This window comes from Coregonus lavaretus, assembly GCF_964263955.1.
Source record: "Coregonus lavaretus genome assembly, chromosome: 7".
In the NCBI taxonomy this organism is placed as follows: Eukaryota; Metazoa; Chordata; class Actinopteri; order Salmoniformes; family Salmonidae; genus Coregonus; species Coregonus lavaretus.
In genome coordinates, this window is record NC_139994.1 from 2032521 (window position 1) to 2090394 (window position 57874).

At 42.0% G+C, this 57874-nt stretch overlaps 1 protein-coding gene across 1 annotated transcript; it reads left to right on the forward strand.

The window, feature by feature from the left end:
• Positions 1 to 3983: 3983 nt before the first annotated feature.
• LOC311132350 (KH domain-containing, RNA-binding, signal transduction-associated protein 1-like) lies at positions 3984 to 32082 on the forward strand. Its single transcript, XM_084165596.1, has 9 exons — positions 3984 to 4314; positions 7170 to 7294; positions 9803 to 9919; positions 18221 to 18367; positions 22615 to 22766; positions 22905 to 23142; positions 28027 to 28094; positions 28741 to 28799; positions 29106 to 32082. The coding sequence occupies exons 1-9, from the start codon at positions 4218 to 4220 to the stop codon at positions 29213 to 29215; spliced, it is 1113 nt and encodes a 370-aa protein (XP_084021722.1). The 5' UTR covers positions 3984 to 4217; the 3' UTR covers positions 29216 to 32082.
• Positions 32083 to 57874: the final 25792 nt, after the last annotated feature.

The window sequence follows — 57874 nt, forward strand, 5'->3', positions numbered from 1 at the left end:
TACACACAAATCTATGTAAGGAATGGAATGAAGAATATATACATATATGGACGAGCGATGACAGAGCGGCATGGACTAAGATACAGTAGAATATTCACCACCTGGGGGCGGCCCGTCAGGAAGTCCAGGACCCAGTTGCACAGGGCGGGGTTCAGACCCAGGGCCTCAAGCTTAATCATGAGCTTGCAGTGTACTATGGTGTTGAACGCTGAGCTATAGTCAATGAACAGCATTCTTACATAGGTATTCCTCTTGTCCAGATGGGATAGGGCAGTGTGCAGTGTGATGGCGATTCATCGTCTGTGGATCTATTGGGGCGATAAGCAAATTGAAGTGGGTCTAGGTTGACCGGTAAGGTAGAGGTGATATGATCCTTGACTAGTCTCTCAAAGCACTTCATGATGACAGAGTTGAGTGCTACGGGGCGATAGTCATTTAGTTCAGTTACCTTTGCTTTCTTGGGTACAGGAACAATGGTGGCCATCTTGAAGCATGTGGGGTCAGCAGACTGGGATAGGGAGAGATTGAATATGTCCGTAAACACACCAGACAGCTGGTCTGCGCATGCTCTGAGGACGCGGCTAGGGATGCCGTCTGGGCCGGCAGCCTTGCGGGGGTTAACACGCTTAAATGTCTTAATCACGTCGGCCACTGAGAAGGAGAGCCCACAGTCCTTGGTAGCACTGTGTTATCTTCAAAGCGGGCGAAGAAGGTGTTTAGCTTGTCCGGAAGCGAGACGTCGGTGTCGGCGACGTGGCTGGTTTTCCTTTTGTAGTCCGTGGGTCACACACAGACGCTAAAGGCTACTGACACAGCTAAAGATTGCTCAATGTCTACCAATACAGTTTTGGGGAGTTTGAGGAACACGTGAAAGCTATTAGGTGGGTGACCCACTGTGGGTCACAAGTCACAACAATGTTAAACCATATCCACTCACTGATCTATAGAGCCATTAATGGGAAGTAATGACTGCTTTGACCACAGAGGGGCAGCATACATCCTAAAATGAATTGTTCAGAGGCTTCCTGGTCACATCCCCAGTAATACAGTAACTTCCCTTGACCTAAAGTCATTGTTTGAACCCCAGCAGCACTCAGGGATGTTGGATATTCCCATTACACACAGTCTTTTTTAGTTGTTTTGGCTCTGTACTCCAGCACTTTGGATTTCAAGTGATAAAGTGCAGACTGTAATCTTTAGTTTGAGGGTATTTTCATCCTTATCGGGTGAACCGTTTAGAAATTACAGCCCTTTTTTGTACATAGTCCCCCCATTTTAGGGAACCAAAAGTATTAGGAGAAATGTAAGTAGTCAAAGTACTCAAATGTTTAGTATTTGTCCCATATTCCATAGCATTCAATGACTCTACAAACTTGTTGGATGCATTTGTAGTTTGTTTCGGTTGTGTTTCAGATTATTTTGTGCCCACTAGAAATTAATGTTAAATAATATATTGCATCTTTTTGGAGTCACTTTTATTGTAAATAAGAATATAATACGTTTCTTAACAGTTCTACATTAATGTGGATGCTACCATGATTACGGATAATTATGAATTAAACATGAATAATGATCAGTGAGAAAGTTAGAGGCAGAAATATAATATCCCCCCAAAATACTAACCTCCCCTGTTATTGGTAATGTTGAGTGGTTAGCATGTCTTGGGGGTATGATATAAAATACTAACCTCCCCTGTTATTGGTAATGTTGAGTGGTTAGCATGTCTTGGGGGTATGATATAAAATACTAACCTCCCCTGTTATTGGTAATGTTGAGTGGTTAGCATGTCTTGGGGGTATGATATAAAATACTAACCTCCCCTGTTATTGGTAATGTTGAGTGGTTAGCATGTCTTGGGGGTATGATATAAAATACTAACCTCCCCTGTTATTGGTAATGTTGAGTGGTTAGCATGTCTTGGGGGTATGATATAAAATACTAACCTCCCCTGTTATTGGTAATGTTGAGTGGTTAGCATGTCTTGGGGGTATGATATAAAATACTAACCTCCCCTGTTATTGGTAATGTTGAGTGGTTAGCATGTCTTGGGGGTATGATATAAAATACTAACCTCCCCTGTTATTGGTAATGTTGAGTGGTTAGCATGTCTTGGGGGTATGATATAAAATACTAACCTCCCCTGTTATTGGTAATGTTGAGTGGTTAGCATGTCTTGGGGGTATGATATAAAATACTAACCTCCCCTGTTATTGGTAATGTTGAGTGGTTAGCATGTCTTGGGGGTATGATATAAAATACTAACCTCCCCTGTTATTGGTCATGTTGAGTGGTTAGCATGTCTTGGGGGTATGATATAAAATACTAACCTCCCCTGTTATTGGTAATGTTGAGTGGTTAGCATGTCTTGGGGGTATGATATAAAATACTAACCTCCCCTGTTATTGGTAATGTTGAGTGGTTAGCATGTCTTGGGGGTATGATATAAAATACTAACCTCCCCTGTTATTGGTCATGTTGAGTGGTTAGCATGTCTTGGGGGTATGATATAAAATACTAACCTCCCCTGTTATTGGTAATGTTGAGTGGTTAGCATGTCTTGGGGGTATGATATAAAATACTAACCTCCCCTGTTATTGGTAATGTTGAGTGGTTAGCATGTCTTGGGGGTATGATATAAAATACTAACCTCCCCTGTTATTGGTAATGTTGAGTGGTTAGCATGTCTTGGGGGTATAATATAAAATGCTAACCTCCCCTGTTATTGGTAATGTTGAGTGGTTAGCATGTCTTGGGGGTATGATATAAAATACTAACCTCCCCTGTTATTGGTAATGTTGAGTGGTTAGCATGTCTTGGGGGTATCTGGTATACATATGTAACTTTCTCACTCATCATTATTCACGATTCATTTAGGATTATCCGTAATCATGGTAGCATCCGCATTCGTGTAGAAATGTTCAGAAACATATGACATTCTTATTCACAATACAAGTGAGTCCGAAATGGTACAATACATTATTTACAATTAGCCTAATTTATTTTGGGCCAAAAAATTATCTGAAACACAACCAAAAAAACTACTCATAATGCATCCAACAAGTTTTGTAGAGTCACAAGCTGGATGTTGTCATTGCGTGCTAGGAATATGGAACAAATACTAAACGTTTGAGTACTTGAATCCACATATAAGTGAATTTGTCCCGATACTTGTGGTCCCCATGAAATGGGAGGACTATGTACAAAAAGTGCTGTAATATCTAAACCGTTCACCCGATATGGATGGAGACACCCTAAAATTAAAGCTGACAGTCTGCACTTTAACCTCATAGTCGTTGTATCATTTCAAATCCAAAGTGCTGGAGTACAGAGCCAAAACAACCAAAAAATGTGTCACTGCCACAATACTTTTTGACATCACTTTATCAGGGGCATATTCAGATGGGGTGCGACATTACAGATAGTTCAGATAGAAGTGCATTGAGAGGTGCAGACAAGCCTCTGTGTAGAATATGAACTAGTCCGCTGCTCTATAAGCCCACATAATGGTTATATCTACTTCACTTTTACTGACTTTATTGTCCCCGGGGGGAGACCGTATCACGTACACCTTTAAAATGTAGTGGTTCAACATACTGTGATGATATTCTGGCTGCTACTACCCGGATCCATCAATAACTATATGTTCATCCCATCCGAGAGAGAGAGAATTGTTCTAGGAATTGTTCTGAGAGAGAGAGAGGCATATCTCAAATGTTCTGAATGTTGCACATGCCGCAACACACCCAAAGGCACACAGAGCCCTATACATAATCAATGTTTGGCCTTTGCTGAACCAATGAGTTAAATCCATTCTGAGAACGCAGAACTGGCCTTAGATCGGTATCTGGGGGCAACAAAATTCAAAACAGCGGGAGTAGGTGGCGCCAAAGCAGCGGGCAGTAGTCCTAACGCACTGAGCTCACTTCCGCTTATTTTTTAATCGACGGTCGCATGCATCCGTCTCCATTTTCAACAGGAAAGCGCCGCGACAGGAGCACCAAGCCGCCCTCGTCAGCAGCCGTGCGGTAGCAGCGAGTGCTCTACATGCAAAGCAGCGAAATTAATCTGCGGAAATAAGTGGATATTTACGCACTGCTTACGTAACTTTACTGGACTATTTATTCTACTGTTGTTATTTTTTTTTCTTCTATCCACCCTAAGTTTTTTTTTTTATTGCACAATTCGCATTTTGCATTTTTAACTGATTTAAACTAAAAATGGAGAATCAAGAAAGCAAGTACCTCCCGGAGCTCCTCGCAGAGAAGGACAGTCTGGACGTGTCATTTACGCACGCGATGAAACTTTTATCTGCAGGTAAAAACAAATGTCATTGGCAACATTTTGCTGCTTCATTCGGTCAAAAGGATTTATATTTTATGGAGTGCGTTAAGGTTTTTTGCTATGTGCGTTTTGAAAAGGACGCACCTTGGCTGGACTGTGTTGGCTAGACGGGACGGGTATAGCGGGTCTGTAAACCCCTGCAAACAATACATCCCGTTCATAGCTTGGCTACGACCCGTCACCACACCGACATCCCGTTCATAGCCTGGCTAAGACCCCGGACATCCCGTTCATAGCCTGGCTACGACCCGTCACCACACCGCAGTTAGGCTACAGGGTGACACGTGATCTAGACACGGGTTTAGCAAACGTTGGAAACAAATGGTTGAATGGAACCATGAAAATAGCTTTCCTAATCGAGTTTGTGAACTTCCCCTTCTGAAATATTTAACTCCCTTGAAAATGCGCACGTAGTAGCCTAGCCGAAATCCCACTCTCAAAGCTGCAGCTCCCTCTATAAAAATGGGCCAAATGGGCTTTCTATAGCCTATGTCCGCAATCCCAAGAGAAATACGGAGTTTGACAGGATGTTCTGGGGGTCTTTTTGTCTGCCAGACACAGTGCAGCCCTTATTGTGTGTGTGGTAGTAGGTCCTAGCAAACCACCATCACCAAAGCTCAAAAAGACTGTTTGCTGTCCTCTGGGTGGTAGGCCTAATCCCAAAATATGTTGTATTTTGGATAGAGAGAATGCTATTCAGAGCTGCATGTAGGTCACTTTGAAATTTGTATAATCTCATGTCAAAGCTTACCAAGTGTGGTTATTTATTTTGAGTAGCCTACTATTGAAGCGAAAGTTGCGATTGTGGAAAAGACAACTAGGCTACGTTTTGTATTGACCAGCAACACCCGCCCAAGGGTAGATTATTGAATTGGACAACAGTAGGGGTTGGAGGTCAATTTGATACATTGTAACAGCGTATGTCGATAAACACATTGTAACAGTGTCAATTTGATACATTGTAACAGCGTATGTCGATAAACACATTGTAACAGTGTCAATTTGATACATTGTACCGTGTGTGTCGACATGTTAACAGCGTTGACACATTGTCTGTGTTTGTTGTTACATTGTAACCGCGTGTGTAACAACATGTGTATCGCCACAGCGTAAGAATGTAGCGTTTGTCTGCAAAAACACGTGTCCTATTGCTATTCCGCCAGTGAGAGACGCTATGTGTTTATGGGCCGGTTTCCCGGACACATTTTAAGTCTAGTCCAGGACTACGTTTAATCTGTGACTGGGAAAACGGCCCTTTCTGTTAAATCAGATGATCAAAATATTACAGATAAGATGCTGAAAGGCTTTTGTCTGGAGAAGCGCAACAGTGAGTTGTTAAACGTTTTTCCGAAATGTGTATAACCTAGAGTCCCAGCTGGCTCTGACACACTTTTTCAGTGAGGAAATATGTTTTTCCATCGGTCCTTTCAACCCATGTGTTTTGCATTATAACACAGACCACCTGGGATGGAAATCTAACGCAGTACTGTATCTTACCATTTGATGGGGGTGTGGAGGTAGTTTATAGATATTGTGTAGCGGGATGGCCTGAATTGGGAGAGAAAAAAAAAAAAACGTTAGTCAGTGTTTCCTTAATTGTGTATGTTGTTGGGATCTCTGGTGGATGACAGTCAGTCAGTGTGTCTTTGAGATCACATATGAAGGCATGATGGTTCATTGCTGCTGGATAAGTGGCTTGTTTTATTTAGTGCCTCATCAAGATACTGTATCACAGTGAGACTTGGAAATGCCAGGGTAAATCAACCTGGTGCCACTGACCTTGACTTATGAGCGGATGAGATAAAGGTTTTCTGTCATTAAGCTCATTCCTAGAGACTCAGACTGGGATCCGGGCTGGGACTTTGTCCAACACCTTTAAACGTCATCAAAGCTGGCTGAGCGGTGGGCTATATATGCCTACTACACGGGCGGGCATTACAGGTGTAAAACAGGTTGCATAAGTTTGCTACTGTGTACATCTCACCTTGGCTTTTGTCCCTCATGGAGTCTTTGTCCTGTACTGATAATAATTCAGATTGTAGTCCTAGATACGGCGCGCTATATAGTGCCTATAGACGACTGTGGTGGTGTGTGACTGGCCGGTCAAAAGAGTACAGAGCAATAGATGCCTAGTGCCAGTCCAGTGTGTGTGTGGAGTACAGCGGCCCCTCAGACACCGCTGCTAGCAGCAAACCTCTGGCTCCCAGCTGCTTAGTGCAGTTGACATGTTTGCTCGTGGCATGCTGAGACACTGTCAAGGCAGGGGGGTGTGAGGCGGTGGTCTGAAATGAATTGTGTTGTTTCCATACTGTAGATTTAAAGGTTTCTTCCATGGCTGTATGACTTCTAACTAGTCAATGGTCTGGGCAATTAAAGGTGCAATATGCAGAAATCGCTTCTGCCGTTTCCTGGTTGCTAAAATTCGATTAGTTCAGCTAATTTCAGTTTATTTGACCAAACAAGCAAGTATAGTGTAGAGAATCATTATACCATCTAAACCGCTGTGAAATATATTTTCAATAACGAAAAAATGTTGTATTTTCAGCTGTTTGAAGCTGGTGTACAAAATCAAAAGTAAAAGACGCAAAAACGAAATGTAAGAATAGAAAGCATAGAAATAGCGCACATAGAACAGATCTACCGCTTCTTAGACTGGCTTTCAATGAGAACGACAGATCTATCATTCACATTTCTATGTGAAGTTAGTCGGGTCGCCCAAAAAGTTACATATTGCAGCTTTAATGTTTTCACAGAAATTACATTACATGGTAACTGTATTGTTATAACAAAGTAGGATGTGTTTGAATCAATTGAATTCTCCATTGTAGAAATTGAGAGAATCCAGAAAGGTGAGCCCAAAAAGGAAGGAGGAGACACGTACCTGGACCTTTTCACTGTCAAGAATATCAAACTGAAGGAACGCGTGCTCATACCTGTCAAACAGTATCCAAGGGTAAGCCTTCTCCCTTTTCTCAAACATCTCCTCTCCTCTTTTCTCCTCTCCTTCATTCAGCAGCAGGGCTTGAATTACATGGGTGACTAGGGGTATGCAGGCCATCCCAAAAAACAAACCACGGCATGTGTTAATAAGTGTTTCAGAGTGTCTTAGGTGTCTAAATGGTGGCCAACTTACTATTTGTTTGCCTCCCCCGAACATAATATCCCCAATATGTAACTGTATTGATTTCCCCAACCCACCCTCCATCACTAGTAGGCGTAGGGCAAATATAAGTGTAGTTAAAAGTGGTTCACCGAACTATGCTTCCTTCTGTGATGAGTCATTTTTTTCTGAGACGGCAAGGCGTGTGTAGGCTTCAAAGGCTTTAGCTGGGTGGGCTGATGCATTGATCCGTCGCTTGTGTAGGTGACTCCACTCAAACCAGAGAGACTGTCAACTTTTCTCTAGACAGGGGGTTCCCTCAAATCAGAGCTTTGAGGTCTGGAGTAGTTCTGGTTTTATTTGAATAATGTCACTAATTGGTCAGAGATTCCGGCCGCCCAGGGTTCTGAGTCGGTACCTGATTAGAAGGAGAGAGAGAATGAGAAGTGTTTTTTCGGCCGTCCAGAATTATAATTGAATAGCCCGTGCTCTCAACCATGTTTTAGGGATTAAGAGAGGTGACACATTTCACCGTAAAATGCTTTCCCTCCCGAGGGACAACGAATATTAATCCATTTCCTGGTACCTCATTATTTTAAGTATCACTAAAACTCTGTATTTACATGGTGATTACATGGTTGGCAGAACTTTGCACAGTGTAACCACAGTGTGTGTGTGTGTGTGTGTGTGTGTGTCTGCAACCATTCTACCAGACTGCGGCTTGCACAATTGTTCCTTTATAGTTGCTTCATGTATCAAATGCTTTGGTTGCCTAGTTCCTTACGATGGTGAAGGTCTGCCACATTTGTATTGGCAAAGGCGATATGACCCATAGTGATGTGAGGGTTGACCTATAACCCGCAGTCCCTGCGGTTATATCCCCTGGACGGGCGGGTTTAGGGTAATTGAACATTGTGTGGATGAAGGGTGTGTGGGTGGCGGGTGGGTGGGTGGCGGGTGGGTTGAATAAAGAAGAAATTATACAAAAATAAATCCATAAATGTGTCATTCTTGTGCAATTTATATCTATAGGCTACATCAAGGTCCCCCCCCCCCCATTAATTTAGGCTATCTGGCATTAGTACGTAAGCCTTAGAGCCTAACTGTACGCGCGCCAAATAGCTTACACACCAATCGCCAAATGTATTTGGGAACAGGCAGAAAAAGTTAACGTCGATCCACGGAGGGCAAAAAGGACAATGTCTGAGTTTAATTTCAGTAAGAGAAAAGCTGCGAAATGAGAGTTAAAAATAAAGAGAAGGGAGGGGCCAGAAAAGTAATATTTGGGAAGTGGTAAAAGAGGATGATAGCAGTGCTTCAAATAGGTCTATGGTATGTCAAGGGAACTGTAGCTTACTGTTCAGATGGATTAAATGGAAACTGAAATCTGGACACTGACTGTAGGGCTATAACCTCTCACATAGCCTTAATATTAACTCCTGAAGAATTAAAGAAACCAAATGTAGGCAACATTTTGACTTGGGAACAAGAGTGAAGAAATAGGATTTCGTTTTTTCAGCGTCTTGGGAGAATGCAAATGCAGTTCGATAGCGTCTGTAAAGGTGCTGTCTTTATCAGCGTCATAAAAGCTGATAGTATTTCAACCACATAAAATATGCATCCAAGCCGAACTGAAATCTTATCAGCAACATGTTGGGTCGTTTTCACAGCTTTCTATTTCCTTACAACCGGTCAAACTGATGTCATTTGGAAATTCTGCACAGAAAATCTTTCCCGTTTTTTTGTTGAGTTAGTGCATTTTCTCCCCGGTCCCTAAACATCTTTGCTCAGCAAAAGAAGCAGAGATAACAGAGAACTGCATCAATGTCAGCTAGATTGAAGCATTCATTCTATTGATTTATAACGTTATTCTGGTGAGCAAGGGTTTATTTAGTCTTCTAAGGCAACATATAATGACAGAAGAGAAGCTACATCTATCTAATTATAGACAAGGTGACTAACAAATAGCCAAAAATGTTGGAAATTATAAGCAGAAACATCTAATTTAGGCCCCCCAAAAAAATCCTGCACCCCTGTCAAAAAATCTTTCCGCCGTCTCTGGCTGTATCCTACAGAGCATGTTCTATATTAGCTGGTTAGGGGTTGGGTGCGGGCCTCTGATTTCCACGTTATCACATACATGTATAGTCAGGCGGTTGCGGATGGGTTATTAGCAATTGCGGGTGGGTGCGGGTGACCAAACAGCTGACCCAACGCACCACTAATTTCCCAAACTGAAACACTGTGCTTTTTATGCAACAAGTACAGAACACACAGCCATGTGCTTCCCTCCACTCTGGTACACAAGGCTCCATGTAGATATTCTGTGGTCTAAACCTGTCTTGTTTCTCCTGTTTCCAGTTCAACTTTGTGGGAAAGATCCTTGGCCCTCAGGGCAACACAATCAAACGCCTTCAGGAGGAGACTGGGGCCAAGATCTCTGTACTGGGTAAAGGTTCCATGAGGGACAAAGCCAAGGTGAGAGAGCTGACGTACACCTTTTACACACACCTGTCATATTATACACACCTGTCATATTATACACACCTGTCATATTATACACACCTGTCATATTGTATACACCTGTCATATTATACACACCTGTCATATTGTATACACCTGTCATATTATACACACCTGTCATATTATACACACCTGTCATATTATACACACCTGTCATATTATACACACCTGTCATATTGTATACACCTGTCATATTATACACACCTGTCATATTGTATACACCTGTCATATAATACACACCTGTCATATTATACACACCTGTCATATTATACACACCTGTCATATTACACACACCTGTCATATTGTATACACCTGTCATATTATACACACCTGTCATATTGTATACACCTGTCATATTATACACACCTGTCATATTATACACACCTGTCATATTACACACACCTGTCATATTATACACACCTGTCATATTATACACACCTGTCATATTATACACACCTGTCATATTATACACACCTGTCATATTATACACACCTGTCATATTATACACACCTGTCATATTGTATACACCTGTCATATTATACACACCTGTCATATTGTATACACCTGTCATATTATACACACCTGTTATATTATACACACCTGTCATATTATACACACCTGTCATATTATACACACCTGTCATATTATACACACCTGTTATATTATACACACCTGTCATATTATACACACCTGTCATATTATACACACCTGTCATATTATATACACCTGTCATATTGTACACACCTGTCATATTATACACACCTGTCATATTATATACACCTGTCATATTATACACACCTGTCATATTATATACACCTGTCATATTGTACACACCTGTCATATTATACACACCTGTCATATTATATACACCTGTCATATTATACACACCTGTCATATTATATACACCTGTCATATTGTACACACCTGTCATATTATACACACCTGTCATATTATACACACCTGTCATATTATATACACCTGTCATATTATACACACCTGTCATATTATACACACCTGTCATATTATACACACCTGTCATATTATACACACCTGTCATATTATATACACCTGTCATATTACACACACCTGTCATATTGTACACACCTGTCATATTATACACACCTGTCATATTATACACACCTGTCATATTATACACACCTGTCATATTATATACACCTGTCATATTACACACACCTGTCATATTACACACCTGTCATATTATATACACCTGTCATATTATACACACCTGTCATATTACACACCTGTCATATTATACACACCTGTCATATTGTATACACCTGTCATATTGTACACACCTGTCATATTACACACACCTGTCATATTATATACACCTGTCATATTATATACACCTGTCATATTATACACACCTGTCATATTGTACACACCTGTCATATTATACACACCTGTCATATTATACACACCTGTCATATTATACACACCTGTCATATTATACACACCTGTCATATTATACACACCTGTCATATTATATACACCTGTCATATTATACACACCTGTCATATTATACACACCTGTCATATTATATACACCTGTCATATTATATACACCTGTCATATTATACACACCTGTCATATTGTACACACCTGTCATATTATACACACCTGTCATATTATACACACCTGTCATATTATATACACCTGTCATATTATACACACCTGTCATATTACACACACCTGTCATATTGTACACACCTGTCATATTATACACACCTGTCATATTATACACACCTGTCATATTACACACACCTGTCATATTATACACACCTGTCATATTATACACACCTGTCATATTATACACACCTGTCATATTATACACACCTGTCATATTATACATACCTGTCATATTGTACACACCTGTCATATTATACACACCTGTCATATTATACACACCTGTCATATTATACACACCTGTCATATTATACACACCTGTCATATTATATACACCTGTCATATTACACACCTGTCATATTATATACACCTGTCATATTATACACACCTGTCATATTATACACACCTGTCATATTATACACACCTGTCATATTATACACACCTGTCATATTGTACACACCTGTCATATTATACACACCTGTCATATTATACACACCTGTCATATTATATACACCTGTCATATTATACACACCTGTCATATTATACTCACCTGTCATATTATATACACCTGTCATATTATATACACCTGTCATATTATACACACCTGTCATATTGTACACACCTGTCATATTATACACACCTGTCATATTATACACACCTGTCATATTATACACACCTGTCATATTATACACACCTGTCATATTATATACACCTGTCATATTATACACACCTGTCATATTATACACACCTGTCATATTATATACACCTGTCATATTATACACACCTGTCATATTGTACACACCTGTCATATTATACACACCTGTCATATTATACACACCTGTCATATTATATACACCTGTCATATTACACACACCTGTCATATTACACACCTGTCATATTATACACACCTGTCATATTATATACACCTGTCATATTATACACACCTGTCATATTATACACACCTGTCATATTATACACACCTGTCATATTGTACACACCTGTCATATTGTACACACCTGTCATATTATACACACCTGTCATATTATACACACCTGTCATATTGTACACACCTGTCATATTATACACACCTGTCATATTATACACACCTGTCATATTATATACACCTGTCATATTACACACACCTGTCATATTACACACCTGTCATATTATACACACCTGTCATATTATATACACCTGTCATATTACACACCTGTCATATTACACACACCTGTCATATTATACACACCTGTCATAATACACACTTGTCATAATACACACACCTGTCATATTACACACCTGTTATATTATACACACCTGTCATATTATATACACCTGTCATATTATACACACCTGTCATATTACACACCTGTTATATTATACACACCTGTCATATTATATACACCTGTCATATTATACACACCTGTCATATTATATACACCTGTCATATTACACACACCTGTCATATTACACACCTGTCATATTATATACACCTGTCATATTATACACACCTGTCATATTATACACACCTGTCATATTATATACACCTGTCATATTACACACCTGTCATATTACACACACCTGTCATATTATACACACCTGTCATAATACACACCTGTCATAATACACACACCTGTCATATTACACACCTGTTATATTATACACACCTGTCATATTATATACACCTGTCATATTATACACACCTGTCATATTACACACCTGTTATATTATACACACCTGTCATATTATATACACCTGTCATATTATACACACCTGTCATATTATATACACCTGTCATATTACACACACCTGTCATATTACACACCTGTCATATTATATACACCTGTCATATTATACACACCTGTCATATTATACACACCTGTCATATTATATACACCTGTCATATTATATACACCTGTCATATTACACACACCTGTCATATTATACACACCTGTCATATTATACACACCTGTCATATTATACACACCTGTCATATTATACACACCTGTCATATTACACACACCTGTCATATTACACACCTGTCATATTATACACACCTGTCATATTATACACACCTGTCATATTATATACACCTGTCATATTATACACACCTGTCATATTATATACACCTGTCATATTACACACACCTGTCATATTACACACCTGTCATATTATACACACCTGTCATATTATATACACCTGTCATATTACACACCTGTCATATACACACACCTGTCATATTATACACACCTGTCATATTATACACACCTGTCATATTATACACACCTGTCATAATACACACCTGTCATAATACACACACCTGTCATATTACACACCTGTTATATTATACACACCTGTCATATTATATACACCTGTCATATTATACACACCTGTCATATTATACACACCTGTCATATTATATACACCTGTCATATTATATACACCTGTCATATTACACACACCTGTCATATTACACACCTGTCATATTATATACACCTGTCATATTATACACACCTGTCATATTATACACACCTGTCATATTATATACACCTGTCATATTACACACCTGTCATATTACACACACCTGTCATATTATACACACCTGTCATAATACACACCTGTCATAATACACACACCTGTCATATTACACACCTGTTATATTATACACACCTGTCATATTATATACACCTGTCATATTATACACACCTGTCATATTACACACCTGTTATATTATACACACCTGTCATATTATATACACCTGTCATATTATACACACCTGTCATATTATATACACCTGTCATATTACACACACCTGTCATATTACACACCTGTCATATTATATACACCTGTCATATTATACACACCTGTCATATTATACACACCTGTCATATTATATACACCTGTCATATTATATACACCTGTCATATTACACACACCTGTCATATTATACACACCTGTCATATTATACACACCTGTCATATTATACACACCTGTCATATTATACACACCTGTCATATTACACACACCTGTCATATTACACACCTGTCATATTATACACACCTGTCATATTATACACACCTGTCATATTATATACACCTGTCATATTATACACACCTGTCATATTATATACACCTGTCATATTACACACACCTGTCATATTACACACCTGTCATATTATACACACCTGTCATATTATATACACCTGTCATATTACACACCTGTCATATACACACACCTGTCATATTATACACACCTGTCATATTATACACACCTGTCATATTATACACACCTGTCATAATACACACCTGTCATAATACACACACCTGTCATATTACACACCTGTTATATTATACACACCTGTCATATTATATACACCTGTCATATTATACACACCTGTCATATTATACACACCTGTCATATTATATACACCTGTCATATTATATACACCTGTCATATTATACACACCTGTCATATTATACACACCTGTCATATTATACACACCTGTCATATTATACACACCTGTCATATTATATACACCTGTCATATTATACACACCTGTCATATTATACACACCTGTCATATTATATACACCTGTCATATTATACACACCTGTCATATTATACACACCTGTCATATTATACACACCTGTCATATTATACACACCTGTCATATTATATACACCTGTCATATTACACACCTGTCATATTATATACACCTGTCATATTACACACCTGTCATATTATATACACCTGTCATATTATACACTCCTGTCATATTACACACACCTGTCATATTATATACACCTGTCATATTATATACACCTGTCATATTATACACACCTGTCATATTATACACACCTGTCATATTATACACACCTGTCATATTATACACACCTGTCATATTATATACACCTGTCATATTATACACACCTGTCATATTATACACACCTGTCATATTATACACACCTGTCATATTATACACACCTGTCATATTATACACACCTGTCATATTACACACACCTGTCATATTATACACACCTGTCATATTATATACACCTGTCATATTATACACACCTGTCATATTACACACACCTGTCATATTATACACACCTGTCATATTATATACACCTGTCATATTACACACACCTGTCATATTACACACACCTGTCATAATACACACCTGTCATATTATACACACCTGTCATATTACACACACCTGTCATATTACACACACCTGTCATATTATATACACCTGTCATATTATACACCTGTCATATTATACACACCTGTCATATTATATACACCTGTCATATTACACACACCTGTCATATTATATACACCTGTCATATTATATACACCTGTCATATTATACACACCTGTCATATTACAAACACCTGTCATATTATACACACCTGTCATATTATACACACCTGTCATATTACACACACCTGTCATATTACACACACCTGTCATATTATACACACCTGTCATATTATACACACCTGTCATATTACACACACCTGTTATATTATACACACCTGTCATAATACACACACCTGTCATATTACACACACCTGTCATAATACACACCTGTCATATTGTATACACCTGTCATATACACCTTTATGTACAGTGAGGGAAAAAAGTATTTGATACCCTGCTGATTTTGTACGTTTGCCCACTGACAAAGAAATTATCAGTCTATAATTTTAATGGTAGGTTTATTTGAACAGTGAGAGACAGAATAACAACAAAAAAATCCAGAAAGACGCATGTCAAAAGTGTTATAAATTGATTTGCATTTTAATTAGGGAAATAAGTTTTTGACCCCCTCTCAATCAGAAAGATTTCTGGCTCCCAGGTGTCTTTTTTACAGGTAACGAGCTGAGATTAGGAGCACACTCTTAAAAGGGAGTGCTCCTAATCTCAGCTTGTTACCTGTATAAAAGACACCTGTCCACAGAAGCAATCAATCAATCAGATTCCAAACTCTCCACCTTGGCCAAGACCAAAGAGCTCTCCAAGGATGTCAGGGACAAGATTGTAGACCTACACAAGGCTGGAATGGGCTAACAAGACCATCGCCAAGCAGCTTGGTGAGAAGGTGACAACAATTTGTGCAATTATTCACAAATGGAAGAAAACACAAAAGAACTGTCAATCGCCCCAATTACTATTTACAATTCATCACGTCATGGGTGAGCTCACCATTGATCGAAATAATTTAGTGAAAGACCTTCTAAAAAATCGAAAGTAATCCGACGATGGGTAGTTTGTGCGAGCCACCATGTTTGTTTTTCCGCGTCAACCAAGGATAAGAAGAGAAGACAGGATGAGGTTGGTCTGTTGGTCACCTCATTATAACTTCTTTGGTCTGACAGACGTTTACGTGACACCCACAATGCATTGTATAACGTCAACAACCATGGCGCCACACATAGCTCAGTTGGCGTAGTCCCCTGTAGCTCAGTTGGTAGAGCATGGCGCTTGCAATGCCAGGGGTTGTGGGTTCGTTTCCTACGGGGGGGGGGGGCAGTATGAAGAATGTATGCACTCACTAACTAAGTCGCTCTGGATAAGAGCGTCTGCTAAATGACAAAAAAATTAAAATAATTGCTGCCAAATAGCTTAGCATTAGCTCATCATAAAGCAAATGTCTGCACACTTGATCTGCGGAAACACTGGGGAGGTGCTTGGGCTCTGGTCGAAGAGAGAAGTTTGGCCGGCTCAGTAAAGCCTCAAACATAAATTGTCCGCAACAGTGAAACAGGCTACTTATATCTGAATTAATGAGGCGGAATACACCTCAATTCAAACTATTGTTAGAAAATAACATTTGTTAGAAAATTATTTGAAATTGACAAGTTGAAACACAGCCTATAGATAATTGTTACGGTCGTTGAGAGACGGGTCAGACCAAGGCGCAGCGTGAAATGCATACATGTTTATTAAACTGACTAAACATACAAAAACAACAAAAGGCAATGAAACGTGACGTCGGAAGGCTATACACTAACAAGCCCAAACTCACCGAACACAAACAAGATCCCACAACACAGGCAGGAAAACTGGCTGCCTAAGTATGATCCCCAATCAGAGACAACGAGCGACAGCTGCCTCTGATTGGGAATCACACCCGGCCGAACATAGAAATACAAACATAGAATGTCCCCATAGAAAACACACACATGATATTCACACCCTGACCAAACTAACTAGAGTTCTATAGATCAGGGCGTGACAATAATTAGCAGGCAGCGCGTGTTAACTGTCCTGTTGCGCAACAATCACATTTTGGAACAGTGAGTACATTCAGACATCAAATGCATAAAACAACTCACGCTGGGGTGACCGTTAGAGATATTTACATTACATTTTAGTCATTTAGCAGACGCTCTTATCCAGAGCGACTTACAGGAGCAATTAGGGTTAAGTACCTTGCTCAAGAGCACATCAACAGATTTTTCACCTAGTCAGCTCGGAGATTAGAACCAGCGACCTTTCGGTTACTGGCACAACGCTCTTAACCACTAAGCTACCTGCCGCCCACATTTGGAACCCACATGTGAAAAGGTTAATAACCTCTCTAACTGTCCTGTGTTGTTGTGTTTCAGGAGGAGGGTCTGAGGAAAGGTGGTGAGCCCAAGTACGCGCACCTGGCTATGGAGCTGCATGTCTTCATCGAGGTGTTTGCCCCCGTGCCCGAGGCTTACCTACGCATGGCACACGCCATGGAGGAAGTCAAGAAGTTCCTCTTTCCTGTGAGTGGAATAGACTCTTATTAAGTGTGGTGGTTCTGTAAGATGCAGTTCTGTGTTTGATCCCTTTTATTTCCTTGTCTGCCCCTGCAGTACACTCTAGAAATACAAAAATAAAGGTGGAAGTTGGAACCAAATAAGGTTCTTGAGAGCGCTGCAATACGGGAACCATTTTAGTGTCTCTGAAGAACCACAAATGGGAAGGTTCTTTGAAGCACCAGACAAAAATCCCTCTAGGACCAGAGTTGCTGTATGGTTTTAAGCCATATTTGCATATTTCCCAGGGTGCCTTTCAAGATAATTTTAGAGTTACCAGTACCACTCATGACTGTGTTTGCTAGTGACAGAGACATGGTTGTTGCATTCAATCATTTTCAGTCCTGTGGCATTCACCAAGTGAGATCATAAGTGAACATGTTGTCATTAAAATCATATACTTTAAGACAATGCAATACATATTTCATAAGGTCTTCTTTTGAGGGCCTAGTTTTACTCTAAACAGTGGCCTGAAACGTATAGTTTGATGAACCATCTAAACTGGAACTACCCTTTCAGTAACGGTTCCAATAAGTCCAAGTAACAGATTGGAATAGTTTAGAAAAATGTATGTATTTATATTTGAGTAGCATAACATTAATTAATCAATCAATGTACATGCGAAAACATAGATATTGAAACAAACAATTCCTAAAAATCAACCTGCAATAAAGCATGCTGGGAAATATGATAATGATGGGCGTGGTTTTGAACACTGGGGTTCTTTTTACACCACTGAGTGTTAATTTAACTCTTTACAGTGTTTATTTAACTCTTGAATCAACACTATAAATGTTACACTGAAAAATCAACACTAGTTAAGACTGGCCAATTAGCTGTGTGCTTTGAAAGGGACACATCTGCAGGCTTCCATACATTTCAAGAACCTTTTAGAATTCTATAGAACCGTAGACGCCACGACAAGAACCCCACACTTAACTCAAAGGTTCTTTATCGGACAAGAGTTCTCCAAGGAACCTTAAGAGTTGAGGAAGAACCATTTAAGAAACGTTTTTTTTTTTTCAGTGTATCTTGTCAAGGTTGTGATCATCAAAAACTGTAGAATTTTTACTAGGCAAGTGCAGGTTACTTTTCAAGACACAAAGAAAATTGCTATTTTTTTTTTCATTATTTGTATGAAATGGTTTTGATACCTAAAGAGTTATCAAATGCTATTGATTGGTCTGTTTGACACAATAGACCAAGCAAGCGCCACGTCATTAGACGGACTGAACGACGGATGTGTCTGCTTACCTGGAATAACCAGCCTTGATAGGGCAGCGAGCCTGAGCCTACAAACTATCAGCTTAAAAGTAATTGGGACACTTTCACCGTGGCAGCACTTTCACCGTGGCAGCACTTTCACCGTGGCAGCAGTGTGCCTCCCATATGGCTCTACATGACCGTAAGCCTCCTGTGTTAAAAGAGGCCCCAGAGGAGGGTGGTGCTGCCCCTGGACACTCATCTAACTGCCGAGGTACATTGGGGCATCTGGAAAACAGCTTTTAACTGCTTCACTGGATGTGTAGCTATGCCAGCATAAGCAGAATTCTCACGAAGCCATGTTGTTTACTCCCAGGTTTCATTGAAATTAAAGAGGTTACACATACAGGTTTTGCAGGCGTTTTGTTCTGGCGTAGGCCAAGATCAGTGCACCGATACGAAAAAAATAAAATAAATGGTACATTTTTTGTACAATGGTACAAAAAAAATATTTAAAAACATTTTGTTATCCTAGATCTGTTTCTGTGGAGACTTTGAGCTACAGCATTCTAAGAAAATGTCCCCGAGCTCAACTCAGGTGGCCCATTCCTATAGCATTGGGGACTGCCATGCTGCCTCTAATACTTTGGAAGGATTCCAAGCTGGAGAATTATGGTCGGAATTCTGGAAGCTGATGAACTTGTTTGAATATTGCTATCCTACAGATGTAGGATCTTAATTTGATCACCCTGTTGTTGCAGGAAATGTCCTTTACAGCAGGAAATGCAAACTTGTATTGTATTCGAGGCTTCTAAAGTTAGTAATTTCCACTTAAACATTTCTGACTAAAAAATGTATCAACCCCTACAAAAATGTCCATGAATGATAATCTACACAATAATTCACATTTCGTCTGGCTGCAGGAATATTTTCCTGCTGTGAGAAACTGGTCAAATTAATATCCTATATCTGTAGCTAGGCAGTATTAACTTAATTTACCTGGAAAGAAGACGCATAGATCATATAGGTTAGACTCGTTTGTTTGGTTCGTATGGGTCAATGTAAAGCAGTGATTTGGTGTAACAGTGCGATTATCAAGACAAACTTGTTTAGATGTTATTGTAGCGCTTTGTATTACGTCCATCATCCATCAGCTTAGCTAGCTTAATTTGTCTAGTTTGAAGTGGGTCGATTTTTTCTAAACTGGGGAAGGCAGTCTGTCTCTCTCCCTGGCCCCTAAAAACCCTCTGTTAGCCTTAATAATGAGTTAGCTTAGGTAGGAACGGTCCAGTGTATAGCAGCGTATTAACTGTCTACCTCGTTAAACGAAGGCAATGCCGTGTTGCTCTTGGTTAATGCGGAATCAGACAAAATGGTTGTTTTCTGGGTGTTGTCACTCTAGAGATAAATGGAGAACAGCCAGCCTGCCTGCGCTCAATATTATATTATATAACATATAATAATAATATATATATAATATTATATATATTATATAACATATAATAATATATATATATATAATATTTTAGTATCGCAGCTCCCTATTACTTGCATAGTGACCAGGGCTGTTATTTATCTGTATTTATCTAGTAATGGGAATAGTATCAGGATGGGTGCCATTTGAGACGCATTCTCAGGGGGAGAAAAAAAAAAAGCATTGATTGGGTCGCGGTTCTACCCCCAAAATGACTCTTTGGAGAAAGACTATGTTTGATGCTTGGTGTGTGAATGGTTCTCTACTGCAGGAGTCTGTATCATTTATTTATCTGTTTCAAATTTAACCTCTGCAATAAACAGACGAATATATGGTAGATTTAGCACTAGGGTACATTCACTAGTTATTTTACCTTGCTTGCTTATGTAGGGACTAGGGTGGTGCGTATGCGCACACACACACGCACACACGCACACACACACACGCACACACACACACGCACACACACACACACATGCACACACACACGCACACACACACACACATGCACACACACACACACATATGTACACTGTTTTAAAAGGCTTTATGAGACAAGCTCTTTATTGCCTGCTGCCTTGCTCTTTTAGTCATTAGAGGAAGGCTTTGTATTCACCTTTCCTCTCCTCCCTCATCTTCCCTCCTTCCCTATCCTCCCTCATCTTCCCTCCTTCCCTATCCTCCCTCATCTTCCCTCCTTCCCTATCCTCCCTCATCTTCCCTCCTTCCCTATCCTCCCTCATCTTCCCTCCTTCCCTATCCTCCCTCATCTTCCCTCCTTCCCTATCCTCCTTGTGTCTTTACTACCAACCCTCCTCCTTTCTGTCTGTCCTCTTCCTCCCTCTCTCTCTCTCCACTTTCTCTATCTCTCTCTCTCTCTCTCTCTCTCTCTCTCTCTCTCTCTCCACTTTCTCTATCTCTCTCTCTCCCTCTCTCTCTCTCTCTCTCTCTCTCTCTCTCTCTCCACTTTCTCTCTCTCTCTCTCTCTCCTCTCTCTCTCTCTCTCTCTCTCTCTCTCTCCCCCTCTCTCTCTCTCTCTCTCTCTCTCTCTCTCTCTCTCTCTCTCTCTCTCTCTCTTCTCTGTCTCTGTCTCTGTCTCTGTCTCTGTCTCTCTCTCTCTCTCTCTCTCTCTTCTCTCTCTCTCTCTCTCTCTCTCTCTCTCTCTCTCTCTCTCTCTCCACTTTCTCTATCCTCCTCTCTTCTTTTACTACCAACCCTCCTCCTTTCTGTCTGTCCTCTTCCTCCCTCTCTCTCCTCTCCACTTTCTCTATCTCTCTCTCTCTCTCTCTCTCTCTCTCTCTCTCTCTCTCTCTCTCTCTCTCTCTCTCTCTCTCTCTCTCCACTTTCTCTATCTCTCTCTCTCTCCTCTCTCTCTCTCTCCACTTTCTCTCTCTCTCTCTCTCTCTCTCTCTCTCTCTCTCTCTCTCTCCTCTCTCTCTCTCTCTCTCTCCCCCTCTCTCTCTCTCTCTCTCTCTCTCTCTCTCTCTCTGTCCCCTCTCTCTCTCTCTCTCTTCCCCTTCTTTCTCTCTCTGTGCAGGACATGATGGATGACATCTGTCAGGAACAGTTCATGGAGATGGGTTATCTGAACGGGGGCCAGGATCACGGGCCAGGTGCCCCACGAGGCAGAGGAGGACCACCGGGCCCTAGGGGCCGAGGAGGACCACCGGGACAACGAGGAGCACCCAGGTAACCAGACACACAGACACACAGACACACAGACAGACACACAGACAGACTCATGATGACATTTATCAAGGTGTCTGATGAGAAGTCTGATCAAATAAAGCTTCTCCTTCCTCCTTCTTTCTTCCTCCATCTCTCCAGGGGTAGAGGTATGCCCCCACGTGGAGGAGGTGCACCCCGCGGCGGGCCAGCCAGAGGCGGGGTAGTGAGGGGGGCACCGGCAGGAAGAGGGGGACCTCCAGCCGCCCCCGCCAGAGGGGCAGCAGCGCCCCGAGCCAGACCCCCTGCCCCTGGGGGACCACCGAGGATGCCCCCTCCACCCCTCCACCAACACCAGAACCAACAGCACCAACACGCACCTGAACAATATGAGGAATATGTAAGTTAAAATGTGACCGACCGCCTTGACTCGTCTTATGTAGCAACATTTGAAATTGTGTTTTTTTACATTGGATAAAAGCAGAGACACAGAGCTACAACATGGTATATCATGCACTGCATTTAAGGGAACAATGGGAAAGTAATTCTGCTTTGGAAGTTGATAAACTTGTAACCTCACCTTTGAGAAAATGGCCTTTGAATGTTTTGGTACCTACTGGAGAGCTCTTCTTTGTCTCCACCCATTCAGCATCGTTCACACCCTCTTAAGTGTTAGCCCCACCCATCTCTTTAAGTGTTGATCCGAGCGTTCTGTGCTAACAACAGCAGTCAAGCACCCAAACTAACTGGCTAACGTTGGCTAGCTTGCTAGCTACTTCCAGACATAAATGAGAAAACAGCTCACTGACCATTTTACTCGCCCTAGCAGAGCTGGTTAGGCTGTTTTTAAGTTATCCAGAGCGTTGGTGACTGCAACTGTGCTGCTGGCAACAATTTACGCTTTTTTGCCAATGTTTACTGACACCGGCCATATTCAACGGGTGTTGAGCGTTCATAAATTTGCCAGTTATTCTGCGCTCTGACACACTCAGACGAGACTGCTTTGAAATCAGAGTAGATAACCAAAGCGAATTTACCAGCTACGTCTATCAACAGTTGTCACGGTGACATTCTATTGAAATGGTTACTTGCAGAGTGGAGTCTTTTGTTAAGACATGTAGCTAGCTAGCTAGGTAAACAATGAACCATAATCCCAACTCATGACGTTACTACCCTGCATGAATCTGCAGGTAGCTAACGAACCAGGTTCAATGTTAGCTAGCTAACATTAGGCTATAACTAGCAAAGCAAATGGCTCTGCGATACAAATAATATTACTACACAGATCATACACGTAGCGTTAGCTAGCTGACCTAACAACAGCAGTCAAGCACCCAAGCTAACTGGCTAACATTGGCTAGCTTGCTAGCTACTTCCAGACACAAATGAGAGAACAGCTCACTGACCATTTTACTCGCCCTATTGAAATGGATACTTGCATAGTGGAGTCTTTTGTTACGACATGTAGCTAGCTAGCTAAACAATTAACCATAATCCCAACTCATGATGTTACTACCCTGCATGAATCTGCAGGTAGCTAACCAACCAGGTTACATTTAAGCTAGCTAACATTAGGCTATAACTAGCAAAGCAAATGGCTCTGAGATACGAATAATAAGATTATACACGTAACATTAGCTAGCAAGCCAGCCAGCTAACGTTAGCTAGCTAGCTAACAGTACACTTTAACTTTAAATGAAAATGACTTTCTGTGAAAATTAGAAACATGTAATATCCGAAAATGTAGCTAGCTAGACTATCTTACCCGTATACATCATGGATGGACGCTTCTCCCTGTCACAGATGCAATGTTTGCCCGTAGTTTGAAGATGTAATCCGGAGACAGGTGTTTTCTCCATCTCCTTTGATTTCAAAACTCGGTCGAGCAACACTTATGCAGTTCTACTACGCAATATATATATTTTTTAATCCGCGTTAGAAGGATTACCTACACATACTTACCAGCTCAAATAGACAGAAGCGTGCTATATGGCAGACCAATCTGAACTCATTTCTCGGCATGTCCAGCCCACTCATTATCTCAGCCAATCATAGCTAGCAGGAAGGTTGCTGTCTTTATCTGTGGCTAAACCAACTAGGCTCATAATTTAACAATTTTATTCATATTTAAAGATGGCATACAAGTTTGTTATTAAGGCACATGAAAGTTCACATGTTCCAGAAGGCATTTCTGCCCACAAACACATTTTGTTTAAAAAAATAAAAGTTTACGTTCAAATGGCTCTCCTGTGAAGTACTGACCCGCGACATACGCCTAGTTTCCTGAAACGAGTCACAAATATCAATTAATTTTAATACGACTGTTTAGTCCTTTGTCATTCCATGATACATGTATTATTCCAAGTTTTCCATGATGTTTATTAGCTAGTTGATTTTTCGACCCATCATGTTATAATTATGAAGTTACATTGTAACAATGATTCAGAGAACATGTAGGGTCAAACCTTCATTTTGTAAAGCTTTGAAGCCTATAATGAACAATTTAAGAATGTAATCTGGTTAGTTATTTAACCCTAATTTATCCAGGTTAGTTTAAATCTATTTCACCAGGGAGATCAGATCCAGGCCAAGACAGTGCTAGTAGTGGGAGCTGACTAGTAATGTGTTATTGTAGAGAGCATATCGAGTGAAGCAAAAGCCTTGCTAGGTCTACCTTTTATAAGACATTGGTACAATGGCATTTTAAGAACTACCCCTGTTATATTTGGATTCACATTTATTTTATGTACCTCTTTTTATTTTGTATTTTGTATTTTTTACCTTTATTTAGTTCTGATTTACAACTGCGACCTGGCCAAGATAAAGCAAAGCAGTGCGATAAAAACAACAACACAGAGTTACATATGGGGTAAAACAAAACATAAAGTCAAAAATACCACAGAAAATATATATACAGTGTATGCAAATGTAGCAAGTTATGGAGGTAAGGCAATAAATAGGCCATAGTGCAAAATAATTACAATTAGTATTAACACTGGAATGATAGATGTGCAAGAGATTATGTGCAAATTAGCAAAATAAATAACAATATGGGGATGAGGTAGTTGGGCGGGCTAATTTCAGAAGGGCTGTGTACAGGTGCAGTGATCGGTAAGCTGCTCTGACAACTGATGCTTAAAGTTAGTGAGGGAGATAAGAGTCTACCAGCTTCAGAGATTTTTGCAGTTCGTTCCAGTCATTGGCAGCAGAGAACTGGAAGGAATGGCGGCCAAAGGAGGTGTTGGCTTTGGGGATGACCAGTGAGATATACCTGCTGGATCGCAGACTACGGGTGGGTGCTGCTATGGTGACCAATGAGCTAAGATAAGGCAGAGATTTGCCTAGCAGTGATTTATAGATGGCCTGGAGCCAGTGGGTTTGGCGACGAATATGTAGTGAGGACCAGCCAACAAGAGCATACAGGTCACAGTGGTGGGTAGTATATGGGGCTTTGGTGACAAAACGGATGGCACTGTGATAGACTACATCCAATTTGATGAGTAGAGTGTTGGAGGCTATTTTGTAAATGACATCGCCGAAGTCAAGGATAGGTAGGATAGTCAGTTTTACGAGGGCATGTTTGGCAGCATGAGTGAAGGAGGCTTTGTTGCGAAATAGGAAGCAGATTCTAGATTTAACTTTGGATTGGAGATGCTTAATGTGAGTCTGGAAGGAGAGTTTACAGTCTAACCAGACACCTAGGTATTTGTAGTTGTCCACATACTCTAGGTCAGACCCGTCGAGAGTTGTGATTCTAGTCGGGCGGGCGGGTACAAGCAGCGTTCGATTGAAGAGCATGCATTTAGTTTTACTAGTGTTTAAGAGCAGTTGGAGGCTACGGAAGGAGTGTTGTATGGCATTGAAGCTCGTTTGGAGGTTTGTTAACACAGTGTCCAATGAAGGGCCAGATGTATACAAAATGGTGTCGTCTGTGTAGAGGTGGATCTGAGAGTCACCAGCAGCAAGAGCGACATCATTGATATACACGGAGAAAAGAGTCGGCCCAAGAATTGAACCCTGTGGCACCCCCATAGAGACTGCCATAGGTCCAGACAACAGGCCCTCGCATTTGACACATTGAACTCTATCTGAGAAGTAATTGGTGAACCAGGCGAGGCAGTCATTTGAGAAACCAAGGCTATTTAGTCCACCAATAACCTCTGGGTTAAGGTTTGGTAATCGCAGCTCAGTACCTCTGGGTTAAGGTTTGGTAATCACAGCTCAGTACCTCTGGGTTAAGGTTTGGTAATCGCAGCTCAGTACCTCTGGGTTAAGGTTTGGTAATGGCAGCTCAGAACCTCTGGGTTAAGGTTTGGTAATGGCAGCTCAGAACCTCTGGGTTAAGGTTTGGTAATGGCAGCTCAGAACCTCTGGGTTAAGGTTTGGTAATGGCAGCTCAGAACCTCTGGGTTAAGGTTTGTAATGGCAGCTCAGAACCTCTGGGTTAAGGTTTGGTAATCGCAGCTCAGTAACTCTGGGTTAAGGTTTGGTAATGGCAGCTCAGTACCTCTGGGTTAAGGTTTGGTAATGGCAGCTCAGAACCTCTAGGTTAAGGTTTGGTAATGGCAGCTCAGTACCTCTGGGTTAAGGTTTGGTAATGGCAGCTCAGAACCTCTGGGTTAAGGTTTGGTAATGGCAGCTCATGGTACACAACATTGCAGTAAAACATTGGGCGGCAGGTAGCTTAGTGGTTAAGAGCGTAGTGCCAGTAACCGAAAGGTCGCTGGTTCTAATCCCCGAGCCGACTAGGTGAAAAATCTGTCGATGTGCCCTTGAGCAAGGCACTTAACCCTAATTGCTCCTGTAAGTCGCTCTGGATAAGAGCGTCTGCTAAATGACTAAAATGTAAAAAAATGTAAAACCAGCTCTATTACAAACTCTATAACAGACTCTATAACAGACTCTGATTGCTCCATAATGGAAGTTCTTCTTTGCCAATTTATTTACAGTCTAGAACTCATCTACAGGTGAATGGAGTTACAGTCTAGAACTCATCTACAGGTGAATGGAGTTACAGTCTAGAACTCATCTACAGGTGAATGGAGTTACAGTCTAGAACTAATCTACAGGTGAATGGAGTTCAGGACAAGGATCACATATAGGATCACATATAGGATCACGGAAAGGAGCACGGAAAGGAAATGATCACATAAAGGCATGCTTTTCTGCCCTCTCCCTCTGCTAATCTTTCTGACCCCCTCTCTCTCTCTCTCTCTCTCTCTCTCTCTCTCTCTCTCTCTCTCTCTCTCTCTCTCTCCCTCTCTCTCTCTCCCCTTCTCACTAGGCCTATGATGAGAGCTACACAGAGCCAGCGTACGAGTCATACGACAATTACTACAGTCAACCACAGGCGTGAGTCACCAATCTCTCCATCTACTGGCAACAAACCACACACATGCACACACACACTAGCGCACACTCTGGCCTCCTTGCTCTTCACGGTTACACTTACCCTATTTACTAACTGGATTATTGAGTTATGGGGAACGTAGGGACTGAAATAGGCTATATTTCTGAATTCATACGGATGAACTTTCCTACCCCTGTGGTAGGATTATTTTGAGTCTACGTGTTCTTTAATTGGAGAAAGAGATGGGCTGCTGTCTTCAGCTAACTGTGACTAGGTTATCGCTTGGCTAACATCAGTTATTAAAGCTATTCTATTTACATATTAAGTGATTTTTATGAATGAAATGTAACTCAAACTCGCTTGGGTTTGCATTTCTGGTTAGCTTGATAAGCTAGTTAGCAACCTACCTGGTTAGCTTGATAAGCTAGTTAGCAACTTACCTGGTTAGCTTGATAAGCTAGTTAGCAACCTACCTGGTTAGCTTGATAAGCTAGTTAGCAACCTACCTGGTTAGCTTGATAAGCTAGTTAGCAACCTACCTGGTTAGCTTGATAAGCTAGTTAGCAACCTACCTGGTTAGCTTGTTTAGCCGGCTAGCTTGGTGTGCTTCTATTTGAAATGTTATTTTTCCCATGTTTTTCCTCTTAGAGAGCCAGAGTACTATGAATATGGACACGGAGAGGCACAGGAGACATATGAACCCTACGGTAAGACATCACTACTCCACTCTAAAGCCAAACCTCTCACCCTTTATGGGTGAGGGAAATCTGTTTTCTGTCTTGATTATTGCTCTCGGCGTGTGCCAACATGTGGTTTTTGTTTCTGTAGTCGGTAAATTTCACGAATAATGCTGACAACAACAATGTGTTCAATACATCCTTGTTGAAGTGCGCTTGGGAACCAGAAGGAAATTGTGTCAGTTGGAGATGTCCACTTGACGGCCAAGCTCATTTTGTAATTTCTGTTTTTGTCTATGTCTGTCTGTTCTGTGTGTGTGTGGTTCACCCCTCTAGCCCAGCACGACTGGAACGGGGCCCAGAGAGTGGCACCGGGGGGAAAGGTCCCACCTTCCAGAGCGGCGGCTAAGGGCCCTTACCGAGAACACCCCTATAGACAATACTGAACTCACCATGACAACGCCTAGCGACCAACGCTACTAACGTTAACAAGTTGCCCTGACAACCAACCACCAACCTGTCTACCACGGCAACTCTCGCTCTAAGCAACCTTCGAAAAAAGTAATTGTCCGTTTGGTTTTGGTTTGGTATTTTCTACTACGCTGGACTTTTACATACAGAAAATGAGGATCTTGACTGATTGAAGCTGGTTTGATATTTCATTCAGAGCGACCCTAAAGCATTTTTTAGATGGGTTAGAGAAGATAACTGTATTTTAGTTTTAGTTTGGTTTGAAGTTTTAGTTAATCTGTTTTTATCTCTGACCCTATCTCTCCCTTGGCTTTTTTTGCATTGTTGACCGTAACCTTTTTTAAAAAACATTTTGGATTTAAACTCATTTCTAGTGGAGTTAGAGACTGCTTATCCACTTGTTAGCATCTTAAGAAAACCATTTTAATTATTTTGTTAAAAAATACTTTTAAGGGACAGTTGCAGATTCCCATTTAGGCTACATTTCAAAATTCTGTTTTAATATAGCAAAGTAAAAGAAACGTCAACGCTGTTTCAATTATGTAATATAGACCAAACAAAAACTTTAAATCAAGTCAAAGGAAACAGTAAAAACAAACAAATGTTAATGGGATTTGCAGCAGCGATCTATTCATTCTTGATTTATAATTCATATTTGTTTTAAATAGTATTTAATTAAAAGTTGTACATTTAGACTTAGGCAGCAGGGATTATATAATGATATTTTGTCATTGTACATTAGAGTTTTGAAATATAGGCCTAATAACCACTGTTGAGATGGACTGTCCTCACATACTTCATTTGTTTATTAAAGTTGTTCAACAATTTAAGTTAATTTAATTATGGCTCTACAGTCAATTTCTTCTTAGAAGCAGAATATGGTCTTAGATTGGCCTCATGATAAAAGAAAACATCACGTGTCAGAACAGGATCTTATTGGTTGATTCGAGTCTATAAACTGCATGTGAAAAATGACGCAATGAAGGATTGGGACAAAAATCTCCACATGGGTTTTCTCTTTATACAGAGAAGGGATCCTGCAGTTTATTAATCTGATCTCTTGTACATACTTAAAAAAACGTCCAAACTGTACGTATCCACTATTCTGCCACTGGTATATAGTGGCTTGCGAAAGTATTCACCCCCCCCTTGGCATATTTCCTATTTTGTTGCCTTACAACCTGGAATTAAAATGGATTTTTTGGGGGGGTTTGTATCAGTTGATTTACACAACATGCCTACCACTTTGAAGATGCAAAATATTTTTTATTGTGAAACAAACAAGAAATAAGACAAAAAAACAGAAAACTTGAGCGATCTTTTAAGTCATACATTACATTTTAGTCATTTAGCAGACACTCTCATCCAGAGCGACTTACAGTTAGTGAATGCATACATTTTCATACTGGCCCCCCGTGGGAATCGAACCCACAACCCTGGCGTTGCAAACGCCATGCTCTACCAACTGAGCTACAGAGGGCCACATATTCTCAATTGGATTGAGGTCTGGGCTTTGACTAGACCATTCCAATACATTTAAATGTTTCCCTTTAAACCACTCAAGTGTTGCTTTAGCAGTATGCTTAGGGTCATTGTCCTGCTGGAAGGTGAACCTCTGGCCCAGTCTCAAATCTCTGGAAGACTGAAACAGGTTTCCCTCAAGAATTTCCCTGTATTTAGCGCCATCCATCATTCCTTCAATTCTGACCAGTTTCCCAGTCCCTGCCGATGAAAAACATCCCCACAGCATGATGCTGCCGCCACCATGCTTCACTGTGGGGATGGTGTTCTCTGGGTGATGAGAGGTGTTGGGTTTGCGCCAGACAAAGCGTTTTCCTTGATGGCCAGAAAGCTCAATTTTAGTCTCATCTGACCAGAGTACCTTCTTCCATATGTTTGGGGAGTATCCCACATGCCTTTTGGCGAACACCAAATGTGTTTGCTTATTTTTTTCTTTAAGCAATGGTTTTTTTCTTCCGTAAAGCCCAGCTCTGTGGAGTGTACGGCTTAAAGTGGTCCTATGGACAGATACTCCAATCTCCGCTGTGGAGCTTTGCAGCTCCTTCAGGGTTATCTTTGGTCTCTTTGTTGCCTCTCTGATTAATGCCCTCCTTTCCTGGTCCGTGAGTTTTGGTGGGCGGCACTCTCTTGTCAGGTTTGTTGTGGTGCCATATTCTCTCCATTTTTTTATAATGGATTTAATGGTGCTCAGTGGGATGTTAAAAGTTTCTGATATTGTTTTATAACCCAACCCTGATTTGTCCCTGACTTGTTTGGAGAGCTCCTTGTTCTTCATGGTGCCACTGGCTTGGTGGTGCCCCTTGCTTAGTGGTGTTGCAGACTCTGGGGCCTTTCAGAACAGGTGTATATACACTGAATACATGTGACAGATCATGTGACACTTAGATTGCACACAGGTGGACTTTATTTAACCAATTATGTGACTTCTGAAGGTAATTGTTTGCACCAGATCTTATTTAGGGGCTTCATAGCAAAGGGGGTGAATACATATGCACGCACCACTTATCCGTTACTTATTTTGTAGAATCTTTTGAAACAAGTAATTTTTTTTCATTTCACCACCAATTTTGACTATTTTGTGTATGTCCATTACATGAAATCCAAATAAAAGTCAATTTAAATTACAGGTTGTAATGCAACAAAATAGGAAAAACACCAAGGGGGATGAATACTTTTGCAAGGCACTGTATGTACCCTCTACATTAAAATGCATTATGCTCCATGTGTAAGGCTTGCCTAAATAGGTAACTACTACATCTGTCCAAAAGATGTTTTGCAGCAGTTTGTCAATAAAGACTAGTTTGTTTTTCTATGAAACTTCCGTAACTTGGTTTTATTTCTTGAATATTTTTTAAATAACATTTTAATAGTTAGAGGTGTTTTTAATTTGTATTTCTCTTCAAAAACACATTTTTTTAAAATTTAAATGAATTGTATTGTAGTCTGAAGACGTTAACCTAAATGATGTCTTGATTTATTATTTAAAAAGCAGTACGACTTATTCTTTCTCTCTCTTTCTATACTTTTAAAAAGGAGCCCAGAGGTAAGACCTCTAAAATAACCTGGATAGCTTCCTAATGTGTTTAGCGCTCTAAAGCATTGAATGCCTGGGTATGTATAAAGACTTTTTCAATCCATCTTACCTGTGGTCGTAGACGGTAATGAGAAATGCATTGCTAGACTCTTGTTAGTAAAATTTAACTGAACTCCAACCATTTAAGTCTTAGGTTTCAGGGTTTGACCCGATGTTCATGTCGTGTGTAGAGGCCGACGCGGTGGCTACTTTTAGTAAAGAGAGTAATGGCAGTGCAATGGAGAGGATGATTTTTAACCGTAATCGCTCCACTATAAAGGTAACCCTAACCCTAAATGTGTCATTTGATAGTGTGTTTATACATTGAATTAAGCTGCTGGTAAATGCGTTCAATTTAGTAAAAGAAGAATTCTAGTCATGTCAAAAAAAGACAAATCAAAAGTAAAGAAAAAGTAACTTCCAATATTATTGCAGTTGTAGATTTACTAAAATAACTTGTATGTGTACTAACAAAATATCAATAGCGTTATTAATGCAACTCTTGCTAAAATGAAAATCTGCAAAGTCGAATCTTTATCAATATCTTCTGAACCAGTTGAGGCGCTGCTACTTTTTCTTTGCAATATTTGTGTGTAAACATTGCATATAATGTAACACGTTTTACACATTATGTAGAAAGTAATGGACAAAAGCTTGAGTTGCATGACTACAACTACTCTGTCGATTTTGCATGGTTTTAACTGAACTGTCCACTAGTGTTTTTCCATCGGTTATGGATTTAGTGTGTCTCTTCCCTCAGGTCCAACTGTTAGTCAGTCATGGACCAATCAGAGGGTGGCTTACTGGAGAGATGACCAATCAGAGGTCGGCTTACTGGAGAGATGACCAATCAGAGGTCGTCTTACTGGAGAGATGAGACCTTACGCACCTCAGGTAGGCGTTTGTTTCGCTAAGGGGTTTTGGCAACCTAGTTTGCCAGTGTCCGGTTTCTCGATATCGATGGAACTTAGCCTTACGAGTGTTTTAACGATGCATCTTTCCTGCAATGGCTGACAGAACGGTCACTAAGTGCGTCGTTGGAGCATGTGTCGATACTGATAGGATCGAAAAGAAAGGGAGCGCTGCTCTCGGATCAGCGTTCTCCATTCAAATATTTTCCTTAACATTATAGTTATTTCACAATCAGCTCCTAGAGAGATATTACCACCTGCGGCTACAGATATTGAGGTGGCTTATCCTAATGCTAATGAATAATAAATCACAGATTTAAATCTCATCATCGTGCACACGTTACACATCATTAAATATATTGAGACAAATTTCAGACGGTAGCAAAATAGAACTCAATTGATTGTGGTCCTCTGCAGCTCGATTGGTAGAGCACGGCGCTTGTAACACCAGGGTAGTGGGTTCGATCCCCGGGACCACCCATGCGTAAAAATGTATGCACACATGACTGTAAGTCGCTTTGGATAAAAGCGTCTGCTAAATGGCATATTATTGAACAGGAAATGTATTTCAATATGACTGAATTAGGCCTGTAGACTACTGTTTATATTTTAATGCAGTCATCTCGGTTTTTCATTTGAAGCATATTTTTTATACGTCGCTTGCAAAGACATTGGCAACTTTGTATTTGTAGTCAACGTTGTTCTGAAGTTATCGGCGGTCACATGCATAGACATTAAAACCAGAACATAGAGACGGATAAATCATGTGATTCTATATTTAGCAGAGCTCTTCGGTGCGTCAATCTAAGGAACATAATAAAAACAATCCCCATTAGAATCTGTCAGTTTAAGCTAGAGATATCTGTTTTTTTGCATTGGATGCATCTTAATAGAATACCACTGTATGAGTCATAATACCCATAAAACCTAGCGGTCAAACAGGGAAATGGTTCCTATGGTTTTTCCACCATTCATTTTTCCCATAGGGGATTTTAGAAACACTTAAAATAAGGGCTGTGTTCCGTGTAGGCATACCCTGGCGTGACATTTTGATAACAGTGTAAATCTCTTTAGGACAAGGTGACTTTAATCAATATATTCGGATCTATTTACTCTCAGATTCGAAAATCTATTTACTCTCAGAGCTCATCACCAAGCTAAGGACCCTGGGAATAAACACCTCCCTCTGCAACTGGATCCTGGACTTCCTGACAGGCCGCCCCCAGGTGGTAAGAGTAGGTAACAACACATCTGCCACGCTGATCCTCAACACGGGGGCCCCTCAGGGGTGCGTGCTCAGTCCCCAGCTGTACTCCCTGTTCACTCATGACTGCATGGCCAGGCACGACTCCAACACCATCATTAAGTTTGCCGATGACACAACAGTGGTAGGCCTGATCACCGACAACGACGAGACAGCCTATAGGGAGGAGGTCAGCGACCTGGCCGTGTGGTGCCAGGACAACAACCTCTCCCTCAACGTGATCAAGACAAAGGAGATGATTGTGGACTACAGGAAAAAGAAGAGGACCGAGCACGCCCCCATTCTCATCGACAGGGCTGTAATGGAGCAGGTTGAGAGCTTCAAGTTCCTTGGTGTCCACATCACCAACAAACTAACATGGTCCAAGCACACCAAGAAAGTCGTGAAGAGGGCACGACAAAACGTATTCCCCCTCAGGAGACTGAAAAGATTTGGCATGGGTCCTCAGATCCTCAAAAGGTTCTACAGCTGCACCATCGAGAGCATCTTGACTGGTTGCATCACTGCCTGGTATGGCAACTGCTCTGCCTCCAACTGCTCGGCCTACAGAGGGTAGTGCGTACAGCCCAGTACATCACTGGGGCAAAGCTTCCTGCCATCCAGGACCTCTATACCAGGCGGTGTCAGAGGAAGGCCCTAAAAATTTTCAAAGACTCCAGCCACCCTAGTCATAGACTGTTCTCTCTGCTACCGCACGGAAAGCGTTACCGGAGCGCCAAGTCTAGGTCCAAGAGGCCTCTAAACAGCTTCTACCCCCAAGCCATAAGTCTCCTGAACATCTAATCAAATGCCTACCCAGACTATTTGCATTGAGTCCCCCCCCCCCCCCCCCCCGCCTCCTCTTTTACACTGCTGCTACTCTCTGTTTATTATCTAATCATAGTCACTTTAATAACTCTACCTACATGTACATATTACCTCAATTACCTGGACTAACCTGTGCCCCCCCCACACTTTGACCCTGTGCCGGTGCCTCCTGTATATAGCCTCGCTATTCTTATTTTACTATTGTTGTTGTTATTATATATATATATATTTTTTGGGTATTCTTTCTTAAAACTGCATTGTTGTTTAAGGGCTTGTAAGTAAGCATTTCACTGTAAGGTCTACACCTGTTGTATTTTGCGCATGTGACAAATACAATTTGATTTGATTTGATTACACTATTTGATTACACTATTATACATTGGCCAGAACCATATACACTGGCCAGAACCATATACATTGGCCAGAACCATATACATTGGCCAGAAGCATATACACTGGCCAGAAGCATATACATTGGCCAGAACCATATACACTGGCCAGAACCATATACATTGGCCAGAAGCATATACACTGGCCAGAACCATATACACTGGCCAGAACCATATACACTGGCCAGAAGCATATACACTGGCCAGAACCATATACACTGGCCAGAACCATATACATTGGCCAGAAGCATATACACTGGCCAGAACCATATACACTGGCCAGAAGCATATACACTGGCCAGAACCATATACACTGGCCAGAACCATATACACTGGCCAGAAGCATATACACTGGCGAGAACCTCTAAGTCTCTCTTTTATAAGGCTCTTGTGGAGGTTAGGTTCCAAGCTGTCACAGCCAAGTTAGCATGTTACCATTATACTATCGTTGGGGCTTTTGATACAGATCATAGCAAGCCACCCTGGAGAGGCAAGGATCATGCTGCACTGATAACAAGGCTTGATATGCGTCCCACCCTTTTCCCTATATAATGCAATATAAAGGGAAAACGGGGCCATTTGGGACGCAGGCCTGCTTTGACATAGACTCTTCCCCCAATAGTTGTTCTCCAGGAGCCAGTCCCAGTCAGTGAGGATGCTCATTTGGTGTCAGCCATTACCTAGGGGACATGACTAATGAGAATGTACAGATTCCAGAGTTGTGAGGTTGTGACAGGAGAGTAACCATGGAGCCCTGGGGGGTTGTGACAGGTCAGTAACCATGGAGCCCTGGGGGGTTGTGACAGGTCAGTAACCATGGAGCCCTGGGGGGTTGTGACAGGACAGTAACCATGGAGCCCTGGGGGGTTGTGACAGGTCAGTAACCATGGAGCCCTGGGGGGTTGTGACAGGTCAGTAACCATGGAGCCCTTGAGGGTTGTGAAATGGAACCTGCAGGAAGGGAAGGAAACATCTGCTAGTTCAAAAAATGACAAGTGATGATAACATCAGAACTATGTTGAGAAGCTAGTTTTTCTTAACTGGGGTTGGTGATTTAAATTATCTGTACTTCAGCTTCATATGGCTGTTGTTAAAGTAGGGAAGGAGTGACCAACCATCCTCCTGGAGAGATAAAGGCTTTCCTTCCAGCCCTGATCCAATGCTCATTTATTTAGCTAATAGTCTAATACTTGAGTGGAGGGAATGTTGAAAATATACAATTAGATTGGTTCTGGTTCTCATTCTGCAAAGCATATTGAATATATCAATGTAGATTTGGATCTTGTTCTCCTACCTCAAAACGTGTTGGATATATAAATGTACATTGGTTCTCGTAAGAATGAATGCTAACATGATTGTTTGGTTGTGTTCTCTGTGTTCCCCTCTGCAGTGAGGTGGTGCAGGAGCAGCAGGGTTCTACATGACAGAGCTCTGGATCTCCATCAGGCTCCACAGTGAAGGACTGACCCAGTAGAGGGCACCAATACTGGGGGAGAGCAGTCCTGAAGGAGGGCAGGCTGCCAAGAGGACCAGAGAGCAGATGTAGCCTACAGGGGAGAGAGAAGAGGAGGAGTGATTCTAGCTACAGGCTAGCCAAACTGTGAGGCTCTGGATCAGCATCTGAATGAGGGGAGAAAATTCTGGAATGTGGATTATGACACTAACTGTGAAGCTATGACGCTAACTGTGAAGCTATGACGCTAACTGTGAAGCTATGACGCTAACTGTGAAGCTATGACGCTAACTGTGAAGCTATGACGCTAACTGTGAAGCTATGACGCTAACTGTGAAGCTATGACGCTAACTGTGAAGCTATGACGCTAACTGTGAAGCTATGACGCTAACTGTGAAGCTATGACACTAACTGTGAAGCTATGCTTGTGATGTCTGTATGTTTTACTGTGGAGTTTTGATACTGTACTGCTTATTCACTGCTAGCACCTTTGATACTGAGCACTTTTATATTGGTTTCTAATGTGAACAGTTTCCAAGACACGTTACAGTTTCTAGGAAGTGAAACTTCATTGTTATGGAAATGTACTATGAAAATGACCATCCAGGCTGTAACCAGCTGTGAAATTGGTTTTAATTTCCCTTTAATTGCTTGTCTTATCCTTTCTTTGAGATTGAATCTGTATCTGTTCTGCTCGAGTCCTCTGCTGCTCGTCACGTCGTTCACACACTGAATATCACACACACACACACACACACACACACACACACACACACACACACACACACACACACACACACACACACACACACACACACACACACACACGCTCCTGCCTCTCCTATTACCCCTGACACCCTCCTCCCCCTTCTGCTCCCCCCTCCTGCCTCTCCTACTTCCCCCTCCTAACTCTCCTACTCCCCCCCTCCTGCCTCTCTGCTCCCCCCTCCTACCTCTCCTACTCCCCCCTCCTACCTCTCCTAACCCACCCTCCTACCTCTCCACTCCCCCCTCCTACCTCTCCTACTCCCCCCTCCTACCTCTCCACTCCCCCCTCCTACCTCTCCTACTCCCCCCTCCTACCTCTCCTACTCCCCCCTCCTACCTCTCCTACTCCCCCCCTCCTACCTCTCCTACTCCCCCCCTCCTACCCCTCTGCTCCTACCTCTCCTACTCCCCCCTCCTACCTCTCCTACTCCCCCCTCCTACCTCTCCACTCCCCCCTCCTACCTCTCCTACTCCCCCCTCCTACCTCTCCTACTCCCCCCTCCTACCTCTCCTACTCCCCCCTCCTACCTCTCCTACTCCCCCCTCCTACCTCTCCTACTCCCCCCCTCCTACCTCTCCTACTCCCCCCCTCCTACCCCTCTGCTCCTACCTCTCCTACTCCCCCCTCCTACCTCTCCTACTCCCCCCCTCCTACCTCTCCTACTCCCCCCCTCCTACCCCTCTGCTCCTACCTCTCCTACTCCCCCCTCCTACCTCTCCTACTCCCCCCCTCCTACCTCTCCTACTCCCCCCTCCTACCTCTCCACTCCCCCCTCCTCCCTCTCCTACTCCCCCCTCCTACCTCTCCTACTCCCCCCTCCTACCTCTCCTACTCCCCCCTCCTACCTCTCCTACTCCCCCCTCCTACCTCTCCTACTCCCCCCTCCTACCTCTCCTACTCCCCCCTCCTACCTCTCCTACTCCCCCCCTCCTACCTCTCCTACTCCCCCCCTCCTACCCCTCTGCTCCTACCTCTCCTACTCCCCCCCTCCTACCCCTCTGCTCCTACCTCTCCTACTCCCCCCTCCTACCTCACCTACTCCCCCCTCCTACCTCTCTGCCCCCCTACTCCCCCCTGACACTCTCCTGCCTCTCCTACTCCCCCACGACTCCCTCCTTACCTTCTGTATTTCCACCTGCTCCTCCTGTCTCACACACACATACACGTACGACAGACAAACCCTGGCATAACCCAGCCTATGTTGCCTTGAGGATATGAAATGCTAATATTAAATGCATTTGCATGTGCTTGCATGTACTTTCCCCTCAAATGTGCAAAGCTTTTGCAACAAATGTTGGCTTGCTCACCTCAGTTCAACTTCCAAGTATGATAATGCTGTGAGATCTGGCTTTGAGGGAAGCGTGTGTGTGAGGGAGATGGAGAGAAATTGCCAGCATTTGCTCCCTACCTCTCCTACACTCCCCCTCCCCCGACCCCCTCCTGTCTCTCCTACTCCCCCCTCCTGTCTCTCCTACTCCCCCCTGACTCCCTCCCCCCTCCTGTCTCTCCTACTCCCCCCTCCTGTCTCTCCTACTCCCCCCTGACTCCCTCCCCCCTCCTGTCTCTCCTACTCCCCCCTCCTGTCTCTCCTACTCCCCCCTCCTGTCTCTCCTACTCCCCCCTGACTCCCTCCCCCCTCCTGTCTCTCTTACTCCCCCCTGACTCCCTCCCCCTTCCTGTCTCTCCTACTCCCCCCTCCTGTCTCTCCTACTCCCCCTTGACTCCCTCCCCCCTCCTGTCTCTCCTACTCCCCCCTCCTGTCTCTCCTACTCCCCCCTCCTGTCTCTCCTACTCCCCCTTGACTCCCTCCCTGCCTCCTGTCTCTCCTACTCCCCCCTCCTGTCTCTCCTACTCCCCCCTCCTGTCTCTCCTACTCCCCCCTCCTGTCTCTCCTACTCCCCCCTCCTGTCTCTCCTACTCCCCCCTCCTGTCTCTCCTACTCCCCCTTGACTCCCTCCCTGCCTCCTGTCTCTCCTACTCCCCCCTCCTGTCTCTCCTACTCCCCCCTCCTGTCTCTCCTACTCCCCCCTCCTGTCTCTCCTACTCCCCCCTGACTCTCTCCCCCCTCCTGTCTCTCCTACTCCCCCCTCCTGTCTCTCCTACTCCCCCTTGACTCCCTCCCCCCTCCTGTCTCTCCTACTCCCCCCTCCTGTCTCTCCTACTCCCCCCTCCTGTCTCTCCTACTCCCCCCTCCTGTCTCTCCTACTCCCCCTTGACTCCCTCTCTGCCTCCTGTCTCTCTTACTCCCCCCTGACTCCCTCCCCCCTCCTGTCTCTCTTACTCCCCCCTCCTGTCTCTCCTACTCCCCCCTGACTCCCTCCCCCCTCCTGTCTCTCCTACTCCCCCTTGACTCCCTCCCCCCTCCTGTCTCTCCTACTCCCCCCTGACTCCCTCCCCCCTCCTGTCTCTCCTACTCCCCCTTGACTCCCTCCCCCCTCCTGTCTCTCCTACTCCCCCCTGACTCCCTCCCCCCTCCTGTCTCTCCTACTCCCCCTTGACTCCCTCCCCCCTCCTGTCTCTCCTACTCCCCCCTCCTGTCTCTCCTACTCCCCCCTCCTGTCTCTCCTACTCCCCCCTGACTCCCTTTCTGCCTCCTGTCTCTCCTACTCCCCCCTCCTACCTCTCCTACTCCCCCCTGACTCTCCTTCTTATTCTATTACTTCATTCAGTCAGTTCTACCAATAACTACTAATGTCCTTTTATAAATTCCCTGGAGTAGTGTGTGTGTGTCTGTGTGTCTGTGTGTGTGTCTGTGTGTCTGTGTGTGTCTGTGTGTGTGTCTGTGTGTGTCTGTGTGTGTATTAGTTCTAACGGTAACCGTGCGTAACTGTATTAAACACAGTTCACTCTCTGTCCTCACTGTGAGGCTTAATCAGCGTCCCAACTGGCATCCTATTCCCTTTATAGTGTACTACTTCTGACCAGGGCACATAGGGCCCATAAGCTGTGCACTGTATAGGGAATAGGCTGCTAGTTGGTATGCAGCTGTCCTCTGCGTCTCCGGTTAACAATTTGAAGACAGGAGGAAAAGAGGAGGAGGGGGCGGGCTCATCAGACAATCACTAATGTTTTGTAGCAGCCAGATGTATTGATTTTAATTTGGACATTTTCTGTGGGATGAATTGCATAGATTTAAGCATTATGTGAAGCCCAAATGCAAAACAGAAGCTTCTGAAGAGATGTAAACTGTGCTGACAGAATATGAATTGCAGTGTCTGATACAATTTTTAGGCATTTTCATAAAGATTTAATGTTTTGTAACAAATATATTAAAATGACTGCTTTTGATACAAGCTACAGTTGTGCCTCTTGTCTTTTTCCTGTGAGTTCTGGCTGCAAGGGGAGCGTTGTCTAACGTCTTCTCACCCCCCTGGTTGTCAGCTGGTAGCAGCACCATGTTTTCACACTTGCACTGGTGGTGGTGGTGATGATGATGGGAAGGGGTCTGGAACTGGAGATGTCTGCGTGGGAGGAGAGAGAGAGAGAGAGAGAGAGAGAGAGAGAGAGAGAGTGAGACAGGTGGGAATGGGTGAAAGACAGGAAATCATCCCCACTGTCAGACGGGGGTGGATGTGTTAAAGTCTGTACCTGTTGCCAGGCCAACAAGCTCTCGCTGTCACTGCAGAATTAGACATTCATCCACGTTTCTCCGAACGTCACGTTTCGAAGTTGCTCCAAACGTCAAATTTATAAAAGTAAGGTTGAAGGTTTTTGGATAGGGTTGGTTAAAACATTAAAGAGCCACTTGAACACGCTGATTGGCACGTGTGTTTTTCTGTTGCCAATTAGAAAAACAAGATTTCAGTCTTGGAGGTGTGTTTCCTGACCGATTCCGCGTTTGGTTAATGATGTTTGTCCCCCATGAGACACTGTAGACGTGGAAGCCTATTTCACTTCCTCAAAATCCCCAGAATGAATCTAAGAAATCCGTAATTAATTTGGTCATTTTTTGCCAAGCATGTGTTAGTTGCGCAATCTAACATCTAACTAAGGTGTTTGGTACAGTATTTTTCAAGTAACAAAATGTGTGACTTGTTGTCTTATGTAAACAGTTGGAGCTAAGCAAAGCTAAGCTAAGCCAATGTCTGTGTCACTGTCTAATATATTGGATAGAGAGCAATCATTTTTCAAGTCATTTTTCCAACAATTAAAGTGATGATGGACTGTTGTTTCTCTTTGCTTATTTGAGCTGTTCTTGCCATAATACAGTTGAAGTCGGAGGTTTACATACACTTAGGTTGGAGTCTTTAAAACTCGTTTTTCAACCACTCCACAAATGTCTTGTTAACGAACTATAGTTTTGGCAAGTCGGTTAGGACATCTACTTTCTGAATGACACAAGTCATTTTTCCAACAATTGTTTACAGACAGGTTATTTCACTTATAATTCACTGTATCACAATTCCAGTGGGTCAGAAGTTTACATACACTAAGTTGACGGTGCCTTTAAACATCTTGAAAAATTCTAGAAAATGATGTCATGGCTTTAGAAGCTTCTGATAGGCTAATTGACATCATTTGAGTCAATTGGAGGTGTACCTGTGGATGTATTTCAAGGCCTACCTTCAAACTCAGTGCCTCTTTGCTTGACATCATGGGAAAATCCAAAAAAATCAGCCAAGATCTTAGAAAATGTTTGCTGTAGGAGGGACTGGTGCACTTCACAAAATAGATGGCATCATAAAGAAGAAAAATTAGTTACACCAGCTCTGTCAGGAGGAATGGTCCAGAATTCACCCAACTTATTGTGGGAAGCTTGTGGAAGGCTACCTGAAACATTTGACCCAAGTTAAACAATTTAAACGCAATGCTACCAAATACCCTTCCCTAAATGGAGTAAACTAGTGAACAACAACGCTTAGGCCTCTACTTCCAGCTTATACATACTATATACAGTGCCCTCCACTATTATTGGCACCCCTGTTTAAGATGTGGTCGAGGACTTCCAAAAATTCTCCTTTTTTAAAAAACAACATAGAACCCAAATGCAAAAAAAGAGAAAAATCCAACCTTTTATTTAAGTACATTACTTTGGTGGTAAAAAAAAAAATCACACATTTAGAAAAAAAAATACTTGAAATCATGTGTCCCACAATTATTGGCACCCCTAACAATTCCGCTGAAAATTTTAATTGATTTTTTAAAAAATATATTTTTCTGTAGTTGCTAAAGTTGGTCAGGGTATCTAGGAACTTTTAATTAGTAATTCATGACTTCCTGTTTCCCTGGGGTATACATATGACGTGACACAGAGGCCTAATTCTCTTACCCATTTGTCAACATGGCAAAGACAAGAGAACACACCATTCAAGTAAGGCAGATTTGTGTCGACCTTCATAAGTCAGGCAATGGCTACAAGAAAATAGCCACTCGCCTTAACTTGCCCGTATCTACAGTCAGAGGAATCATTAAGAAGTTTAAAACAACTGGAACAGTGACAAACAAGGCTGGAAGAGGTCCCAAGTTTATCTTGCCACAACGCACAGTGAGGAGGATGGTAAGAGAAGAAAAAAAAAGTCCTAAGCTCACTGTCACAGAATTGCATCAAAGAGTGGCATCTTGGGGTCACAAAGTCTCCAAAACAACCATCAGACGCTCTCTACATGCCAACAAGCTGTTTGGGAGGCATGCAAGGAAAAAGCCTTTTCTCACTAACACTCACAAACGTAAACGTCTGGAGTTTGCTAAGCGGCACTGGGACTTCAACTGGGATCGTGTGCTTTGGTCAGATGAGACTAAGATTGAGCTTTTTGGCAACAAACACTCTAAGTGGGTCTGGCGTAAAACAAAAGATGAGTATGCTGAAAAGCACCTCATGCCCACCGTGAAGTATGGTGGAGGATATGTGATGCTGTGGGCCTGTTTCTCTTCCAAAGGCCCTGGGAACCTTGTTAGGGTGCATGGCATTATGAACGCTTTGAACTACCAGGACATTTTAAATAAAAACCTGATGGCCTCTGCCAGAAAGCTGAAGATGGGTCGTCATTGGGTCTTTCAGCAGGATAATGATCCAAAACATATGGCAAAATCTACACAAAAATGGTTCAGCAGTCACAAACTCAAGGTCCTCCCATGGCCATCTCAGTCCCCAGACCTCAACCCAATCGAAAACCTGTGGGGCGAGCTAAAGAGGAGAGTGCATAAGAGAGGACCCAGGACATTGGATGATCTAGAAAGATTGTGCAAAGAAGAATGGTCAAAGATCCCTCTCTCTGTGTTCTCCAATCTTGTGAAATGTTATAGGAGGAGATTGAGTGCTGTCTTGTTGGCAAAAGGGGGTTGTACAAAGTATTAACATCAGGGGTGCCAATAATTGTGGGACACATGATTTCAAGTTTTTTTTTTTCTAAATGTGTGATTTTTTTTTTTTACACCAAAGTAATGTACTTAAATAAAAGGTTGGATTTTTCTCTTTTTTTGCATTTGGGTTCTATGTTGTTTAAAAAAAAAAGGAGAATTTTTGGAAGTCCTCGACCACATCTTAAACAGGGGTGCCAATAATTGTGGAGGGCACTGTATATTTTATGGACACAGTCAATTTTACAATAACTATTTTTTGTTTGTTTTTACTCCTGAACTTCCTCTAGCCTCAACCTCTCCGATCATTTTCATGATGTCCATCCGGTTTGCTTCTATATGCCATATCTTTCTAACTGTGCTCTTTCACAAAAGCTCTCAACCATATACTTATTACGGACACAGTATGCTTTACATTAGTTATCTTGTTGTTATTAGTTGTTGTTAGTTGATATTAATCCCATCCTTCAACTCCATTCAACACCCCCCATCTATCTCTTAACACCATCCACATCGGATTTTATTTGCCATATATTTTTCAACTGTACTGTGATGTTTCACAAAAGATCTGAACTCTTCTATTCTCTTTTGTTTCTACAGATTGTAAATTGAAAATAAACATCTTTGCTAAAAGTATTATTATATTATTGATCGATTGACTATGACTTTTCAGATCACCCAGTAGTGCTATCTGCAGGGTCAGCTCCATGCAAATATTGCAATCCTTTAGCCATTCCTGGACCTGTGACCAAACACAATCTACAAATGGACAGTACCAAAACACATGATCTAATGATTCTGTCTCTTCGCAGCAAAATCTGCAGAGCTGGGAAGATTGTATCCAACATATAAATAACATTCTATTGGTAGCAAGAATTTTGTATAATAATTTAAATTTAAATTTTTAAAATTTTGAATCCGGTATCGTATTGCGTATCAGTTCATAAACACTATGCCATGGAATCGGTATGTCAAAAAACTCTTCCCAACTATTTTGCAATCTATATCGGACGGCTGTCAATCCTTTGGTCCTTAAATGAAACTGGTAAACTTTATTTATTTATCACAGTTTTCCTTAACCAATTATGTTATTTAATGCGGCTGACAGACAAGTTCCTTACTCCCCCCCCCCCCCCCCCCCCTTCCATTTTTGCAGTAATGTTGCAATTATTTGGTTGTAATTTTGGGTAGAGCAGACATTTCCATATGTTTTTGTTAGCTGCATGTGCGACATAACTCCACCAGTCCTACCGATGATATCATTTACGAAGATTATACCTTTTTTTATTTTTTATTCAAAATATAATGTTTTTTTAAAATCAATTGGTATATTTGAGTTTAACCACAATATTTTTTGCATTATTTGTTCTGTCGTTTCTGGAGGATTAAATTGAAATTGAAACCAACTTTCTATGGCTTGTTTTAGAAATAGTGATATTTGGGAGATTATTCATTTTCAAATAACTGAAAGTGAGAGGTTGTAATCTGAATAAAGGGAAAAAGGCCATTCTTGAACATAGGGTGAGACAATCTTACTAATTTGCTAGAGATGTTCGAACAGTGCCGGAAGAAGATGGCTGCCGTTTTACAGCCCTCTAACCAATTGTACTATTATGTGTGTTTTTCCGCGTTATTTGTAATTTATTTTGTACATAATGTTTCTGCCATCGTCTCTTATAACCAAAGAGAGCTTCTGGATATCAGGACAGCGATTACTCACCTCGCATTGGACGAATACTTTTTCTTCAACGAGGCGTTCGCGAAGGATATTCTACAGACACCCAACAAGGCCCAGATCCCCGTCATTCGCGTGAGGAAAAGACGGAGATATCGTGGACGCAGATCCGGGTGCCTTGTAAGGATCCGACGGCGTGCGAGTAAACTGCCTCTCCCATCAATCCTATTAGCCAACGTTCAATCTTTTGAGAATAAAATTGACGATTTAAGATTACGGTTATCCTACCAACGGGACATTAAAAACTGTAATATCTTATGTTTCACGGAGTCGTGGCTGAACGACAACAATGACAACATTCAGCTAGCAGGCTATACGCTACATCGGCAGGACAGAACGTCTGACTCTGGTAAGACAAGGGGCGGCGGTCTGTGTATATTTGTAAACAACAGCTGGTGCACAAAATCAAATACTAAGGAAGTCTCGAGGTTTTGCTCGCCTGAGGTAGAGTATCTTATGATAAGCTGTAGACCACACTATTTACCAAGAGAGTTTTCATCTATATTTTTCATAGCTGTCTATTTACCACCACAAACCAATGCTGGCATTAAGATTGCACTGAATGAGTTGTACAAGGCCATTAATCAACAGGAAAACGCTCATCCAGATGCATCGCTCCTAGTAGCCGGGGACTTTAATGCAGGGAAACTTAAATCCGTTCTACCTAATTTCTACCAGCATGTTAAATGTGCAACCAGAGGGGAAAAAACTCTAGACCACCTTTACTCCACACACAGAGACGCATACAAAGCTCTCCCTCGCCCTCCATTTGGCAAATCTGACCATAACTCTATCCTCCTGATTCCTGCTTATAAGCAAAAACTGAAGCAGGAAGCACCAGTGATTCGGTTAATAAAAAAGTGGTCAGATGACGCAGATGCTAAGCTACAGGACTGTTTTGCTAGCACAGACTGGAACATGTTCCGGGATTCTTCAGACAGCATTGAGGAGTACACCACATCAGTCACTGGCTTCATCAATAAGTGCATCGATGATGTCGTCCCCACAGTGACCGTACGTACATACCCCAACCAGAAGCCATGGATTACAGGAAACATCCGCACTGAGCTAAAGGGTAGAGCTGCCGCTTTCAAGGAACGGGACTCTAACCCGGACGCTTATAAGAAATCCCGCTATGACCTCCGACGAACCATCAAACAGGCAAAGAGTCAATACAGGTCTAAGATTGAATCATACTACACTGGCTCTGACGCTCGTCGGATGTGGCAGGGCTTGAAAACTATTACAGACTACAAAGGGAAGCACAGCCGCGAGCTGCCCAGTGACACAAGCCTACCAGACGAGCTAAACCACTTCTATGCTCGCTTCGAGGCAAGCAACACTGAAGCATGCATGAGAGCACCAGCTGCTCCGGACGACTATGTGATCACGCTCTCCGTAGCCGATGTGAGTAAGACTTTTAAGCAGGTCAACATTCACAAGGCCGCAGGGCCAGACGGATTACCAGGACGTGTACTCCGAGCATGTGCTGACCAACTGGCAAGTGTCTTCACTGACATTTTCAACATGTCCCTGACTGAGTCTGTAATACCAACATGTTTCAAGCAGACTACCATAGTCCCCGTGCCCAAGAACTCTAAGATAACCTGCCTAAATGACTACCGACCCGTAGCACTGACGTCTGTAGCCATGAAGTGCTTTGAAAGACTGGTCATGGCTCACATCAACAGCATAATCCCAGAAACCCTAGACCCACTCCAATTTGCATACCGCCCCAACAGATCCACAGATGATGCAATCTCTATCGCACTCCACACTGCCCTTTCCCACCTGGACAAGAGGAACACCTACGTGAGAATGCTATTCATTGACTACAGCTCAGCATTCAACACCATAGTGCCCTCTAAGCTCATCACTAAGCTAAGGATCCTGGGACTAAACACCTCCCTCTGCAACTGGATCCTGGACTTCCTGACGGGCCGCCCCCAGGTGGTAAGGGTAGGTAACAACACATCTGCCACACTGATCCTCAACACGGGGGCCCCTCAGGGGTGCGTGCTCAGTCCCCTCCTGTACTCTCTGTTCACCCATGACTGCATGGCCAGGCACGACTCCAACACCATCATTAAGTTTGCCGACGACACAACAGTGGTAGGCCTGATCACCGACAACGATGAGACAGCCTATAGGGAGGAGGTCAGAGATCTGGCCGTGTGGTGCCAGGACAACAACCTCTCCCTCAACGTGACCAAGACAAAGGAGATGATTGTGGACTAGAGGAAAAAAAAGAGGACTGAGCACGCCCCCATTCTCATCGACGGGGCTGTAGTGGAAAAGGTTGAGAGCTTCAAGTTCCTTGGTGTCCACATCACCAACGAACTATCATGGTCCAAACACACCAAGACAGTTGTGAAGAGGGCACGACAAAGCCTATTCCCCCTCAGGAGACTAAAAAGATTTGGCATGGGTCCTCAGATCCTCAAAAAATTCTACAGCTGCACCATCGAGAGCATCCTGACTGGTTGCATCACCGCCTGGTATGGCAACTGCTTGGCCTCTGACCGCAAGGCACTACAGAGGGTAGTGCGTACGGCCCAGTACATCACTGGGGCAAAGCTCCCTGCCATCCAGGACCTCTATACCAGGCGGTGTCAGAGGAAGGCCCTCAAAATTGTCAAAGACTCCAGCCACCCTAGTCATAGACTGTTCTCTCTGCTACCGCACGGCAAGCGGTACCGGAGTGCCAAGTCTAGGTCCAAAAGACTTCTCAACAGCTTCTACCCCCAAGCCATAAGACTCCTGAACAGCTAATCATGGCTACCCGGAATATTTGCACTGCCCCCCCACCCCATCCTTTTTACGCTGCTGCTACTCTGTTAAGTATTTATGCATAGTCACTTTAACTCTACCCACATGTACATATTACCTCAACTACCTCAACTAGCCGGTGCCCCCGCACATTGACTATGCAACGGTACCCCCCTGTATATATAGCCTCCCTACTGTCACTTTATTTTACTGTATATATAGCCTCCCTACTGTCACTTTATTTTACTTCTGCTCTTTTTTTTCTCAACACTTTTTTGTTGTTGTTTTATTCTTACTTTTTTTGTTTAAAATAAATGCACTGTTGGTTAAGGGCTGTAAGTAAGCATTTCACTGTAATGTCTGCACCTGTTGTATTCGGCGCATGTGACCAATAAAATTTGATTTGATTTGATTTGATTTGATTTGAGAACCAGTTCGGATTTAAGTATAACTTTTGTATGACTGAAGCTTTTAGTGATAGGTCTAATGCTTTAATATTTATTAATTTCTGTCCTCCGAATACATATTCATTGTATAAATAGGCCCGTTTAACTTTGTCTGGCTTGCCGTTCCAAATAAAATGGGACATTTTTTCTCATAGAATTGAGAGAACTGTTTGCTAGGCATTGGCAAGACCATAAGCAAATAGGTAAACTGGGATAATACTAAAGAGTTAATCAGGATGATTTTTCCACAAATAGAAATAGACAGGTATTTACCTTTCCATGGTAGCAAGATCTTATCTATTTTTGCTAACTTTCTATTAAAATGTAATGTATCGATCCCTCTGATGTCAACAACTACAGACCAGTATCCCTTCTTTCTTTTCTCTCCAAAACTCTTGAGTGTGCCGTCTTTAGCCAACTCTCTTGCTATCTCTCTCAGAATTACCTTCTTGATCCAAACCAATCAGGTTTCAAGACTGGTCATTCAACTGAGACTGCTCTTCTCTGTGTCACGGAGGCTCTCCGCACTGCTAAAGCTAACTCTCTCTCCTCTGCTCTTGTCCTTCTAGACCTGTCTGCTGCCTTTGATACTGTGAACCATCAGATCCTCCTCTCCACCCTCTCTGAGCTGGGCATCTCCGGCGCGGCTCACTCTTGGATTGCGTCCTACCTGACCGGTCGCTCATACCAAGTGGCGTGGCGAGAATCTGTCTCCGCACCACGTGCTCTCACCACTGGTGTCCCCCAGGGCTCAGTTCTAGGCCCTCTCCTATTCTCGCTATACACCAAGTCACTTGGCTCTGTCATATCCTCACATGGCCTCTCCTATCATTGCTAACAACAAAAAACTAATTTTCTCCTTTCCCCCTTCTGATAACCAGGTGCCGAATCGCATCTCTGCATGTCTGGCAGACATATCAGTGTGGATGACGGATCACCACCTCAAGCTGAACCTCGGCAAGATGGAGCTGCTCTTCCTCCCGGGGAAGGACTGCCCGTTCCATGATCACAACACCCTGTCGTTCTCCGCTAACATCAAGGTGGTGACCCGATCCTGTAGGTTCATGCTCTACAACATTCGGAGAGTACGACCCTGCCTTACACAGGAAGTGGCACAGGTCCTAATCCAGGCACTTGTCATCTCCCGTCTGGATTACTGCAACTCGCTGTTGGCTGGGCTCCCTGCCTGTGCCATTAAACCCCTACAACTCATCCAGAATACCGCAGCCCATCTGGTGTTCAACCTTCCCAAGTTCTCTCACGTCACCCCGCTCCTCCGCACACTCCACTGGCTTCCAGTTGAAGCTCGCATCTGCTACAAGACCATGGTGCTTGCCTACGGAGCTGTGAGGGGAACGGCGTTCATCCACCTCTGGCCTGCTGGCCCCCCTACCTCTGCGGAAGCACAGTTCCCGCTCAGCCCAGTCAAAACTGTTCGCTGCTCTGGCACCCCAATGGTGGAACAAGCTCCCTCACGACGCCAGGACAGCGGAGTCACTCACCACCTTCCGGAGACACTTGAAACCCCACCTCTTCAAGGAATACCTGGGATAGGATAAAGTAATCCTTCTACCCCCCCTTACCCCCCCCCCCCCCCAAAATAAATAAATAATAATAATAATAATACATATTGTAAAGTGGTTATCCCACTGGCTATAAGGTGAATGCACCAATTTGTAAGTCGCTCTGGATAAGAGCGTCTGTTAAATGACGTAAATGTAAAATGTAAATGAGTGAGATCATTTATTTCATTTGAGATATGTATTCCGAGTATATCCACATCACCATCAGACCATTTTATTGGTAAACTACATGGTAATGTAAAATTTAAATGTTTTAGTGATCCAACACATAATATAGTACATCTATCATAATTTGGTTGTAATCCAGAGAGGTTAGAAAATGTATCTACATACTCTATTAAGCTGTGGAGGGAATCAAGTTGTGGATTAAAAAACAAACATGAATCATCAGCGTACAATGACACCTTTGTTTTTAAACCCTGGATTTCTAATCCATTGATATTATTGTTGGATCTGATTTTAATAGCTAACATTTCGATGTCCATAATAAATAGATATGCCGATAGTGGACAACCTTGTTTTACTCCTCTTGACAGTTTAAAACTTTAGGAGAAATAGCCATTATTTACTATTTTACACCTAGGGTTCATATACATGATTTTAACCCATTTTATAAGAGATTCTTCAAAATTGAAATGCTCCAGGCATTTATATATCAACTCTAGTCATACTTTATCAAATGCCTTTTCAAAGTCTGCTATAAATAGCAGTCCTGTTTTCCCAGATTTTTCATGGTGTTCTATTGTTTCCAATACTTGCCTTATATAATCTCCAAAGTATCGTCCATGTAAAAAATCTGTCAGATTAGAATGAATAATGTCCAACAATACCTTTTTAATTCTATGCGCTATACATTTTTCTAGAATTTTTGCATCACAACGCTGAAGTGTAAGGGGCCTCCAATTATTTTAATGGACTGGATCTTTACATTTCCCACTTGTATCCTGTTTCAGTAATAATGGGGGGCCAGTATAAAAAAACAACAAAATGTATTCACTAACTGTAAGTGCCTCTGGATAAGAGCGTCTGCTAAATGACTAAAAATGTAAATGTAAAATAATGCAATCAGACTTTCTTCTTGGGTGTCTGATAATCTACCATTTACATAGGTGTGGTTAAAACATGCTAATAACAGTCCTCTGAGTATGTCAAAAAAGGTTTGGTACACCTCGACTGGTATGCCATCCATCCCTGGATTTTTCCCGGACTTAAAGTCTTTAATTCCTGACAGGCCGCCCCCAGGTGGTGAAGGTAGGAAACAACATCTCCACTTCACTGATCCTCAACACTGGGGAACACTAGTCACTTTAATAATGTTCACATATCTTGCACTACTTATCTCATATGTATATACTGCATTCTATTCTATAATATTCTACTGTATCTTAGTCCATGCCGCTCTGTCATTGCTTGTCCATATATGTATATATTCTTAAATCCATTCCTTACTTTTTTGTGTATATTGGGTATATGTTGTGTAATTGTTAGATATTATTGCACTGTCGGAGCTAGAAGTACAAGCATTTCGCTACACCCGCTATAACATCTGCTAAACACATGTATGTGACAAATACAATTTGATTTGATAATTGCATCCAGAAGTTCCTACTCTGTAATTTTACCTTCACATGAGTCTCTCTGTATGGCAATTAATTTTACATTATCAATAGAAAAAAATCCCTACAATTAGCTTCAGTTAGAGGAGATGGAGGCGACTGAAACGAAAACATATGCTTAAAGTACTTTGCTTCCTCCGTCAAAATATTATTTGGTGAATCATGGGTGACTCCATCATTTGTAACCAGTTTCAGTACATTCATTTTGGTAGCATTTCTATGTTGAAGATTAAACAATAATTTTGTGTATTTTTCCCCATATTCCATCCAGTTTGCTTTATTTTTTATAATATATTACACTTGATCTTTCTTGAATAAGTTCCTCCATTTCTTTTTCTTTTTCCGCTAACTTACTCTGAGCCTCTATGGTACAGTTTTTATTGCTATATATCTGTTCTGTTAGACCTTCTATTTCCTTTGTTAGTATGGACTCTTTTGCCCTAAATTGATTTTGTTTTTGAGATGAGTACTGAATTGCATGGCCTCTAAAGGCACATTTAAAAGTGTCCCATACAATAAGGGGATTTGCTGTACCTACCGTTGAAGTCGGAAGTTTACATACATCTTAGCCAAATACATTTAAACTCAGTTTTTCACAATTCCTGACATTTAATCCTAATTCAAATTCCCTGTCTTAGGTCAGTTAGGATCACCACTTTATTTTAAGAATGTGAAATGTCAGAATAATAGTAGAGAGAATGATTTATTTCAGTTTTTTTTTCTTTCATCACATTCCCAGTGGGTCAGTAGTTTACATACACTCAATTAGTATTTGGGAGCATTGCCTTTAAATTGTTTAACTTGGGTCAAACGTTTCGGGTAGCCTTCCACAAACTTCCAATAATAAGTTGGGTGAATTTTGGCCCATTCTTCCTGACAGAGCTGGTGTAACTGAGTCAGGTCTGTAGGCCTCCTTGCTCACACATGCTTTTTCAGTTCTGCCCACAAATGTTCAATTGGATTGAGGTCAGGGCTTTGTGATGGCCACTCCAATACCTTGACTTTGTTGTCCTTAAGCCATTTTGCCACAACTTTGGAAGTATGCTTGGGGTCATTGTCCATTTGGAAGACCCATTTGCGACCAAGCTTTAACTTCCTGACTGATGTCTTGAGATGTTGCTTCAATATATCCACATAATTTTCCTTCCTCATGATGCCATCTATTTTGTGAAGTGCACCAGTCCCTCCTGCAGCAAAGCACCCCCACAGCATGATGCTGCCACCCCCGTGCTTCAAGGTTGGGATGGTGTTCTTCGGCTTGCAAGCATTCCCATTTCTCCTAAAAGTACCACCTTTGTCCCCATGTGCAGTTGCAAACCGTAGTCTGGCTTTTTTATGGCAGTTTTGGAGCAGTGTCTTCTTCCTTGCTGAGCGGCCTTTTAGGTTATGTCAATATAGGACTCGTTTTACTGTGGATATAGATACTTTTGTACCTGTTTCCTCCAGCATCTTCACACGGTCCTTTGCTGTTGTTCTGGGATTGATTTGCACTTTTCGCACCAAAGTACGTTCATCTCCAGGAGACAGAAAGCGTCTCCTTCCTGAGCAGTATGACGGCTGCGTGGTCCCATGGTGTTTATACTTGCGTACTATTGTTTGTACAGATGAACGTGGTACCTTCAGGCGTTTGCAAATTGCTCCCAAGGATGAATCAGACTTGTGGAGGTTTACAATTTTTTTCTGAGGTCTTGGCTGATTTCTTTTGATTTTCCCATGATGTCAAGCAAAGAGGCACTGAGTTTGAAGGTAGGCTTTGAAATACATCCACAGGTACACCTCCAATTGATTCAAATGATGTCAATTAGCCTATCAGAAGCTTCTAAATCCATGACATCATTTTCTGGAATTGTCCAAGCTGTTTAAAGGCACAGTCAACTTAGTGTATTTAAACTTCTGTCCCACTGGAATTGTGATGCAGTGAATTATAAGTGAAATAATCTGTCTGTAAACAATTGTTGGAAAAATTACTTGTGTCATGCACAAAGTAGATGTCCTAACCGATGTGCCAAAACTATAGTTTGTTAACAAGAAATTTGTGGAGTGGTTGAAAAACGAGTTTTAATGACTCCAACCTTTGCGTATGTAAACTTCGGACTTCAACTGTATGTTATGTGGGAGGAAATCTGTTATAAATTCCTCTGTCCTAGTTAAAAACAAGCTATCATCCAATAGGCTTTGATAAAATGTCCAATATCCTCTCCCACGTGGAAATTCAGTAAGAGTATTGTATATGCCAATTATATGATGGTCCGACCACATTCTGTCCCCTATCAACACTTTTTAAAACCTTTGGTGCCAACGAGAATGACATAAGAAAGAATTCAAGACGACTAGCTTGATTGAGTCTCCGCCATGTATATCTCACTAGGTCAGGATATTTAAGCCTCCATATATCTACTAGTTGTAATGTATCCATGACATTCATGATTTCCTTAAGGGTGATAGTTTGTAGTGTGATTTCCTTTACGGTCCATTGAGCTATTTAAATCAGTATTATAATCTCCCACCATAATAATAGAGTTTTGTATTGCTTGCAGAGTTGATCATTTATTATATATATTGTCAAAGAAGTGTGGATCATCATTATTTGGTCTGTAAAAATTAATGAGCCATATCTGTTTATGGTCAAATAACATATTTTAAATCATCCATCTACCTTGCGGATCTGTCTGGACAATTTGCACATTCGGATCTGTTATGATTAGTTTCTCGGGTATCAAGTAATTCATGATGCAAGATATTTAACACTTAGCTGGGGAGTTCATATACATATTTATGATATTATTAGCATTATATTATACTTCGCATAACAAACAGACTCCTGAACAAAGAAAACCTCTCATTTATATACCCTCTGTTACACATTTCTTCAACCACATCTGGAAATCATCAGTGGGCTGATGTTATTCCCCTGTACCCAAGTCAGTATATCATATCCATCAATCATTATAATATAAACATCAGTAATCTCCCTTGACATAATGGAATGCAGACTCTGTGGCACCAATAATCATTTATCTACTGACTTTAACCTGGTTCCCACAACACTATGAAAACCTCATAACAGCATCGAAATTACTGTTCATTAATATCATCAACCCTTTTGAGTTTCTTTGCCCATGGGAGAAGTATATTTCGCCCCCCCCCAGTCCTTTTTCCAGAATTGTTGAATGAGTTTGCAACTCTGCCTAGAAGGTCAGCAACCTGGAGTCGCCTCTTCACTGTTGACTTTGAGACTGGTGTATTGCGGGTACTATTTAATGAAGCTGCCAGTTGAGGACCTGTGAGGCGTCTGTTTCTCAAACTAGACACTCTAATGTATTTGTCCTCTTGCTCAGTTGTGCACTGGGGCCTCCCACTCCTCTTTCTATTCTGGTTAGAGCCAGTTTGCGCTGTTCTGTGAAGGGAGTAGTACAAAGCGTTGTATGAGATCTTCAGTTTCTTGGCAATTTCTCGCATGGAATAGCCTTCATTTCTCAGAACAAGAATAGACTGACGAGTTTCAGAAGAAAGTTATTTGTTTCTGGCCATTTTGATCCTGTAATCGAACCCACAATTGCGGATGCTCCAGATACTCAACTGTTCTCAAGAAGGCCAGTTGTATTGCTTCTTTAATCAGCACAACAGTTTTCAGCTGTGCTAACATAATTGCAAAAGGGTTTTCTAATGATCAATTAGCCTTTTAAAATGATAAACTTGGATTAGCAAACACAACGTGCCATTGGAACAGAGGACTGATGGTTGCTGATAAAGGGCCTCTGTACGCCTACGTAGATATTCCAAAAAAAAGCAGCCGTTTCCAGCTACAATAGCTATTTACAACATTAACAATGTCTACAATGTATTTCTGATCAATTTGATGTTATTTTAATGGACAAAAAAATTCATTTTCTTTCGAAAACAAGTGTCCCCAAACCTTTGAACGGTAGTGTATACATATAGCTATTAAAAATATATATCTATTCAAATATCTTGCATATCTTAATTTCCGTCATTACCAATTAATATGCGTAATAATGTCGGCAGTTCATGAGAAGGATTGTTACCTATAACCCGGATTGCCATTGCATTACATTACATTTTTTTCAAGCAATTATTATTTTAGCAAACAATTATTGTGGTTCATCCTATATTCTCCCTAACATCCTTACCCCCTTACACAAGATGTGGGTTACACACACACACATACTCTAACACACTCAACCCCTTTCCTCCACAATCAACCATAAGCTCAGATGCTCAATGGTTGTTACATCCAAGAGCCCAACTCAAAAAAAGGACCTGATTTACGAATGCATATACAGTTACAGCTGTTTCAGGAAGCATTCAAGATTGAGCAAACATTTACACAAATTTGAGATTTGATTAACCTGTGTCAAGTCCTAGGAGATCAGATCCACCGTCATCCCCTGAAACACAAAAACTCTGGTCCCCCGTTGTAACCATTTTTCTCAAGCATCTCCGTGCAATTAGACCTTTGATTATTTTGTGCCACCAGGGCCACAATAATATATGCCTCCTCTCTGATTGTCAGAGTTTGACCCCCTCCCCATTGGTTACTCCCCATTGGTTACTGCAGCCAGTGTAGGACCAACCCTGCCAGGCAGGCTCAGAATCTTGAGGGGGCGGTGCTGCTCTAGTAGGTCTCTGACCGCATTTATCTTTCTGTTTTGGCTGCATATAGGCAACTCACAGCAGGGCCATAAAACAGATGGGGACTTCTCTTTGGTGTATGGCTTCCTCAGGTGGGTGTCTAGGATATAGGGTTGGGGACCGTTCCATCATTATAGGATAATAAAAATATAAATTAGATGTTTAATTTATTTTCAAATGCATATCCCTCATCTGCACAAAAGTGAAAGCTCTCTCTCACAACCCCTGCTCACAGACACACGTTGGTTCTGGGATATGCAACCATTTCACTCACTTAACGCCACGCTTTCCCAAACACAAAAACGCACACCACATCTTCCATCACAGTACATCCACACGTACCCACATACTGTGCCTTCTATGTCTTCTGTTTGCTGTGTTTTATCTCCACTATGTTGATTGAGTACTTGTGTTCTAATTAGTTATATTTGAAGATGTATTATTTAGCTTGTTATCCTTTCTTGTAATGCCGTCTTATCCCTTTATAAAATACTTTAAATACTATAAATGTGTTTAATTATTACAATCCCTACCATGGCTAGTATTGGGTGTTCCATTATTCGACACCTCTATTAGAACTTTCAGAAGAGCCAAACATTTGTTTGTCAATGTACAGTTTATCGACTACGAGAGCAACACGCTTCCCTTTCAATATATTTTCCTTGAAGATTGGGTACAGAACTTTGCACCGTTCTGCAATCTCCCTCGGGAACTGATCATTCATGCCTATTTTCGTGCCAGCACGTCTTTTACCTAGGCTTTTAACCATTACTTTATCCTTAAAGAAAGCAAATTTGGCAACGATTGGACGCTCACTTCTCTGTCCTCTTTGTCCGAAACAGTGTACA

Excerpts from the sequence above, each read along its gene's own strand:
- LOC311132350 (XM_084165596.1), top strand. The coding sequence starts at position 4,218 with ATGGAGAATCAAGAAAGCAAGTACCTCCCGGAGCTCCTCGCAGAGAAG. Across the intron at positions 23,143-28,026 it reads CTGAACAATATGAGGAATAT|GCCTATGATGAGAGCTACAC; the intron begins GTAAGTTAAAAT and ends CCTTCTCACTAG. Across the intron at positions 28,095-28,740 it reads TACTACAGTCAACCACAGGC|AGAGCCAGAGTACTATGAAT; the intron begins GTGAGTCACCAA and ends TTTTCCTCTTAG.